Below are 72,089 nucleotides of genomic sequence, written 5' to 3' on the forward strand. Positions count from 1 at the left end.
ATATCTCTCTTAAACATTTCCTGGAACCTCTGTTATGTAAAGTATGAACAGAGTTTGAAACATCCAATGAATTTTGGAAAGGAAAAGAATTTTGGCATAAACCCGATATCTCGCTGATCAGGCAAAGATACCAGTAAGTAACCTTTTCTACTGTAGATGGATGAATTCCTCACCGGTCATCACCCTGGCCGCATTAGGACCTCGCGCTCGACCGTACCCCGGTCCCTCACGCGTTGATGGACTGCCACCCAGCCACTTACACAATAATAGACCGTACCCCGGCCTGTCGCTTATGCCGACTCAATGAGATGGGCTTACTTCCCGAACGTTGGGCAAGTAATCAATTCATTTACCAAATCTGCAACCTCGTTGCGAATATAAAATACACCACAGAGCCGGATTCCCCAGGTTTTGAGCGAGTATTTAAATCCCCTTTAAAAGGAAGATCTTAAATATAAAAATGAGTTTTGGGATCCGCTCTGACTTTTAAAAATCATTTTGAAGACTCGAAAACACTTTAAAGAGTGTTTGGAGTAAGGCTGATTTAATGAAGTAAATCAGTCCCCAGAATATTAGAAAATATCTGAATATTATTAATTAAATAATATTCCCATAAAGAATAATCTTTATAAAAATAATTGAAGTAGAAGTATTAAAATTTATACTTGAAATAAACATTAAATAACCAAAGATATACTTATATGAAAGTATTATCTTCATTTGAATAATCAAAAATAAGTTTGATTATTGACATCTTATTCTTTAATAAAATAAAGAATATATCTCAGCAAATAATCGGAGTCATAGATCCTCAAATGAATATTCAAATAATATTCAATAAATAAAATAAGCTGAGTCATAATACCTCGAATGAATATTATAAATAATATTCATTAAATAAAATAAAGGAGTCATACATCCTCAAATGAATATTCAAATGATATTCAATAAATAATATAAAAGAGTCATAAGCCCTCGAATAATATTCGAAATAATATTCAATAATAAAATAAAGTTTAAAGTTATCGAATAAACCTTATTCGATTAATAGTTTGGAAAACTATAACCATATATATAAATATATATATATATATATATATCCATATCCATATATACAAGATTACTCGGGATCCTCGACTCCCGGTTTTAGAAAATATTTTCACCTTTGGGTCCCTATACTAAGGGTATATGCAAGATACCGCTATCCTCTAGCATAGGTATTATCAACTGAACCAACAGATATATATTTCAAGAATATGAAACAGGCATGCATATATACCATATCACATGCTACAATATATCGCAAGAATTTGCTAAATAACCAACATGCATTTATCGCAAGATCATGCATATACAAATGTATACATCACAACAACAGTATAACGGATAGAATACTTGCCTGAGCGACTGGGGGTTACGAATGGCTCGGGACGAGTCTGGTAACCTATAAGCAACAAGTAAGTTGGAATTAAACCAAAGTCACTTGTAAATCTATACTTTAACTAACTTAGACTCTAATGCTTGTTTTGCGCTCACTGATTCGCTTAAGTCACTCGGGTACCCTCGGCTCCACCATTTTTAATAATTTAACCTTTACGAGTTTTAAAGCGATTCCTTCGCGAGTGACTTACCAACTGCCTAAAACACTTACCATAAATGTTTCATGCATTAATTAACCCTTTTCGGTCTTTAACCTACATTTCAAAGTAAGGCGAGGGGAAAAAGTTTCGTTCGCGAAACGCCGTTACTTGAAACGGTCGTTTCTCCTAAACCGTTCATCGGAATCAAACGAACCACATATCAAAACGAAGCTCGTAACATGAACTATCTAAACATGACAATGGTCAAAACCTAGCAGTGAGTTCAAGGGTTCTGATGTTAAGAACAAAAACAGTCTACGGTAAATCGGACATTACGACGGCTATGTTTACGCGATTTCCCAAATTTAAACCAACTCAAAACAACCACAATCCAACCCCAATTCATAACCCAATCCAAACTCCATCCAAAATACATTACAACAGCCCCAAACCAACTCATTATAATCCATTTACTTACTCCTAATACTTGAATTTAAACTATACTACATTCTTTAACCAAATCTTAAGATTTCAACAAATCAATCACCACCATTCCAACCCAAACTCTTAAACAAACAAGTTTCATGCTTCACATATACTATACTACTCATAACCATTCCTAAATACTCAAAACTAAAGCTAGGGTTTGTAGTTTATACCTTCCTTGGAGAGTGGAGAATCAAGAGGATGGCTTGGAATCACCTTTAAAGCCCTTAACCAAGCTTAATCTAAACAAAACTTCAAGAACACAAATTTTAGTTCTTGAAAACACTATTCACCATATTCTTTGATGATTTATAGAAAAAGATTGGCTTGGAATTAGAAGCTTAAACTTATAGGAAGTATGTAACTTAACTAGGAGGAGCTAGGATAATTACCTTGGAAAATAACAAGTGGAGGAGCTTGGACTTCCCATTTCTTAAGAAACCACCCGAGAGCATGAGGAAGAAGAAGAGAGAATTTTGTGTTTTGTTTGATGAAAATGAAATGATTTGCTTGGTTGGTTGATTTTTGTTGTTTGCTTTAGTGAATTACCTAGTTGCCCTTGGTTTTGTGTGGTTAATATTCCACCACATCTCCTCCTTCCCTATGTCATGCTTACATCACATTGCTATGTCATCCTCCCTTCCTTGTCCTCTTCTCATTGGTTGGGTGACATCACTTCCTCTAATCCCTTTGATTAACTTCCTAATCGTTTGCCTAATGACCGCTGATCTGTTATACGGTTCGCTTAACTTTCATTCTCGTTTATCGTTTGAAGGATCATACCCGGGATCTTATTACTTAGGTTCCCTTAACCTTTCTCAATACATTATATTCCTTTTTATGATCCTCTATTATAATCCTTTAATTTAAATCCTTTTTATCCTGTTACCTTATACTCAATTCCCTCCGTATCTAGTGGATTTCCGGGAAAAATCAAAGTGTTCGGAATTGGATTCTGACGATCTTTACATACACTTATATCCCATATAAAGTACTAATAAAATCTCAGAATATCCATATCAGAACCCCTACATAGTGTGGCATGAAAAGTTTTCTCGTTCATAGTGTTTCAAAATTTCTCAAAAATTGGGGTTATTACAGTCTCCCCTCCTTAAAAGGATTCCGTCCCGGAATCAGATAGAAAACAAATGGGGATACTTTCTTAGCATTACATTTTCTAACTCTCAAGTAAATTTTCCCACATTGTGGTTCTTCCATCAAACTCTGAATAGTTTGATAACCCTTCTCCAAAGCACTTGTTCCCTTTTCACTCTATAACCCTTCCTGGTTGCTCCATATAGGTTACGTCGGGTTACATATCTATGCGCTCATATGCCTTTATTTATCTGGCATCTGAATTTCACTTCCTTAACATTGATACGTGAAACACGTTACGACCTGCTACATGTTCGGGGTTAGGGCTAGCTCATATGCTAACTTCCCAAACGTCTTAATATATCCAAGGGTCCAACAAATTATAGACTTAACTTTCCTTTCTTTCCGAACCTCATCAATCCTTTCCAAGGGATACCTATAACATTACTAGGTCCCCTATTTCATACTCTTTATCCTTTCGTGTCAAATCAACATACTTATCATGACCATCTTGGGCTACTACCAGCCGTCCTCTGATTAGATCTATCATATCCTTGGTCCTTTGGACTACTGCGGGTCCGAGCATCTTGCGCTCTACAACTTCATCCTAACATAAGGGAGATCGACATTGTCTTCCCTCAAGGATCTCATAAGGCGATACCTCAATACTGACATATGATCTATTGTCGTAAGAAAACTCAATCCGTGTTAAGTGATCATTCCAATTTCTTTCAAGTCTATTGCACAGACTCTCATTATAACTTTTAGCATTAGAGCTTTTGCTTCTCAATACCCATTCTTTTCCAGTTCGTAATCGCTATCACCTTCCGTTCCTAATATTATACTGGTTATACTTTTGCTCGTTAGCGTTCTATAACCTTTTAATAACCATGTCAACCTTAGTATCACGAATGTGTTCCCATTCCGCATACTACCACCACTTTATTACTCCTTTTTCAGTTGTTTCTATTTTCCGGAATTTGATCAATCAAATAGAAGTAAAGGAATTTGTTGAGAGATCACTATGATCACGAACACTTGTCCTATTGCATAGTTAGTACAGAAGGTGGCCAGCCTTTAGTACTTGACAAGCAATTAAACAATAGATGGTATCCTACTAGGCTTCTATCACACAGATAGATAGTCATTCGGCAATACCTCCCCTTTCTGGAAGGGTTGTTCTTCTCAGATTACATGAAATGAAAAGAAGAGAAAAGAACGAACTGAAGAGAATTGTATATTCATAAAAAATTTTATTGCCATAAAATATCTGGCTTGGAATCTACCTCTGAACTATAGAGGTTTGTCATAGAAGAACAAAACATATATGTATTTATATCAACATCAAGTATTATAGCATCACATTTCACGTGCCTAAATATTTTCGCTATCCCGTCCATCATTCTATGGACCCATGCTCTTCCTCGAGCTTATACACAATTACCTTTGAAACTCCCTCGACATCGAAAATCGAATCTGGGATCTCATTCTAGACATCATCGTTACTTGAATTCTATGCTTGCACCGCAACCTTCCTCGTATAATAATACGACTCTCTATTGATAAGAAAGAATAATAATTCACTAGGTAGATACTCTACTTAATTAGTCTATCAATGATAACTTATACATTACCACGACCCGATTAGTGGTGCTCAATCTCAACACCCATTCCAATACAACTCTCATGGTTGTAATCAGCTCATTACTCGCAGAATCATTGCTGCCTTACTATGGTCCACCACTGACCTACTGTCATCATTCACTTTCCATGAAATCTTAATATCTAACCATACGGAGTCCATATATGTCGTATCTAATTCTTCTAAGGAGTTAACATAATCACCATTCTTGATTCATGGAGTACACTCCTGATTCTGACATACATACATGACATGAAGCAGATAAAATTGCAGAAGAGTTTCGCTCAAAGCAACGATAGCAGGTTAATACCATTCTAAATCATATGCCTTAAATAGAAGACTTACTCAAAGGTTCGTCTAGTCCTTTTTGAAACATGGTCCTGGCTTATTCTCAAGATAGTATCTTCTAAGATAGATAGCCCGTTCATGGCGATACACGGATTATACCTTTACCAACTATTATTACGGTTGGGTATTGCACAGTCATCAGAAGGAATGTCAATCATCCAAACCATAATTCAACCTTCATATTTTTAACCATCATCACTGTTTTCTTTTGGCACACGCGCCTATAATTATCCACTTACCTTTAGAGTGTCGGCCACCTCTTTGGCCTTTCCTGATAGTAAAATTTCCTTATAGTCAATGTCATTTTAACCACCTCCAAATAAATTTTCTACCTTATTTCCGATCACTGCTTGAGTGAAGATGTTTCCCTTAAAATCTGATGAGTAAAAAAAAAAATATCACCATTTTTCCATAAGTTATTGCCTCAGTCTTTAGAGGTTAATCACTGTCACGACTGACTCTCAATCATACTTAGAACATCTTTTATCTTAAGTCCTAATTGCCCTGAACAATTTCGACCATTACTGGTTCGATCCATCCTTTCTCGTGGTTTAACACGTGCCCCACTTGGCATCATTATAATTACGTCATATTTCTTTTATCAACATTTTTATTCCTGAGAATTTTGAATATTACCTTTCTCCTTGGAAACCTCTAAGGTTATCCTTCAATCGTTCCTCCTGTGTTCCCTAAATACAGGGCATATCAAAATACCATTTACTATTACTAGAACCATTGTCTATATACTTCTGAAAATTTCTCCACTAATTCTTAAAGGTTATTGTTACCTTAACCCTTTCCAAATCATACTGTCAAAACTCATACCGTCCCTATTAAGGGTGAAATGCAAACCTTTATGCATTCCCCTAGGATTCATTTTAAGTTACCGATGTTCTAGCCTTAATTCCACCTTTAAAAGGTACCTGCATCCATCCATGGATAAATCAAGTCATATATCCTTGACAGATTATCTTATTCATCATTCCCACCTCGATAGTCGATACCTAATTTCATAATAGCATCCTTATTCAAATTGAGGTCAATCCATATGGCCTCCAAAAGATAACAATGGTCATCCGCTTATCTGGCCTAATTTGGTAATGATAACAAGGATGTTCTGGAAGATATTGGTCGTGTTCAACGTGAACTTCTTCTTAATAATTCCTTATTTACTTTTGTTGTTTCTCAACAGTCACCTCAATGTTGGGATATCTCTCATATCTGGCGTCTCCCTTTCTGGGTATCAAGCCACCGATCTTACACTTCACATTCTTGAAGGTTACTTCCTTCATCCAATTTTCCTAATTTCTTACTTCCTTGTCTCCTCAGTCTATCCGCGTCTCATATTTAACCTTCGAACTATCTCAAGTTTTCCTCAAATCCTCCCAACTTACAGGGGATAAAATATATGTATCTCTTATTCCTTCAACCATCAATTTAACTCATGGTGAATCACCCTCATCCTGACGAAGGCATACTTTTCTATTTCTATTGCTACGAGTCTTTAGGGTTTCCTCATACCCAACTCCCTTATCATTCCTCAAACTCTAATGCCTTTATATTCCTTTCCACTTCAATTCCTTTTTATTTTCCTTTCTCTTATCATTAATTCATGAACCAACACAACATAAGCATAGATTTCAAACGTCCCGTCATTCTGGATTCGTGTCCTTAGAACGAATCTTGACAACTTTTTACAACTTAGATTCACAATTCATCATACTCGTCCGCCTTTGTTCTGGCTCTAAAGCTTTTACACTATCTCCATAACTTTGGGCAGTACCTTCCTGAAAACAATTGACTGAACTTTAATCAGTTTATTATAATCTCTTGCTCCGTGCCTTCCTTGGCCTTTCACCAGCGGGTGGCCTCTCTCTTAGGAGGGTAAGTGATAAAAATAGTCTTTTGTGATTCGTCAATCATTTAGAATCTCAAATGATTCCTCTATTTCCTTTAGCCAGGCTCTTGCCTCGACTGGGTCAACCTGTTCCTTGGAACTCTGAGAGCTTAGCGACTTAAAGGTCATGAAAGAATTTCCTACCGCATTGTTTCCTCAAGGTGGTGGTTGGGGATAATAGTCTAAGTTCTTTTTAGACAGGTCCATGAATTTCCGTATAGGAGTACCGTCTCGGGTCTCCTTATCTCGCTCGACTTTTGTTTTCTCAGTCTAAATATTTCTTCCTACTCCCCCTACTTGGGGTTATCTTATACGTTAAAATCCTCATTTTCCACTTCATTATGTTATGGGTTCCTTCTATCTTGATGGCGTCCTCCCTGACTATCACATTCAGGGTTTGCTCTAAATCTTATTCCTCAAACTAGCTTTCATCTAAGATCTCATCTTTAAGCTCTTGAACATTTGGAACCCAAATTCTGTAGGAATACCTCATTATTCCCTTCTCATCTTTCTCGGTATTAACCTCTTATCTATTTGTTGGCTCTCTGCCTTCATTCATCACTCTTTCTGGCACAATGTGTTCTTTTCCGATAATTCAGACTGTATTGCAATCTCAAACAGCCTTTCGGTACCGGCTCCGGTTACCTTCACTACTATTTCCATTTTCTCAAAATCTCTTATAAACTCTCCAAAAGACATTATCATCTTGAGTCTCTCCTTTTTACTAAGGGCATCAGCCACCATATTGGCTTTCCCCGAATGATAAAGAATCTTCCAATCATTATTCTTGATTAGCTCTAACTGCCTCCTCTGGCATATGTTGAGCTCTTTCTACGTGAAAATGTACTAGAGCACTTATGGCTTAGGTAATTCTCGCACTTCTCTCCATACAAGTAGTGCCTCCAATCTTTAGGGTAAACTATTGCCACGAGCCTAAGCTCATGAGCGGGGATATCGAATTTCATACTACCTTAATTGTCTTGACATGTACGCGATTACCTTACCGTGCTGCATAAGCACGCACCCTAAGCCCTTGTGCGAAGCATCACTACACTTCACAAAATCTCCTTTTCCATCCGGCAACGCCAGCATAGGGGCCATCACCAACCTCTGCTTCAGTTTTTGAAAGCTGTTCTCGCATTTCTCTGTCCATTCGAACTTCTCAGTCTTACGAGTAAGCCGCGTTAAAGGGGCTACTATCTTTACAACTTGAACGAACCTCCGGTAGTGACCGGCCAATCCTACCTCTGGGAGTTGCCCTAACCATGGTCATCAATTCATCAGTGGTCCTTTATCCAATTTTGCCAGGATCCTCCTTGGGATCCTCCTCAACAACTATCCCTTCTAGGACAACCTCCTCAACCGCTACCTCCTCAATATCAACATCATCCGGTCCTGCGTTAGGACGCTCTATTGGATCCATAATTTGATCTCCAATGAGTAATAAAACATCATCGCGATGTTGCTCCTCAACCTCAGGGTTCGGAGTCCCGCTACCATATACGATAACGAACTACGCTCCTATCACGATATTTATAAGGGTTCCCATAAGGGTTTTAACTGTCAGTACTACGTTAGGTAGTCCGACTATGAACTTGGCAAGAGTTCTTATTATCTTAGTGAACTTATTATCTTAACGTCCCGTCATCTCTGAGGTTTATAACGCTTAGCTCTGATACCATTTCTGTAACACCCCCAGATCCGGGGTCGGGGATCCGGGTTGTCACGGTCTTTCTTTCCACAATATCACTTCACTTAATTAATAATAAATAACCTTATGCTGTGACCCCACACTAACACACACCACAACCCGTTATAGTCTCAGAGATGAAATTGAAATAAGTACAAGTCTTTGAATCCACAATTTAAAAGTTATTACAACCCAAAATGATTACTTGATAAATTTACAGTTAATTGCCATTATCTGCCACAAGTTATAATTATACATAATTGATTCTCAAAAGTAGATGGTCGGATCTACAATAGATCTACCTCTGCAGCTATAGCAGCTACAACATCAACAGGAAGACGCGGGACGCTTCCCACGCGCTTGCGCTGGGTCTGCTGGAGTCTGGCCATCTTTCCTAACTGTTGTTGTGTGATGAAGAAATAAAGCAAGGGTGAGCAGCAAGCCCACTAAAATAATATGTATAATGATTTACAATATATGAGCCTACTCATAATACTCATGAAAGTCTTGGTCAAAAGAAATGAACCAAGTTTGATATCTTAATGCGATGAAGTCGCAAAATATTCAGTATATATACATATATACTTTTCAAAATATTGGAAGTCCTCTTCCATGCATAATATACACAAAGTCCCAGTGTATAACTGTATAAAAAAATATCGTTGCAAGGTGATCTCATATATCTAACCTTGTCTCAACGTTTTTCTGAAAATCTTTGTCATTCATAAGAAAATTATTAATTAGATATAAGTTTAAAAGATGAGGTTACCAAATACCCCAATATACTTATATCTTTCCCAATACTACTTGAACTACCACCGTTCAAGTTATAATCAGTTTCAAAAGTTCATCACATAGATGAGACTACAAGACAAGATTTGAATAGATTCAATCTTTGAAATATTATTGAATGAAATAAAGTTACGAGATACTTTATTTAGTCCCGATATATATATATCCACATATATATATCTCTTAAACATTTCGTGGAACCTCTGTTATGTAAAGTATGAACAGAGTTTGAAACATCCAATGAATTTTGGAAAGGAAAAGAATTTTGGCATAAACCCGATATCTCGCTGATCAGGCAAAGATACCAATAAGTAACCTTTTCTACTGTAGATGGATGAATTCCTCACCGGTCATCACCCTGGCCGCATTAGGACCTCGCGCTCGACCGTACCCCGGTCCCTCACGCGTTGATGGACTGCCACCCAGCCACTTACACAATAATAGACCGTACCCCGGCCTGTCGCTTATGCCGACTCAATGAGATGGGCTTACTTCCCGAACGTTGGGCAAGTAATCAATTCATTTACCAAATCTGCAACCTCGTTGCGAATATAAAATACACCACAGAGCCGGATTCCCCAGGTTTTGAGCGAGTATTTAAATCCCCTTTAAAAGGAAGATCTTAAATATAAAAATGAGTTTTGGGATCCGCTCTGACTTTTAAAAATCATTTTGAAGACTCGAAAACACTTTAAAGAGTGTTTGGAGTAAGGCTGATTTAATGAAGTAAATCAGTCCCCAGAATATTAGAAAATATCTGAATATTATTAATTAAATAATATTCCCATAAAGAATAATCTTTATAAAAATAATTGAAGTAGAAGTATTAAAATTTATACTTGAAATAAACATTAAATAATCAAAGATATACTTATATGAAAGTATTATCTTCATTTGAATAATCGAAAATAAGTTTGATTATTGACATCTTATTCTTTAATAAAATAAAGAATATATCTCAGCAAATAATCGGAGTCATAGATCCTCAAATGAATATTCAAATAATATTCAATAAATAAAATAAGCTGAGTCATAATACCTCGAATGAATATTATAAATAATATTCATTAAATAAAATAAAGGAGTCATACATCCTCAAATGAATATTCAAATGATATTCAATAAATAATATAAAAGAGTCATAAGCCCTCGAATAATATTCGAAATAATATTCAATAATAAAATAAAGTTTAAAGTTATCGAATAAACCTTATTCGATTAATAGTTTGGAAAACTATAACCATATATATAAATATATATATATATATATATATATCCATATCCATATATACAAGATTACTCGGGATCCTCGACTCCCGGTTTTAGAAAATATTTTCACCTTTGGGTCCCTATACTAAGGGTATATGCAAGATACCGCTATCCTCTAGCATAGGTATTATCAACTGAACCAACAGATATATATTTCAAGAATATGAAACAGGCATGCATATATACCATATCACATGCTACAATATATCGCAAGAATTTGCTAAATAACCAACATGCATTTATCGCAAGATCATGCATATACAAATGTATACATCACAACAACAGTATAACGGATAGAATACTTGCCTGAGCGACTGGGGGTTACGAATGGCTCGGGACGAGTCTGGTAACCTATAAGCAACAAGTAAGTTGGAATTAAACCAAAGTCACTTGTAAATCTATACTTTAACTAACTTAGACTCTAACGCTTGTTTTGCGCTCACTGATTCGCTTAAGTCACTCGGGTACCCTCGGCTCCACCATTTTTAATAATTTAACCTTTACGAGTTTTAAAGCGATTCCTTCGCGAGTGACTTACCAACTGCCTAAAACACTTACCATAAATGTTTCATGCATTAATTAACCCTTTTCGGTCTTTAACCTACATTTCAAAGTAAGGCGAGGGGAAAAAGTTTCGTTCGCGAAACGCCGTTACTTGAAACGATCGTTTCTCCTAAACCGTTCATCGGAATCAAACGAACCACATATCAAAACGAAGCTCGTAACATGAACTATCTAAACATGACAATGGTCAAAACCTAGCAGTGAGTTCAAGGGTTCTGATGTTAAGAACAAAAACAGTCTACGGTAAATCGGACATTACGACGGCTATGTTTACGCGATTTCCCAAATTTAAACCAACTCAAAACAACCACAATCCAACCCCAATTCATAACCCAATCCAAACTCCATCCAAAATACATTACAACAGCCCCAAACCAACTCATTATAATCCATTTACTTACTCCTAATACTTGAATTTAAACTATACTACATTCTTTAACCAAATCTTAAGATTTCAACAAATCAATCACCACCATTCCAACCCAAACTCTTAAACAAACAAGTTTCATGCTTCACATATACTATACTACTCATAACCATTCCTAAATACTCAAAACTAAAGCTAGGGTTTGTAGTTTATACCTTCCTTGGAGAGTGAAGAATCAAGAGGATGGCTTGGAATCACCTTTAAAGCCCTTAACCAAGCTTAATCTAAACAAAACTTCAAGAACACAAATTTTAGTTCTTGAAAACACTATTCACCATCTTCTTTGATGATTTATAGAAAAAGATTGGCTTGGAATTAGAAGCTTAAACTTATAGGAAGTATGTAACTTAACTAGGAGGAGCTAGGATAATTACCTTGGAAAATAACAAGTGGAGGAGCTTGGACTTCCCATTTCTTAAGAAACCACCCGAGAGCATGAGGAAGAAGAAGAGAGAATTTTGTGTTTTGTTTGATGAAAATGAAATGATTTGCTTGGTTGGTTGATTTTTGTTGTTTGCTTTAGTGAATTACCTAGTTGCCCTTGGTTTTGTGTGGTTAATATTCCACCACATCTCCTCCTTCCCTATGTCATGCTTACATCACATTGCTATGTCATCCTCCCTTCCTTGTCCTCTTCTCATTGGTTGGGTGACATCACTTCCTCTAATCCCTTTGATTAACTTCCTAATTGTTTGCCTAATGACCGCTGATCTGTTATACGGTTCGCTTAACTTTCATTCTCGTTTATCGTTTGAAGGATCATACCCGGGATCTTATTACTTAGGTTCCCTTAACCTTTCTCAATACATTATATTCCTTTTTATGATCCTCTATTATAATCCTTTAATTTAAATCCTTTTTATCCTGTTACCTTATACTCAATTCTCTCCGTATCTAGTGGATTTCCGGGAAAAATCAAAGTGTTCGGAATTGGATTCTGACGATCTTTACATACTCTTATATCCCATATAAAGTACTAATAAAATCTCAGAATATCCATATCAGAACCCCTACATAGTGTGGCATGAAAAGTTTTCTCGTTCAGCAAAAACACTATTCATAAGGGTTTCAAAATTTCTCAAAAATTGGGGTTATTACAGTAACACTGTTGGTATTTCCATGTATCTGCTTACAACTCCAACCGCATATGAGATATCTGGTCTTGTATGTACCAGATATCGCAAGCCCCCAACAATACTCTTGAATTCTGAAGCATCAACAACCTTGCCAGTAGGATCCTTGTCTAGTTTTATTCTTGCCTCCATTGGGTATCGAGATGGATTACAATCTTGCATACCAGCCTTCTCTAACAGCTTCCTTGCATAAGCTGTTTGTTTCTGTTCAATAAAATCCTTCGCTTGCTCCACCTCAATTCCGAGATAATATGACAGTTTCCCCATGTCACTCATGTCGAATTCTTTGCTGATTAATTTCTTGAATTCAAGTATGTTCTCAGCCTTCGTACCTGTCACAAGTAGGTCATCCACATAAACACCTACTATGATACATTCGTTCCCTTCCTTCTTTGCATACACAGCGTGTTCGTATGGGCACTTTGTAAAACCCATCCTTTCAAGGACTCTTCTTAATCGTGCATACCAGGCCCGTGGGGCTTGGCGAAGTCCATATAGAGCCTTTATGAGTTTATACATTTTATGCCTCTGATTCTCCTTTTCAAAACCTTCAAGCTGCATTACATATACTTCCTCATCCATTTCCCCATTCAGGAATGCATATTTGACATCGAGATGATGGACTTCCCATCCGTTCTTGGCTGATAATGCAAGTAACAAACGGACTATCTCCATGCGACTAACTGGAGCAAATACCTCCTCAAAATCGATCCCCTGCCTCTGAACATAGCCTTTCGCTACCAGACGAGCTTTATATTTCACCACTTCACCATTTGTGTTCTTCTTTACTTTGTACACCCATTTTAAACCATAGCTTTGTGCCCTTTAGGTAGCTCAGTTAGTACCCATGTGTTGTTTTTCTCGATGACATCCAACTCAGCTTCCATTGCCTTTCGCCATTCACTCTCTTGGGCTGCTTTCTTGTAGTTCGCTGGTTCCTCAGTACTGATCAGCAACATATCGTCTTCTATCTGCACTAGGGCTGAGCATTCGGTCGGTTCGGTCCAAAACTGGACCGAACCGAATAAACCGAAAAACCGAATAGTCATTTTTTCTTGGACCGAACCAGACCGAAGTTATATTTTGGACCGGACCGAACCGAACCGAAATAATCCGGTTCGGTCCGATTTTGGACCGAATAGACCGAAAAAAAAATTCAAAAAAAATTATATTAAAAATTAAATCATAAATTATAAAATTTAAAATATAATTAAAGTAATGTGATATGTAGAGTTCTAATACTCCATAAATATAATTACAAATTAAAAATTTTGATTATAATTTTTAAGATATATGTAAAATATATAATACGAAATTAAAGTATTTATTATTGGTCTATTCGGTCTATTCGGTCCAGACCGAAATATTTGTTAAAAGAACCGAACCGAACCGAATTTTATATCAGTCTATTCGGTCTGGACCGAATAGACCGAATTTCTGAAAAATTTAGGACCGAACCGAACCGAATTAGCACGGTTCGGTTCGGTTTTTCGGTTTCGGTTCGGTTTTGCTCAGCCCTAATCTGCTCTTCCTCAGTCTCGTTGTAGATATCTAACACAAGTCTGAATCTTTTTTGTTCAGAACTATATTAACTCGAAGCTGAAGAGCCTTCTATTGTATTACTCCACTGCTGAACACTTGAACCTCTAGTTTGTTGTGGGGTGACAAAACCATGCTCTACTTCTGTTGCATCACCTTGATCATTTGAATTCCCATGTATAGTCACAATATTAGGAAATATGACGTCCACCTCATCCATTGTTTGTTGTTCCCAAGGCCACATCTTATCCTCTTGGAATACGACGTCGCGACTAACATGAATTGAACCAGACACTGGATCAAACAGGCGATTTGCCTTTGTCCCGGGCTCCTTTCCCAAATATACCACTGATTTGCTACGGTCATCCAGTTTCTTGACATGCACATGTGGTATTTTCATGAACGCAACGCATCCAAACAAATTTATGTGCTGCAGATTTGGCTTCGCTCCTTTCCAGGCCTCATAAGGGGTCTTTCCTGCTAATACTTTGGTTGGCAGTCGGTTAAGTATATAGACGGAGTGCCTTACAGCCTCTCCCCAGAAATGAGACGGTAGATTGGCTCCCCTTAAGAAACTCCTCGTCATTGTAGCAACCGTCCTATTCCTCCTCTCCACCACCCCGTTTTGTTGCGGGGTGTAAGGTGCGGTGTAATGTCTCAAGATTCCAGCCTCTTCAAAGTATTTTGTAAATATTTGAGAGCAAAACTCCCCTCCTCTATCAGTGCGGAAAGTCTTTATCCTCCCGCTCGTCTCATTTTCAACCAGAACCTTGAACTTTTTGAACGCTTCAAATGCATCCTTCTTGTCCTTCAACATATAAACCCATATCTTATGACTAAAATCATCGACAAGGAGGAAGAAGTACCTGTTTCCAGCAGTCGTTGGTGGTGATATTGGCCCACAAATATCCCCATGTATTAAATCCAGAACGTGCTTGGCGGGGAACAAATATTGCGATGGAAACGGGCTTCGTGTTTGTTTTGCCATGAGACAGCCTTCACAAGTTTTCTTTAGGTTCACAAGCTTTGGAATACCATGTATCATCTCTTCTTTTGACATAAGAGACAATGCCTGAAAATTGACATGCCCAAGGCGAGCATGTCAGGTCCAGGTCACCACCTCTGCCTTGGTTAACATACGCTGTTGTTGACCTTCTTCGAGTATTATTTTATAAAGACGATTGGCAGACCTTTTCACCCTCATAAGCAGCTGTCCTCCTTTACCATACACCCACAAGTAGTCACCCTTCAACACAACTTTGTTGCCAGCCTCCGATAATTGACCCAACGAAATGATATTATTGCACAACGTGGGGATATAATACACGTCTCTAAGTAAACAATCCTCTCCATTTTTACACTTGAAAAGAATTGTACCTTTACCTCGAATTTCTACTGTTGAGCCGTCACCAAATTTCACACGCCCGGTTACATTCGTATTCAATTCTTTAAATTTCTCACGTTCCCCAGTCATATGGTTGCTTGCGTCATTGTCTAAGTACCACAACTTCGACTTGTCCTTGTTTTCTACGTTCAGATTTGGCACCACACCTTCCTCATTCATCAAGAATACTCCTTGTTCAACCTCCGTGCTTTCTGACAATAATAGAGTAGGTTCATCCTCTTTGATTTGTGACAAGTTTACTTTATTACTCGTCTCTTTCTCCTGTTTTGGTTTTCGACACTCCATCGCAAAGTGTCCGAATTTTTGACAATTATAACACCTCATCTTACTCTTATCGCGACCTGGATAATTGCCTCTGCCATGGCTTTCATGTCCACCTCGATCATTATTGTCATTCTGGTGTTGGTGATATCCCCGTCCTCTGCCACCATTACCACCTCTGAATTGTCCATGACCACGTCCCCGTCTATCAAACCCACCACGTCTCTTCTGATGGTTTGATGATTCACCATTCTTGTTAGACCTTTTCAACCACTCCTCCTGTGTCAAAAGAAGTTGTTGGCTCGTGTTCTCAGTTTGTCCTCTCACCCTTTCTTCATTAGCCTTCAGTCGACCCACTACTTATTCCAATGACATTGTTTCCATGTCACCAAATTGCTCTATCGTAGATGCAATCTGAACAAACTTAGAGGGTACAGCCCTGAGCAGTTTCTTCACTACGTTGGACTCTACCATGTCCTCACCTAACATGTGTATATTTGTTACAATGCCAGACAACTTCATGTAAAAATCCTCCATCTCATCAGTTTCCTTCTTTGACAAAGACTCAAACTCTGCTCTCAACGTCTGCACCTTTGCAGCTTTCACACAATCTGCACCCATACACTGAGTTTTGATGGCCTCCCATGCTTCTTTGGCGGTTTTCTTCTCAGCTAGTGACAAGAGCATATCTTCCGGTATGCCTTGATAAATGGCTGTCAGCTCAACCTTATCCGTCCGTACCGAAACAGGTGCCTTTGGATCGTCGGGTTCCACAGCCTCCCACACTCCTTGGGCTTGTATGAATACTTTCACCTTCAACGACCACGCGGAATAGTTGTTCTTCGCCAACATAGGGTAGTTCAAACCAATAGGTCCATCTTTGCTCTTACTTGTGTCCGTCATAGTTTCTTTGCTCCTTTTTATATCTCTCACTGGTTTGGGCATAAATTTGGGCATTCACCGCACCGAAGCTCTGATATCAGATGTTATATATATGTTACTATGTATATAGGTGTCGTTCGTGTAAGATAATGAAACTGGGAGAATAAACTGATTGCATTAATAAACTTGATTACAGAGAAAAACTTAAGTACTACATGCCAACAATATATAAACTACCTATCACGTACTGAACTCCTAAATAAACGCCACTAACTGATGTAGTTGATACTGATCCTAAGGACTCTCTAGTGCATCATGACTTAGTCAGCAAAACAAATACATACACCAAATATTAATTCAAATAAACACCTAAATAAAACACTTATATTTAGATTATTCCAACACACTACACTACTAGCATAGTAGTGGTAGCGTAAAACTAACACACATGCATACCCACTTTTATGACTCAAAAACACGAATCCGAGGCTTAGCTCATGGTCACATACCTACCGATACGAATATTGAATATTGGGTACACGTATGTAGGAGCATCTGCGAGATACTTTCGTGACATTCCTTACACAGGCGGAGTTCTTCAACAGGGACCTGCAAAAAATATATTATAAATAATTTTTTTCTCTTTTGATGCATCCAAAAAATTTGTCCAAATAATATGTTGAAATTAAAAAAAAACTGGTTTTTCTTTGAGGGGGCACCATATTCTTTGTGAAGATTGGGGCACCCTTTTTAATATAGAACACGCTCTAACTTCTAAGGGGTTTCCCTATCATGTATGGTGTTCAAAATGACATTAATTAGCCTTTTTCGAGGGCACGCCCTTTTTTCTTTGGAAAAGAGGACAAACCCTGATTGGAATATTTTTATCCCAATTTCATCTAATTAACCCGATTTTGACCCGGGTAATTTTTTTACCAAATTTTGGATGTAATAATTGTGAGAGGTAAAATATATGGGTAATATAGATTTTTCAACCCTAAAATTTTCTTCATTAATCCAACAAAAACCCAATCCCGATTCTCCTTGCTAGGGCTGTCAATGGATCAGAAATCCGGTCCGATCCAGTCCGATCCGAAGGCTAATGGAGCGGATATGGATCATTTAAAAAAAATCCGATCCGGTAACGATCCGATCCGATAAGTACCGGATCTGGATTTAGGCCGATCCGATCTGTTAATGATCCGATCCGGATAATTTATTATATTTCAGAAATATATATATATATATATTTATATTTACATATATATATAATAAACTATATATATATATATTAGTGGGTTAAGTTATACTGATATTACTGACATTTGTTTTCTGACTGTATCTCATTAGCACGGAAATAATTTTGAGTTTCTTAAGCATTTTTTGGTTGTCAACTAGCAATATTAGACTCCGAGTTCAGACGTATAGCAACTATACTGTACATTGTATATACAACCAAAGTGCTATGATATTAGCCATGGCAAACTCGCTAATACAGCCTCAGCTTTTACATCTTACATTGTGAATAATCTATTTTGGAAATCAAAATATCAAATTGATAGATGAGTAGTACTTTTGGTGTTGTTGAATTTTAAGTTGTTGTGTAATTTTTAAATTGATTTCCGTATTTTGTTTGCTTTTCAATATTTATGTAATGTAATAAATTGTGTTCGCATTTCATTTTTTTTAAAATATTAACAGATCGGAATTCCTGTCCGTGGTCCGCAATCCATGATCCTAATGGATCTAGATATGGATCGGGTTATAAAAAATACGACAAAAATCCGATCTGGATCCGAATCCAATAAAATTAAATGAATCAGGATATAGATCAAGGCCGATCCGATTCAGATCCGATTACTCCTTGCACCACCCCGAGCAAAAATGCTTCTGCCAGTTGCTGCCCACTTTCTATCAATAAAATTTGATCATACAAAATTAAATATATAATATATATCAGTATTTTTCCTTTTACAGCTTTAACTAAAAGTACGAATGCATGAAATAGCACAAAGCAGGCAGTCACACATGTTAAAACAAGGGTTTGTTTACAAACGTACATGCATTACAAACGACTAGAGCCGGCCAAACGAACGGGCCGTGCGTGCCAGGCCGAATTTTTAACGGGCCGGTTTACTTATAACAAGAATCGTGAACGGCCCGTGTAAATAAAAGGTCCGTGCCGTGCCGAGCTGGTTATTGAAACTGTTGAACCGTGTACGGCCCGCGAATCAAGCGAATAAAACGGTTCTTTTTGAACCGCGGTTCACTGGCGAATAAGTTATTAGTTTAATTGTTTTGTACGCGCTGCACTTGAACACCAGCCTGAGTTTTGTATGTTATTACTTAACATACTTTTGTTTTCCTTTTACTTTTTACACAACTTAGGCGAATAATCGCGGGCCGGTTTATTCGCATGAGATGGGAATGGTCTATAACATGTATTATACACGCCTTTCTATTGTGTATGAGAACAACAAGAAGAGTCATGTGATGTGATGAATTTCAAAGATTTGTATGGATACAGATTGTTGTGTGTTTAGGTGTGTGTAATTGAATGCTATTGCTACCACTGTCTCCTCTAACCTCTATTTATAACCACCATTTTTTTTTATTAACCACCATTCGCGAACTGAGGCGAATAACCGCGGGCCGGTTTAATCATTTTCTTACTTGTCATTCGTTTGCGGTTTGCACGAGCGGTTCCGGTCCGGTTCCGGGTCGGTTCCGGTTTCAGAAGTTTCAGCTCGTGTTCGGCTCGTGGGACTGCCCGAATAGTGTCGAATATTGAACCGGCCCGTTACGACGCGAGTCAGACGAATATTTGACGAGCTGAGTTACGTCCGTGCCGTGCCAAACTGCTCGTTTGGCCGGCTCTACAAACGACACACAAACTTGAGCTAACCAACTACGGACCCATTGTTAAAAAACAAAACCATGTTTCTGAAACTCAAAAAATTTCAGCTAGGTTTTGTACTCTACTGCCCCTCATTTACTCCATTTATCACAAGGCGGGGCGAGTAGCCTGTCTTTTATCTGAATCACCCACAATTAGCTAGCTGCCTGACGTTGGGGCAGGTTACGGGTAGGATATAGGATATGTGATTTAGTTTTAGGCTTAGTATGGGCTACTTTCGTAAATATTATTTTATTTGTTTAAATATATTATATCAAGAACAAATTTTATTTGTAGGATGCATGGTCTGCATTAAACTCTCTTTTTTATTTTTATTTTAAGTTGAGTCAAAATAAAAAATTTAGTCCATATAATTGAAGGGGTTGTTTGGTTTAGATATTGGAGGGTATGTATGTGATTTATTCATTCGAAACCTACATCTGATGTTTGGTTATTTTCTTTTTCTATAAATTTATACCTCAAATGAGTTGGATTGAGATTTTGATACTCAAAGGAGACGCGAGTATAAAACATATGTACAATGAATTAATTACATTTTTTTATTTTATGAGTAACTGTTAAATATAAAATAAAATATGTTCTGAAAAATATATAACAAATAGGGTTTTTTTTTTCTGAAAAATACTCAAATCCAGAGATATTTTTGCAACAATTTTGTCATTTCTAAAAAAATTTGTAAAAATATTTTTTATTTACAAAAATATTAATTTTCATCTTTTTTTACAAAAATACGATTTTTTGCAATTCAATTCAATTAGATTCAATATCAACGAATTTCTGCACCTCTACGCAACCTCAAATACAAAAAAAAACTTGATACAACTAATTGCATAACTGGTTGACTTTGGTTGAATCGTATTTTTGTAACCAAAAAACTTCGATATGACTAATTGCATATTTTGATTCTATCGTATTTTTGTAAATATATTCAGAAAATAGTGAAATCGTAAAAAAATTAGAAAAGTTGATATTTTTGATAGTTTTTCTAAACAATAATAAATATACTAATATTTAAATTATTAAAATTATTAACTTACATATATTTTAAATTATTCATTTCAATTCCCACACTCAATTAAATACGTTTAATCTCATAACACCTTAACCATTTTTAACCCAAATTTCAAACTCCTATCATTCCGCAAATCAAATGACCACCAAGTCGAATCTTGAAAACGAGAATAAAGTTAATAAATCGGGGGAACCGCCCTGTGAATGTAAAAATCATTCGATCTCAGAATGTATGAATAATGTTTGGAGGAAATGGAGGTTGAGTGACAATATTCACATATTAGTCAAAGAAAATGATTTGGTCAAAGATGAGCAAGGTCATTGATTAGTAATCGGAAAAGATGGGGATGGGGGGATGATCATGATTAGTACAGTCAAAGGGAGTATTGAATTAGTAATTGGGTTCGTTGGCTATCATCAGTAAATTTATTGTAAATATGATTGATTGATTGAATATGACTTCATTTACTCCTCATGTATATAAATTGATTGAATATAAATTTATCAGAACTCTTTATAAATTAATAATTATTAAATTGTCGATTAATTAATGCTTTTTAAAATTAATAAAATCCATTAATATTAATTTAATAAAGGTTTTACTGTATTTGTGGTGCATGTGATGTGTACCGTGTATAAAGTAAAGTAAAACGGCGAATAGAGGGGGCAACCAATAAAGTGAAAAGGTCTTTTTAGTCTCCCGAGTTGAGTTTTTAACCTTGTCACTAACTTCTTGCACTTTTATTTAACCTGTCCGAACTGAATATAGTTGCAGACTTGCAGCTATGCTTAAGATACCAAAGCGTCCTACATAAATCAGAACATACGAATTCGGTTTTACATCAGGTATTTTTACATTTTAAATTTAATATCAAATTAATTTTGAACCTTCCTAATTCGGTTTTACTACTTTTACATTTTAAATGTTTGAACGAGAAATCATTTTAATCTTCATTAATCGAAATATTTTTAATCTTGACTAATAGAAATACCGCAATATGGTATAAATTTGTTATTAAAATTGTTTTCTAATAATATGATATAATATTTGTCACGTTTTAATTTATGAATCAATATATAAGTGCAGGGCTAATTTTATTTTTTAAAAAATTATCAAATATACACCTTTACATAAGTATTTGAAAAGAATTTTAGAAATTATTTTGGAAATCTTAGCATTTCATAATAATTCATGCTCCTTGCGATTTCATGTTAAACTGGCAAAAAGAAATAAGTGAAAGTAAATAATGGTGAGGTGATATATGATGTAAAATTGTAAATTAACCAACACTCGTCGCCGCAGCAGGGTAAATAAAATGAGAGAGTTATTAGAGCGTGTGTCTATACATTAGGTAATTGTTACTAGACTTCCGAAAATATGTCTATAGACATGTTTTTTTGACGCCCAAATGATTTTCCTATTTATCAATTAAATATAATAAAATTTAATAAATAATTATTATACAAATACACAGTGAATTTGAATTTAAATTAAAGTTAGTTGATAGTAACAACCTAATATCATCATAATACTCATTTAAATTAGTAATTTTTTAAATATTAAAATATATGTAAATATATTTTAATATTTAAAAAAATAAGGGAGTTATCAGAGCGTGTGTGTCTATACAATAGGTAATTGTTACGAGACTTCCCGAAAACATGTCTATAGACATGTTTTTTTGACGCCCAAATGATTTTCCCATTTATCAATTAAATATAATAAAATTTAACAAATAATTATTATACAAATACACAGTGAATTTGAATATAAAATTAAAGTTAGTTGATAGTAACAACCTAATATCATCATAATACTCATTTAAATTAGTAATTTTTTAAATATTAAAATATATGTAAATATTTTAAAAATATATTCATTATTTCTGAATATTTTTAATATTAAAATAATTATTAAAAAATAAAAAAAATAAAAAAAATAAATAAAAAGACATGTCTATTTATGAAAAAACATGCCCATATAGTCTTGCTCTGAACTATAATTTATATACATAAACATATCTCTTCGTTCTTCTCAACCTCTCAGCCTCTCTGCATACTCTCTCTCTCTCTCTCTCTCATTAAGAAAGCAAATATCAAATGGATTACGACAGAATACATAAACCTCAGGTAACCCTTCTTCACATTTCAACAATTATGTACTATTTCTCTATGTCTGTACGTGGTGTGTTTACATATGTATACTTTGAATGAAGTTACAAACCTCTAGCAGATCAAGTTTTTGTACAATGAGTTCGGTAAATGTGTGTTTGTATGTTACATTCTTGGGAAATGTTGTAAGGTGATTTAGTTTGTGATGATGGGTTAAATGCAGACTGGAATGATTTCACCAAGCAAGTTGAGAATGAAACTAATGGGACAACAAAGAAAAAAAGAAGGATCAAATAATAATTCTGCAAGAACTTCTCCTTCCAAGCTTGAGGATACAGAGTTTGTCAGAAACAGCTTGTTAGCTTCTGATCTTGAAGATTTTTATCAAGAAGGTCACTTACTTTGCCTTAGTTTACTTAACCCAATTTCGTAAATGTGCTCTCTTGAATAAAATCTTGATTCTTTTTTGTACTTTCTGTTGAGAAGTTGTTTTTTATCCGAACTATATTGTAGTGGCCTCAAATCTTAGATATGTACATCCGAAGTGAGCTTACTTTAGAGCATGTTTGTAATTTCATTTTCCCTGACCTCAAAAACAGTTCTGCCATTTTTCGGTTTAAAACACGGTGTTTGCGAGCACTTCTCATTTTAAACTGGGAAAATTGTTTACAGAAGTTGCTATAATATGCAACATTTGCGAGAAATTGCTGGCTTTTGCAACTATGTTAAAAATTGATTTTTTAATAAACAAATCATAACATATAACTTAAGAAAATATCTAACATTGAGTTATTAACATATTTTTGATCTTTAACCAGAAAGTTATCAAGTTATTAAATGAAACACTAGGTGGTTTTATCACAACACTTTTTTCTTCTGAGGTTCTGTTGGCCATAGTAATGCCAAACTGGCCGTTGTTGAAATGCCTATTCTGTATGTTGTTGATGTATATTGTGATTAGATATTACTGGTTATATGTTTTTTTTTGTGATAATATAAAACACTCACAATTTGTGTCCTGTAACTGTTGCAGTTTCCGGTCTACAAATAGAATCGGTGAAACCAGCAGGCACTGCGGTTTTGGACTATAGTCAAGGTGATTACAACTCTTACCAGCAATTCGGTGGTCGTGTTAAATTACAACAGTTCTCTAAAGGCGATGGTTTAAGTTTGAGTTCAGTGCATCCGATGAGAGCATTGGAAGATGATATTGATTATGATAGTAATGCAAGTTCATCTAGCTTTGAGTTTCAAGGGGAAAGATCATTAAACAATCCCATTGGAAGGTCACACTTGAGGCCTAAATCTTCAAAGTGGAATGATGCAGAAAAATGGATAATGAATAGGCAAGTGAATCATTCAAAAAACAGCAATTTACAAAGCCAAGCGGTGCAAATGCAAGTAAAAAATGGAATCAGATTTGCTTCAGAGTCTGCTAGTAATGATAACAAGTCAGCAGTTAAGAGAGTTGATTTTTGCCAACCTGCAGAGCAAATGAGCATGGAGAAGTTTTCTTTTCTTTCTTCTGAAGCTCAGCCTACTGGTCAAGGTAATGGGACAAATTTGCCAATTGATCTTTGCCCTCAAAGTAAGGATTTGGAAGCTGTGGAATCCAAGGAATCCTCGTGTACGGCTGTTTCAGGCGATGGATCAACAGGTAAAACCTATGCCTCTACTTTACTTAAATTATGTCAATGCATTGTTTTTTCTTTTGTTCCCATGTCATTTCAATAGCCCCTAAATCTGTCATGGTTTTCTCACTATATTAATCTAAATCTGGTATTTTGTTTCATCATGAAGGTCCAGTAAAAAGAGCTGTTTCAATGAGAGACATGGGAACAGAAATGACACCTATTCCAAGTCAGGAACCTTCAAGGACCACTACTCCCATGACGGCAACAACCCCAATTCGGAGCCCAACTTCTTCACTCCCATCTACTCCTCGAGGTGTACCAACCTGCACGCCTGATGATTACTTCAGTGATGTTGAGTTGAAAACTTCAACTAAGGGTGGAAACAAAGAATTATCAGAGCAAGAACTAAAACTCAAGACAAGAAAGGAGATTGTAGCTCTTGGCGTCCAACTTGGGAAGATGAATATCGCTGCCTGGGCAAGTAAGGACGAGAAGGATAACAATGCTGAAGCAGCTGAAAACAGTGAATTGGAGGAACTGCGTAGGATTGAGTTTGAGAAACGTGCAACATTATGGGAAGACGCTGAAAAATCTAAGCACAATGCAAGGTTTTATCCCTTTACCCACCCAATATAACTTGGCACGAAACTTTTCATGCTTTGTTACACAAAAATATAGGGTTTTGCTAACAAAATTAATCTCTCTAATTACAAATCAAAAATTGATCTTTGTCTTCTTAACCACAATATTGATTTTTAGATTTAAGCGGGAAGAAATCAAAATCCAAGCATGGGAGAGTCAGCAGAAAGCAAAACTTGATGCCGAGATGAGGAGATTAGAGGTATGAACCAAAGTTTTTCTATATTTTTGTAGTCGGTCATAGAATGTGATTGTTGTATAACTGTATAGTCTGAATACAATCGTAGAATACATGTGTCGCTGTATAGTTATAATTGATAGTTTAGAATCAAAGTAGAGTTACTAGTTACAGAACCACACTATACATATATATCTTGCTATTTTAGAGTTGCTGCTCTTGAACCATTGTTCAGGTACTAAATGGCATTTCATTTAAGCCCTCGAGATAATAGCCTACATAGTTTATTCTAACTCGATTACACGTATTTTTCAGTCCCAAGTTGAACAAATGAAAGCACATGCTCATGCAAAAATGGTTAAAAAGATTGCAATGGCAAGACAAAGATCAGAGGAGAAACGCATTTCAGCTGAAGCTAAGAGAAACAGTCAAAACGAGAAACTTGCTGCTCAGGCAGACTATATTCGCCAAACAGGGCGTGCCCCATCTTATCCCTACATGTGTTGTGGATAGTCTTCGATAATGGAAGCAATACTAAACTGGAAATGTCCTTCTCTATATACAAATTCTGAACAGCCTTTTTCAGTCATTCTTGTCTCATGATAAGAGGATTGCTGTCTTTTCTTTTATCCATCCATTCATATATTTACTCTGCAGGGTACAAGTTATAGATGGTCTTGATCTTGGATTGCTGCACAGCATGCACAGACAGATACTTGTATGTTCAAGAATGGATAGAATGATAGAACCCAAAATCTTGTAGTTGGTTACAGTTTGCCAATGTATATTTCCAAATTAGTTTTTGACTTAAATTGGTACTCACAATTGATCATCTTGGGTGGTGTTTGGTTCATGGATCCAGTTAATGGGATTTGAACTTTTATCCTCGTGCATTTGACTTGTGTTTGGTTGAGAGATAAATATGATTGGTATGGTAATGAATTATCATTAACCGATTGACCGGGAAAGTCATTTCTTAACATAATCCGTGGGATTTCATTACAGATCTCCGCTGGTTTCCTTCATTCGCATGCCCTGTAAACGTCCCCTTGACGGTTTAGTGGGAAGAGGAAAGCTCTGCTAGTTGCCATTAGTGTGAAAATTGAAGGCGACAAGTGGAGAACCTAGTTAAATAATTAGCTGCCATTGAAGATGAAATCGAGCTCTGTCTAGCAGGTAGCCACCGTTGCGTCTTTGTAGAACCATGAGTTTTATCTAGCTATCTAACATGAACTTACGTTTGCAACACGTTAATTGTATTAGGTACATGATGAACTGAGTTCATCTTACAGAAAGCCTCGTCTCTGCATATATTCGCGAAGGATCATAGCAGAAAAGAAACATAAACAGATAACTATTAACAGATTCAGCTTCAATTTCCACCAGAAATTTTGTTTTGAACTGTTTAGTCAATCACATTATGCAAAAATCACTATACTCAGCTTCTCTGCGAAAAGCACTTGTATATAACACGAGCACCTGCTGCACCCATGTCGCTCCAACTCCTGCTTGTGAAATCTGAGAAGCACCTTTCTCTTCCTGTTATGTCATTGTTCAAAATGTAGCTGAAAATGTTTTCTACTACTCCCATTTATATGTATATTAGGTTGGGTTGGGTCGGTTTGATCGGGTCGACGAACCTGTCAACATGTATGTATATTGAGTATCGAGTATTGTTGACGGAGGAATCTGGTGACAACAAAGTTTGAGGTTTTTCGCTGGAATCAAGATTTATGACGGTGGTTCTTTACCGAAAAATCAAGCGGTGTGTGGTGGTTGTATGTTAATTGGTGGCTGAGATTAATTAGGGTAAGTGGTGGTTCCTTTTCAGCTCTTAACTTCTTACCACTCTCAATGTGTCTACGTACCCTTTATATATGGATCAAACCTGACGTAGTTCTTCGGGAACAAGAAATCTAATAGGCTTAGACTTCTTATCCCTAGGCCTGGTAGAAACCCATCCAGAATCCATCTTCCGCTAGCTTTAGGAATGTTCAACTATGAAACCCAACCGTAAAGGCCCAAAGCTCGTCCACAATCGTAGGACTTCACGGATAATGCATCTCTCTGCGCAAGGATAACACTCCGCTACAGCTATCTCCCTTGATTTACGGACGCAGGTATAGCCACGGTTCACCCCAAATGCCAGACGCGTCCCTGTCCCCCGAATGAGGATAACCCACCAGATAACATGCCAGGTGATCCCAAGCTCTTGGGTGCAAAGTGCAGGATGACTCTAAAGTTCTCCAATGAGGACACCCGTTGAATACAATAACAGAATTCCCAGAGCACACACCAGAGATAACCCCACATCCCCAATGAGGTCGAGGACACCCGTTGAATACAGGAGGAGGCCTTCAGTCATCAGGCATACCCCTGGAGACCTTCTAACTTTTCAAGGACATCCCCCTCCTTGACCGTCTCAAAGAGGGAATTCTTCAAAGATACTTGCAACAAATACATTAGTAAAAATAATATTTCCTTGCTCCTTTCCATGCATGCCTTGTCCTGAGCTCACCCTTGAAAATGCATTTCCCAAATATCGGACGCGTCCTAGGACACTAAGCGCGTCCTCACCTTCATGAAGCCTGTATTTTTCTCCAGCAACTACCTCTCCTGACTTTCCACAGAGATAGGATGCGTCCTATCCCCTAGGCGTGTACTTCAAACTTCCTTGCCACAGGACCACCCTTAGTAAACACTCCTACCGTGATGGGCGCGTCTTTATCCCCTCATATGCCACACAAGCTGAGTTTGACTCTAATTAACTCGCGTTTGATCCGCATTAATCCAATGTCAAATTTTGGGTATAACAACTACCCCCCAAATTCCATTTGCAGTTGAAAATAAAATTGGAATTTTTACTCAAAGACCACAAGAAAAATTTGGATTGTCCCTCTTTTAAACATCTAGACGCGTCCTGACCCCTGGACGCATCAAAGCTTTATATTCCCAAAATTGACCGTTGCGTGATAGCTGGTGTACACATCAGCATACCCTTTCCTCTATAAATACCCTAAAATGAAACTCACATCATTATTTTACTATCTCAACAACCGCTGTCGCTGCCGTTCAAGCAGAAGTTTTAAGTTTAAAAATCCGATGATTTAACCGGCCATTCTTCAAGTTTTCTCAGTCTATCAAACCTTCAAGTTCCAAGGTACACAAATCTTCCTTTACTTCTTCATTTTGTTGAGCCAATCGACCGCAATAAGCTGAAAATCGTTCGTGTTCCTCCTCGTTTTTTCTACTTTACTGTTCTTCATTTCTCTTTGTGTATATATCTGTGTATGTATATAATAACCTCCATATTTTGCTCTTTTGATTCTATAATCACATGTTTCTAGGGTTTTAACTAAATTTCCCCAAATTAGCCATAATCGATTGAGATTCTGCTATATTTTCACTATGATGGATGCGTCTATAACGGAGGGCGCGTCTTGTTATTGATTGCATGATTTACCCATTGTAGTTTAACTTGCTCCAACAAGAATAGAGCAGACGCGCTGTCAAACTAGGACGCGTCATATTGTTTCTTAACCTCTAACTCACTTTTTTTGCAATAGATTTTCTAGGACGTGTCCTAGCATAAAACCCGTCTTTGCACCTTTCTTTTTTATTATCTTACTTCTTTTTTTTAAGACATAAACGCGTCCTCAAAATCTTTCCCCTTCTTGTTTCAGTTGGAGGACGCGTCTTCATTTTCTCCATTCCACCCATTCAAAGTTCTCAACAAACGTCTCGGGATTTATTCCCCGCCTTCCATTTCTTTCATTCCCGAATTACCTGAACATCATAGGACGTAATCTTTCCTTGAAGCAGAATCTCGTGTATTTGAATCTTTGAAATCAAAATCTCAATCATGGCAAGCTCAAATTCTGAATCAATGGACAATGTTCCCCTTAGTGCAAGACTCGGAAAGAAACGCAAAAGGACTTCCAAACTGCTCGTAGTCAAGCGATCGAGGATTGGACTGATGATGAGATCATCCCCTCCTCTAGTAAATCACAAAAACATAAAGTCATCTCTGACGAGGGAAAAACTTGTTAGGGCGAAAACACGCGCTAATATTCACGCAAGTATACGCGTTCGCAAGTAGTATAAGATATAAATCAGATTCGTTCCCACAGAGACTGGTTTAGGTTAAGTTCAATTTATGCACCTATGCAACAATGTATGGTTATCGCTCAATGCTAAGATAAATAACAAATTGGGTTTTTATTAAACTAAGAGATTATACTAAATAACATTAACTAAGAGAATTGAGGTTAAATTAATATATATGACAAACATGGGATCCTAACTTCATTAAATACTTCATTCAATAGCCACATTGTTCTTAACCTTAGCATGTGATGGTGATGACACTAATCAGATAACACGAAACTGATAAACGCCAACTTTCGTTGCACGAGTACCATTCTACCAGACATCCACAAAAGAGATAGAAGCTGAATAGGCACCAATTATATTGAGACCCTATATGTCTATAGAATTTGACAACATAACGATTTAAGCACAAGTTATCTATCTTGATTACATAGGGCAAGTAAAACGGTTAGAGTTACCTACGAATCATGTATACACATACAAGAACCTATGCTAGCATGGCAAGTTCTAAACCTCTATATTCACTGTCACTTCAATAGAGATTAACACGCTATCTTATATGTTAGCTACGCACATAAGACGAATAAGCACAACCAATACTAGGATATCATACAATCACCACACACCAAGATATCGAAACAATTAATTATTGAAATCCATAAGTAAATCCGCTAGAATCCCATGACAACGATTAGCCCATAATCGAACTCATCGTCACCATGGGTTCCAATGAAAGCATGGTATAAACAAGGTCTTAATAAACTAAATAATAATCAAAGTACGAATAAACGAGATCTAGGTTCAACAAGAACGAAAACGAGCATCCAAAGTTACAACTAATTCAAAGAATCACAAGTTGAAAACAAGATCTTCTTTTTCAGAGTTGTTCTGTGCTTCTAGGTCTTCTCCTTGGTATCCCAATCTTCCCGGATGATGAAAACCCTTTTTTTTAAGTATATATACGCCCCTAGTGGACCTGGACCCTTAAAATCGTCAAATTCTACTCAAAAAAGGCTTTTTCAGCGAAATCAGCGACCGGCCGCCTCCTGAGCGGCCGCTCAGCTCTCCTGAGCGGGCGCTCAGCTCTCTGAGCGGGCGCTCAGCTCTGCTGAGCGGGCGCTCAGCTACTGACTGGAAAAAATATTCTGATGAATCTTGTTTTGACCATAACTTGAGTTCTACTCGTCAGAATTAGGCGATTTAACTGCCCACGTGAAGCTATTGAGATTCTCTACAACTTGACAATGGCCTTGGATTCTAATTCTGATCACTTTTCATCATATTTCCTTTAAAAGCTCTTTTCTTCATTTAACTGATACCTGAAATGCAATAACACAAAAACACATCAAAATACCAACAACTTGAGTCCAAAACACCAATTTAAGCTTGTAATAAAGCATTCCAAGTGGATATAAAATCCACTTATCACACCCCCAAACTTGAATCGATGCTTGTCCTCAAGCATAAACAGACTCAAAACTACAAAACAAACCTAATGCATGAATGCAACTATGTGAATGCAACTAAATGATAATGTAATCGATCCCCTCAGAATAACCATAACCAAATGAATAAGCCAATACCTTTAAGAATGCAATAACTTGAAACAGAGTTCAAATAAATCCCACAAACCAACTCATAAACCAGAAACGTGCGGGTGTGGATGCTTAACAGATATACTCTCGATACTAGATCAATAACCCTAACTTATCTATCATTGAAACAATCAAAAGTTTATAAACAGAATAGACAATAAACGCATTATGACTCACAACACCTCCTTTCTACTAGAGTTATACAAGGATTCACACTATTATTGAACACATAGCAAAGATGCTTATTTGATCGTGCAATGAATGAGGTCCCAAAAGACTTATACAATAATACCCATGTAGCGAGCGTTAGGTTAGCGGATCCCAGACTATAAAAGCCTTAGGTCACTAGGCACAAAGTCCCCTAGAACTTAATAACTCGAGTATTAAAAAGCTCACTCTTGATCAATTGTGCATAAACACATATTTTTTTTTTCATTTTTTTTTCTCTTTTTTCTTTTTTCTTTTTCCTTTTTTTCAACAATTTCTGAATGAGTGCGTTTCGCTCCATCTCATTCAACCCTAGACTACTCATAAAAATATGAGCCGGCTACTAGCCATTTGACGCCTAGCCTTACAACAACTAGCAATGAAATCTAAGTTTTTCTCCAGATAAAAAAAATCAGTGTTTTTACGTCATTACGAGAATATCACAAATTCTAAATATAACCAAGTGATTAAATCTCAACAACAAACAAGTATGATCATGATCTAGATCAAAAGCAACCCTATAAGACTTTGTGAAAATATTTATTTCTGGCATGCAAATCAATTCATTAAGACTTAAACATCCCTTTATTCCTCATCACCACACTCAAATCAACATCAACTTATCAAATATCATAGTTCATCTTAAGGGATCATGCTAAATATGCATGCAAATGCAACTATATGAAATTACATAAAAACAAACAAATATGTCCTAAATGAACAATCATGCAAAAATATGAATGAACTACAACTAAACATGAAACATGAATCTATATGAATCTATATGGACACACACTGCTAATCCTTACATTATCACCCCCAAACTTAAAATTTTCAATGTCCTCATTGAAGGTAATAATAAGGATTTCAGGCATACCTAGTCGTCGGAAAGATCACCCTCTTCGGGTGGAGGATCAGGTGGCCAATCAACCTCGCCACCAGTGTCTCGAACAACAGTACCGAAAGCATGTGTCAAATCTGCAGCAAAATGACGGTGAATGTCGTGCATGGCCTCCATACGCCTAATTACTCGCCTGTACTGCTCGTCACCAACACCAGTCCTATCAACTACCTGCTGCACATGAGAAGAACCCTCTATAGGCACTGGAGGATCCGTTCGGCTACCCTCTACATCATCAAAGATATATCCCAACCCCTTGTCAGGGGGTGCACCTAAGAATGAATAACTCAAGTGATTTGGCTGTCGGTTGAGCTCAAGTATGGGAGCTTCTTGAGTAAATGGTTCAAAACGCTCCTGAGAAATTTTCAGTTCTGCTAACCCAAGAGAATCGAATGGCATATCCAACTTCTTCTCCCACGAAGGTGCATTCAAAACCTGCAGTTGCTCTACTCCTCCTTCATCTTCAAAAACTGAGTCGACCCGCTCTATTTTAAAGCACTCTTCTTTTTCTGTGGGTAACTTTATTGCCTTGAACACATTAAAAGTGACTTTTTGATCGTAAACCTTCATCGAAAGTTCTCCTTTTTGCACATCGATCATAGTTCAGCCTGTAGCCAAGAATGGTCTTCCCAAGATAATGGGAATCTTCTTATCTTCCTCGAAATCAAAAATTACAAAGTCAGCAGGGAAGAAGAGTTTATCCACCTTGACCAAGACATCCTCCACTATACCTCGTGGATAAGCGATGGAACGGTCAGCTAGTTGCAATGACATGTATGTTGGTTTCGAATCAGGTAGATCAAGCTTCTTGAAGATAGATAAGGGCATCAGATTGATGCTAGCTCCTAAATCACATAAATACTTGTCGAATGACAAGTTTCCGATGGTGCAAGGAATAGTGAAGCTTCCAGGATCTTTAAGCTTCGGAGGCAACTTCTGTTGCAGCACAACACTGCATTCCTCCGTTAGAGCAATGGTCTCTAAGTCATCGAGCTTCACTTTCCGAGAGAGAATACCTTTCATAAACCTCGCATAGCTAGGCATCTGTTCAAGAGCTTCAGCGAAAGGTATGTTGATATGAAGTTTCTTGAACACCTCCAGAAACTTCTCAAACTGCTTATCCAACTTTTTCTTCTGCAGCCTTTTAGGAAAAGGAGGTGGAGGATAAATCTGTTTCTCCCCTGTATTACCCTCAGGAGGAGTGTGTTCCATAGTAGTCTTCCTTGGTTCCACCTCTACTTCCTTCTGCACATCTTCTTCAGCCATAACTGCATTTTCTGAATCTTGAGATTTTTCAGGCTCTTCGTCTTGCTGAATTTGGGGGCTTGCGACCTTTCCAGACCTTAAGGTGATGGCGTTCACATGTTCTTCAACTTCCCTCTTTCCTGGATTTGTTTCTGTATCACTAGGAAGCATTCCTGGCGGCCGATTCAATAAGGCATTAGCAATTTGCCCTATTTGGTTCTCCAGAGTCTTGATGGAAATAGCCTGGCTTTGGCATATAATAGCCTGGTTTTTGCACATAAGTCGTAACTCCTCCAATTCAGATTTTTCATTCGAAGATAGACCTGCATCATGATTTTGTTGTTGAATTTGGAGTTGTTGTTTTGGTGCAATTTGTTGCTGAAAACCAGGAGAGTTGAATAGCTTATTTCCAAACAGCTGGAACGGCTGTTGCATCACATTCTGATTGTTGCTCCAGCTGAAGTTAGGATGATTCCAGTTGTCAGGATGATAAGTGTCTGGAACTGGTTATTGCGATCTCTGAAAGTTGCTCACAAACTGAGCTGAGTCGCTAGATATAGCGAATTGCTCTGTCGCATGCGGACCTGCACACAGCTCACAAACACTAATTATCTGCTTAACACCATAGTTAGCCAGAGAATCGATCTTCATAGACAACGCCTTTAGTTGAGCAGTGATAGCCGTAGCTGTATCCACTTCAAGAACTCCTGCTACCTTGCCCTGTGGATATCTCTGGGTTGGATACTGATATTCATTAGCAGCCATCAGTTCAATTAGATCATAAGCTTCCTTATAGCTCTTTGCCCATATTGCTCCGCCTGATGCTGCATCGAGCATGGGTCTGGACTGTGCTCCCAACCCATTGTAAAAATAAGTGATGATCATCCAATCAGGAATTCCATGATGAGGACACTTCCTAAGCATCTCCTTGTAGCGCTCCCAAGCTTCACTTAGCGATTCTCCCGTTTGCTGCGCAAATTGAGTAATAGCATTCCTGAGTGCAGCTGTCTTCGCCATAGGGAAGAATTTAGTAAGAAACTTCTGAGCAAGATCTTCCCAAGTAGTAATCGAACCAGCTGGTAGAGAGTGTAACCAACTCTTAGCCTTGTCCTTCAGAGAGAATGGGAACAGTCTCAACTTCACAGCATCTTCAGAAACCCCGTTGAACTTGAAGGTGTCGCATATTTCAATGAAATCCCTAATATGTGTATTGGGATCTTCCGTTGGAGAACCCCCAAACTGGACTGAAGTCTGTACCCATTGAATTATGCCAGGCTTGATCTCAAAGGTATTAGCTGTGATAGCTGGCCGGACAATGCTAGATTGAATGTCATTGATCTTGGGTTGAGAAAAATCCATCAAGGCTTTCGTTCGTGCTGCTGGATCTCCCATTGTAATGAGTACCTGAAACACAAACAAATAAACCGTGAAAGTAAAAGAATCTGAGTCAGTGAACTTTAACGTCCACTGATGACAAGCACATAAACTAAAAATTAACACCGAGTCCCCGACAGCGGCGCCAAAAACTTGTTAGGGCGAAAACACGCGCTAATATTCACGCAAGTATACGCGTTCGCAAGTAGTATAAGATATAAATCAGATTCGTTCCCACAGAGACTGGTTTAGGTTAAGTTCAATTTATGCACCTATGCAACAATGTATGGTTATCGCTCAATGCTAAGATAAATAACAAATTGGGTTTTTATTAAACTAAGAGATTATACTAAATAACATTAACTAAGAGAATTGAGGTTAAATTAATATATATGACAAACATGGGATCCTAACTTCATTAAATACTTCATTCAATAGCCTCATTATTCTTAACCTTAGCATGTGATGGTGATGACACTAATCAGATAACACGAAACTGATAAACGCCAACTTTCATTGTACGAGTACCATTCTACCAGACATCCACAAAAGAGATAGAAGCTGAATATGCACCAATTATATTGAGACCCTATATGTCTATAGAATTTGACAACATAACGATTTAAGCACAAGTTATCTATCCTGATTACATAGGGCAAGTAAAACGGTTAGAGTTACCTACGAATCATGTATACACATACAAGAACCTATGCTAGCATGGCAAGTTCTAAACCTCTATATTCACTGTCGCTTCAATAGAGATTAACACGCTATCTTATATGTTAGCTACGCACATAAGACGAATAAGCACAACCAATACTAGGATATCATACAATCACCACACACCAAGATATCGAAATAATTAATTATTGAAATCCATAAGTAAATCCGCTAGAATCCCATGACAACGATTAGCCCATAATCGAACTCATCGTCACCATAGGTTCCAATGAAAGCATGGTATAAACAAGGTCTTAATAAACTAAATAATAATCAAAGTACGAATAAACGAGATCTAGGTTCAACAAGAACGAAAACGAGCATCCAAAGTTACAACTAATTCAAAGAATCACAAGTTGAAAACAAGATCTTCTTTTTCGGAGTTGTTCTGTGCTTCTAGGTCTTCTCCTTGGTATCCCAATCTTCCTGGATGATGAAAACCCTTTTTTTAAGTATATATACGCCCCTAGTGGACCTGGACCCTTAAAATCGTCAAATTCTACTCAAAAAAGGATTTTTTAGCGAAATCAGCGACTAGCCGCCTCCTGAGCGGCCGCTCAGCTCTCCTGAGTGGGCGCTCAGCTCTCTGAGCGGGCGCTCAGCTACTGACTGGAAAAAATATTCTGATGAATCTTGTTTTGACCATAACTTGAGTTCTACTCGTCAGAATTAGGCGATTCAACTGCCCACGCGAAGCTATTGAGATTCTCTACAACTTGACAATGGCCTTGGATTCCAATTCTGATCACTTTTCATCATATTTCCTCTAAAAGCTCTTTTCTTCATTTAACTGATACCTGAAATGCAATAACACAAAAACACATCAAAATACCAACAACTTGAGTCCAAAACACCAATTTAAGCTTGTAATAAAGCATTCCAAGTGGATATAAAATCCACTTATCAGGCGCGTCCACATCCGCTCAAGAAGCATCTTCTGAACATGACACGTTTCCTTTTCAGGACGCGTCCTCTCCTAATAGCGTGGGTGAGTTTGAGGAAAGAGCTCCTGAGCCTGATAAATACCCCATCTCTCCTCAATAGTCCATCTCTCCACTGGAACATTAGGAGCCAAGCGATGTAGAGTTTGATTTTGACTGTAAATAACTTGAAGATCTCCCTGAGGCAGAGAAGAATGTCTGGAGGAAGAAAGAACACAAATTAGCTTGTGCTGAGATGAAATCTACTGCAACAGACCTAGAGATTGGATGGAACATGAAGTATTATGACATGGAGGGAATCTGGGCGCGTCCACTTAGAATGATGAGGCCCAATATTTTTAACGTGGAGAATCTGAGGATCCCTAGAATGGTCCTGACTCCAAAACTTGTTTCTCTGGGTGTGGGCGTGACCTTGCATCCATACATCAAGAAAATTTTAAAATGGTATAACGTTGCTCCAGTTCAACTATCCCCAAACTCATACAAGTTAGCATGGGCTTTGTATATCATGTACCACAACCTTGGGTTGGGCGCCCCCTCCATGAAGGAGTTTAGCTACTTCTTCAGTATTAGGAAATCTATCCATGGTTACCACTTCTTTGTTGTCAACAAGTGGTTAAATAACAAAGGCTTTAATGAAGGCTAGGTGAGCCACGAAAGGGACTAGAAAGAGCCCTTTTTCTACAACTATGATGTTAAGAGAGTTCGCGTTCGCTTCAACTTAAAACCAAGTAAGTGATGTTCCCATAACGCATCATATTAATCAGGACGCATCTTCCCATTTCTCAACTCCTTTACTTTTTTTTTTGATAATCCTCACCTTTCCTCCTTAGATAAAAGAACTAAAAAAGAATTAACAGGAAAGAGAAAAAAGAGAGCATAGAAAGTGCTCAAGTATGCTGAGGAACATTTCAACCTCAAAGATATGATCACAGAGGCCAATCTTAAGAAAATTGGGGCTCTGTCTGCAAGGGTTGGTTCCATTTGTAAATATCGTGTCTTCTATAATGGAAAACCCGTCCTCACATCTTCTGAAAAAGCTAAGGGACTTAATGCCACATAATTGGTCCAACTTGACATTAGCAGACAAGTGGACCTAGAACAGGGTAAGAATTATCATATATAGGACGCGTCATAGACTTAGGATGCGTCATACATGCATCCTCGTACACATAACTTTCACTTTACCTGGCATATAGACATGTTCTTACAATCCGTATATTTTCCTTTTGATGTATCTTGATGCTAGGACGCGTCCTCGTATCCTTTATGTGATTTTGATGTTTGCACAAGGATGTTATACTTTATAATTTACACATGAAACGTCATATCACACGGTACACGTCCAATTTTATATGCATACTTGTCATTTTAATATTACTGTTAAAACATATAGGGCGCGTTCTGTTATCTCAACGCATCCATTTATGATATTTTCCATATTTTTTCACAGATATGACTTATCTTCCCAAAGGGTTTGCTATTGGGGCCACCAAAAAGCTGAAAGCCAGGACCAAGCACACTGCTGTGAAACCTGATCCAAAAACCAAGGATCCTTTGCCTGCTGTTGCTCCTTCTCCCCTACCAAAGATCATCGACACCACTGTGGTGAACATCTCAGATAAGGAGGACGCGCCCTTAAAACGTTAGAAGACAATACCTGATGATCAATCTTTTGTCCTTATATATCTGGGCGCGTCTTCATCTGGCACTTTTACCGAGGAAGAGGTTAGAGGCTGGACTTTTAGAACAGAAGAGCAAACTGAGCAAGCAATGGTGAGAGCAGCAACCGAGCTTCATATGCAAGCAAGGCAAAATGCCAATATGGCTGCCAGACTCAGGGCGCGTCTTGCTGTCACTGACACTGCAAAGAGTCAAGCTGAAGACAAAATCAAATCTATGGAAAAGAGCATTACTTTTCTCACCAAAGAGAAAGATGCTGAGATCCTTCAGTTAAAGCAAGACAAGGCGCGTCTTGAGGGTGAGAAGACACAGCTTGAAGGCAATATCACCTCTGTGGAGAAGGCTATGGAAATAATAATTACTCTAAATTCCACCATACAACTGGAGCTTGATACTCTGAATGATGATAGATTGCACGACTGGAAAGAAGAGAATAAGCTGGTATATCAAAACGGGTTTGTAGCTGGTTTTGAAGTGGTGTTCTGGGTTCATAGCAAATACACTTTTTCCAAGTTTGATGAGGATACCCAAAAGTGGGTAAATGACTTCAGAACCAGGGCTACAGACTCAATCAAGAACAAAAGGATCATCCTAGGCCTGGAAGAGGATGATGCGTCCCCTGCGCCTTCACCACTTCAAGCCCAGCCTCCACCTTCTTCCCCAAAAGACTAGGACAAGCCTCAGGACACGCCCCCTTCCTAGAACGCGTCTTATGTCTATTTATGAACTTTTATCTGAACTGTCTCAAGGTTGCAGGTCCCTTAAGCCTTGTAATTTGTAAACTTATGACTGTTTCTGAATATTACTTGCTATTACATTTTCAAGGTTTTATACCTTGAATTTTCTTAATGCGTATTTTACTTTACTGGTTATTCTGCTTTTAGCAACTCCTTTTTACAAGTTATATGGGGGGCACGTCCTTTTATCAGGACGCGTCAGTTGATTTCCCCACGTAAGCCATGTTATTGTCATTTTCTTATTTTTTTCAAACCAGAGATACACTATAAGGGCACTGTTGAGTGGCATTTATGATACTTTATTATGCTCTAATAAGCTTTGAATTGATGCATTTGTACTCAAGTTGTTAAGTGTTTTAATGTGTTTTCTAGTGTTTTTGCATTTCAGGTCTTATCTAGGTAATCAGGTGAATTAGCATTGTTTTGGTGCTAATTTGGTGTCAAGGTGGTGTTGGAATAAAAGCTCGTGGAAAGTTGGCTCGAAGCAGCAAGGAAAAAGATGAAATCTGAGTTTTTCCCGGAAGGACGGCGCGCCCGCGCTCTGTTAGCGCGCGACCGCGCCAGGATTCCAGAATGACAGCGTGCCTGCGCTGTGTTAGCGCACGGCCGCGCCGGTGCGAAAGTTTTGAATCCTGATTCTAATGCAATTCTAATTGGGAGACTTTAGGGCTTCTATATATATATATTCATATAAGAACGTTTTCATAAGGGAGACGTACCAGAGCGCAAGGAGAGCCATAAGAAGACCGTTTTAGCACGGATTCAACAAAGATGAAAAAGATCTTGTTTTTACTTGTGAATATTTGTTTTAAGTTGTAACTTGGATACTAGTTTTCTTACTTGTGAACCTTTACTCTTGTTTCGTACTTGGTTTTGTTATTTAAGTATAAAGACTACATTTATTATACCATGCTTTCATTGAAACCCACGTTGATGATAAGTCCGATTATGGGCTAATCGTTATCGCGGGGTTCTAGTGGATTTATTTATGGATTTCTTTAGTTAAATTGTTTATATGCCTTAGTGTGTGGTGATTGAATGATAACCTAGTATTGGTTGTGCTTATTCGTCTTATAAGAGTCGCGAACTTGTAAGATAGCGTGTTAATTCTTAATGAAGCGACAGTGAATTTAAGGATTTAAAACTTGCCATGCTAGCATAGGTTCATGTGTTATTTTTATACATGATTCGTAGGTAATTTTAACCATCTTACTTGCCCTATGTAATCATCATGATAGATAATTTGTGCTTAAACCGTTATGTTGTCAAATTCTATAGACATACAGGGTCTCAATATAATTGGTGTCTATTCAGCTTCTATCTCTTTTGTAAATGTCTGGTAGTATGTTATTCGTGCAACAAAAGTTGGCGTTTAGCAGTTTCGTGTTATCTGATTAGTGTCATCACCATTGCATGCTAAGGTTAAGAATAATAAGGCTATTGAATGAAGTATTTAATGAAGTTAGAATCCCATATATGTCTCATATAATATACAACTCTCTTTATTCTCTTAGTTATAATCATTAGTTTAATTTGTAGTATAAATAACCCAATTTTTTATCGTCTTAGCATTGGATAATAACCATATCATCGGTGCATAGGTGCATAAATTACATAGTTAACCAACGCCAGTCTCTGTGGGAACGAACGAGAAAAGATTCTATATTACTTGCGAACGCGTATACTTGCGTGAATTATTAGCGCGTATTTAGTGACTAACAAGTTTTTGGCGCTACTGCCAGGGATAACATTGTTAATTTATAGTTTATGTGCTTTCCATCAGTGGTCGTTAAAGTTCATTGACTCGGACATTGTTACTTATTTGTTTCCTTGCTTTATTTCAGGTACTCTTGCGAGGGTGTATGCATACGCGTTCGCGTACTCGTAAGAGAACACTGGATAAAGCCGAGGAAGAACTTGTGGTGGTTCGAAGGTAAGTTTTTGAGGAAGAAAAGAAGGTAGAAGAAGAAGAGAAAATCGAGGAACCATCTTTAGTAAAGATTGGTGATCAAGCAGAAAATCCTAAGGCTTTGATGGACTATTCTCAGCCTAAGATTAATGACATTCAGTCAAGCATCATCAGGCCAGCCATCAGGGCTAACACTTTTGAGATCAAGTCAAGCACAATTCAGATGATAAAGAACTCAGTTCAGTTTGGGGGTTCTCCTACTGAAGACCCCAACATGCACATCAGGGATTTCATCGAGATCTGCGACACTTTTAAATTCAATGATGTGACTGAAGATGCTATCAAGCTGCGACTCTTCCCATTCTCTCTGAGGGACAAATCTAAGTGCTGGTTACATTCTCTACCAGCAGGGTCTATCACCACTTGGGAAGATCTTGCTCAAAAGTTTCTCACTAAATTCTTCCCTATGGCGAAGACTGCTGCAATCAGGAATGCTCTTACTCAGTTTGCTCAGCAAACTGGAGAATCTCTGTGTGAGGCTTGGGATCGATATAAAGAGATGCTAAGGAAGTACCCACACCATGGCATGCCTGATTGGATGATTATTAACTATTTCTACAATGGATTGGATGCTACTTCTAGACCCATGCTTGATGCAGCATCAGGAGGAGCCTTGTGGGCTAAAAGCTATGATGAAGCTTATGAACTTATTGAACTGATGGCTGCTAATAAGTACCAGAATCCTTCCCAGAGACTGACTCAGGGAAAGGTAGCAGGAATTCTGGAGTTGGATGCAGCAACTGCTATAGCTGCCCAACTTAAGGCTTTGAAGATGAAGGTGGACACTTTGGATATCTATGGGGTTAATCAAATTGCTAGTGTTTGTGAGCTTTGCGCTGGTGCCCATGAGACTGATCAGTGCACAATTTCTAGTGAATCAGCTCAGTTCGTGAGCAACTTTCAGCATTCGCAGCAACCTGTGTCAGCCACTTATCATCCCAACAACCGCAATTATCCTAATTTTAGTTGGAGCAACACTCAGAATGCGGTTCAACAGCCTTATCAGCAGTATCCAGCTAAGCAGTACAACCCCCTGGTTTTCAGCAAGCTCAATATGCACCAAGACAACAACTCCAACTGCAACAAGCCAATGAAAAATCTGAATTAGAGGAGTTGAAACTTATGTGTAAGAGTCAAGCCGTTTCTATCAAGACCTTGGAAAATCAAATTGGGCAAATTGTCAATGCCTTCCTTAATCGTCAGCCTGGTACACTACCTAGTGACTGAAGTGCCAGGAAAGAGGGAAGCTAAGGAAAGAGGGAAGCTAAGGAGCAAGTAATGACAATCATTTTAAGGTCTGGAAAGGTTGCGAATCCCGAACAAACTCAAGTGTTGACTGAAGAAGCTGAGGCTGAGAAAGAAGTAGAGCAGCAGGTAGTAGAAGTGGAACCAAGGAAGACTACTGTTGAGCACACTCCTCCTGAGGGTAATACGAGGGAGAAACAGATCTATCCTCCACCGCCTTTTTCTAAACGGTTGCAGAAGAAAAAGATGGACACGCAATTTAAGAAGTTTCTGGAGGTGTTCAAGAAACTTCATATCAACATACCTTTCGCTGAGGCTCTTGAGCAGATTCCTAGTTATGCAAAGTTTATGAAAGGTATTCTCTCTCATAAAGTGAAGCTAGATGATTTAGAGACAGTCGCTCTTACGGAGGAATGTAGTGCTGTACTGTAACAGAAGTTGCCTCCGAAGCTTAAAGATCCAGGAAGCTTCACTATTCAGTGTACTATTGGAAAAGTGTCTTTTGACAGATGCTTATGTGACTTGGGAGCTAGCATTAATCTAATGCCAATATCAATCTTCAAGCAGTTGGACTTACCTGATCCAAAACCGACTTATATGACCTTGCAGTTAGCCGACTGTTCTATTACTTATCCGCGAGGTATTGTGGAGGATGTCTCGGTCAAGGTTGATAAACTCATCTTCCCTGCTGATTTCGTAATTCTTGATTTTGAGGAGGATAAGAAGATTCCCATAATCTTGGGAAGACCTTTTTTGGAAACTTGCCGAACCTTGATAGATGTGCAGAAGGGTGAGCTTACGATGCGAGTGCTAGATCAGGATGTAACTTTTAATGTGTTCAATGCTATGAAATTTCCTACGGAAAATGAGGAGTGCTTAAAGGTGGAATTGGTCGATTTCGTAGTTACTTCAGAACTTGATCAATTGCTAAGGTTTGATACCTTAGAGAAAGCCTTTTTGGGAAATTCAGATAGTGAAGATGACGAGGGCGACGAGCACTTGCAATATTTGAATGCTTCTCCCTGGAAGAGGAAGATAGATATGCCTTTTGAATCTCTTGGAATAGAGGAATTGAACAAAGCTTCTAAACGCCTCAAGCCATCTATTGAGGAAGCTCCCACTCTTGAGCTTAAGCCTTTACTTGAGCATTTGAGGTATGCATTTTTAGGTGATGCATCTACTTTTCCTGTTATTATTGCATCTGACCTTTCAGGTAGTGATAAGGAAAAACTTCTGAGGATTCCGAGAGAGTTCAAATCAGCAATTGGCCGGACTATAGCAGATATAAAGGGAATCAACCCTTCTTATTGCATGCATAAAATTCTGCTAGAGGAAGGTAGCAAGCCTACGGTCGAGCAGCAAAGAAGACTTAATCAAATCATGAAGGAAGTAGTGAAGAAGGAAATTCTTAAGTGGCTAGATGCAGGGATTATCTACCCTATTTCTGACAGTTCATGGGTAAGCCCGGTTCAATGTGTGCCAAAGAAAGGTGGTATTACTGTGGTAGCAAATGAGAAGAATGAGCTTATTCCGACACGAATAGTCATAGGGTGGAGAGTTTGCATGGATTATAGGAAGCTGAACAAGGCTACAACGAAGGATCACTTCCCGCTTCCTTTCATTGATCAGATGCTTGATAGATTGGCTGGGCATGATTACTATTGTCTTCTGGATGGCTATTCGGGATATAATCAGATTTGTATCGTTCCAGAAGTTCAGGAGAAGACTACATTTAAATGTCCTTTCAACACTTTTGCTTTGAGACGAGTTTCTTTTGGTCTGTGTGCTGCGCCAGCCATATTTTAGAAATGTATGATGGCCATCTTTTCTGATATAATTGTCCAGAATGTGGATGTGTTCATGGACGACTTCTCTGTATTTGGAGATTCTTTTGATGAATGCCTGCAAAATCTTGGACACGTTCTTAAGAGGTGTGTTGAGTCAAATCTGGTTCTCAATTAGGAGAAATGTCACTTTATGGTGCGTCAGGGTATTATTCTCGGGCACAAGGTTTCTAGTAAAGGTCCAGAGGTGGAAAAGGACAAGGTGGGGGTCATTGAGAATCTTCCTCCACCTATTTCTGTTAAGGGAATTCGTAGTTTTCTTGGTCATGCGGGTTTCTATAGGCGTTTCATCAAAGACTTCTCTAAGATTTCAAAGCCATTGTGCAGTTTGTTAGAGAAAGATGTCCCTTTCCAGTTTGATGATGAGTGCCTTGCAGCTTTTGAGACATTGAAGAAGAGTTTAATCACAACACCGGTCATAACCGCACCTGATTGGAATAAACCTTTTGAGATGATGTGCGATGCAAGTGACTTTGCAGTTGGAGCAGATCTTAGATAGAGGAAGAACAACATATTTCATGTAGTCTACTATGCTAGTAAGACTCTAAATGGTGCTCAACTGAATTATACTACTACAGAGAAATAACTTTTGGCTATTGTCTATGGTTTTAAAAAATTTCGATCTTATCTACTTGGGACTAAGGTGACAGTTTTCACTGATCACGCTGCAATTCGATATCTCATCTCAAAGAAGGACTCGAAGCCTAGATTGATTATATAGGTTCTTTTGCTTTAAGAATTTGAACTAGAGATCAAGGACATAAAGGGAACTGAAAATCAAGTCGCTGATCATCTCTCACGCTTAGAAAATCCTAATATTACTTCATTGGATAAAACATTGATAAATGAGTCTTTTCCCGACAAGCAGCTATTTGGAGTGCAAGAAGAAGAACCGTGGTTTGCAGACATTATGAACTACCTTGTGAGTAATATCATGCCTCCCGACTTATCTTACGCTCAAAGGAAGAAGTTTCTACATGAAGTAAAGTGGTATATGTGGGATGAGCCATTTCTTTTTCGACAATGATTTGACTAAATCATCAGGAGATGTATTCCTTTCAGCGAAACGGGGGGGATCTTGCGAGATTGCCACTCAACGGCTTATGGAGGACATTATGGTGGGGAAAAGACAGCAGATCGTGTTCTTCAAGAAGGATTCTTTTGGCCGACCTTGTTTAAAGATGCTCACCAGTTCGTCTTGAAATGTGATCAATGTCAACGTGTGGGTAATATGTCTAAGAGGGATGAGATGCCTCTTAATATGCTTCTAGAGGTCGAAGTCTTCGATGTTTGGGGAATCGAATTCATGGGGCCATTTGTCTCATCTTGTAACAATCATTATATCTTGTTAGCGGTTGATTATGTGTCGAAATGGGTGGAAGTTAAGGCGTTTCCAACGAAAGATGCGAAAGTGGTGCTTAATTTTCTTCACAAGCAGATATTCACAAGGTTTGAAACTCCAAAAGTCATAATCAGTGATGAGGGGTCGCATTTCTGCAATTGCAAGTTCACTGCTATGATGAGAAGGTATAATGTGAATCATCACATTGCCACGGCTTGTCATCCTCAGACAAATGGTCAAATTGAGGTGTCTAACAAAGAGATTAAGCGCATTTTAGAGAAAGTTGTGTGTCCATCGAGGAAAGATTGGTCTTTAAAGCTTGATGAAACTGTTTAGGCTTATAGAACAACATACAAGACTCCGCTAGAGATGTCACCGTATCAGTTGGTTTATGGTAAGGGGTGTCATTTTCCGGTGGAGCTAGAGCATAAGGCGTATTGGGCTTTGAAGAAATTGAATCTTGACTTGGATGCGGCTGGAAAGAAGAGGATGCTTCAGTTGAATGAACTCGATGAGTTTCGACTTCAAGCTTATGAGAACAATAAAATATATAAGGAGAAAGTCAAGAGGTGGCATGATCGAGGTCTAGTGCTCAAATCATTTGTGCCGGGGTAACAAGTTCTCTTGTTCAACTCTCGTCTCCGTCTTTTTCCTGGAAATTTGAAATCAAGGTGGTCAGGGCCTTTCATAATCAAAACTGTGTTTCCACATGGAGCAGTGGAGATTTTTGATAATGATCCGGGCCAAGTATTCAAGGTTAATGGACAGAGGTTGAAGCATTACTATGGTGACACGACAAACCGCGAGGTGGTTAGTGCCATTTTATTGTCCGTTTGATCTCAAGTTCTACATCAAGCTAACGACGTAAAACAAGCACTTCTTGGGAGGCAACCTAAGTTTGTTGTACATTAGTAAGTAGAGGAAGTAAAAAGAAAAGAGAAAATCACAAAAAAATCGGAAAAAAAAATTTCAGGGCTCACTTCGGAAGCTTGGCGCGCCCGCGCTCTTACGGCGCGCCCGCGCTATTACGGCACGCCCGCGCTGTTACGGCGCGCGGCCGCCCCGATTTGGAAGAAGTAGCGCGGGCAGCGCGGCCACGTCGGGTCCCGACTTAGAAAAAAAAGGCAGTTAAGGGGGAAAAACGGGAATTTTGTTCCAAAATCAATTCCCAACCGAATTTTACTCCCCCACATCCCATAATTCCCTCTCCAAATCAAACCCATTACTCCCATTATTCCCATAATCAAATCCACTTCTATTGCATATATAATTCTCTTTTCACCACCTATATATACATACACCTCATACACAAACTTCTTCACCAATTCATAAATTCTCAAACACAAATTCTCTCTCAAACACAAATCTTATTCTCTTTACTCACTTCCAATGACACCCAAGAGACAAAGAACACAAGTCGATAATAGCACCACTGATTCATCAAGTGTGGGTGGTGTAAGGCCAATGTTCTCTGCTCCTGAGGCTGAAGCGGAGTATACTAGGCTTCTTTCAATGCCGATCATTAAGGAGCGAGGTTTTCTGTCATCAGAGAAGGATGGTCAGCTGTTGGAGATGATTCTTGAGATGGGCTGGGTTCTTATTTGTGAGGCACCCGTTGCTGTGCCTATGAGTGTTGTTTGCGAGTTCTATGCGAAAGCCAAGGCCGAGAAGAATGGCTTAACGGTGGTTCGAGGAAGGACGGTGGAGTATAGTGCAGAGGTTATCAGGACTGCGATTGAGCAACCCGCGAGGAAGCCCGGGCAGGACACCGGGAATGATAAGACTCCAGAGGAATTTAATCTGGATCTTATTGTTGTTACTCTGTGCCAGCCCGATACTCACTGGAAGATCAAGAGGGGCACGACCGAGTATTCTACGTTCTCAGCTTCCAGAATGAACAGGTTTTCCCGTGTATGGAACGCTTTTATATGTGCTAACATCATGCCATCTTCGCATGTACATGAGATTACTGTGGAGCGTGCATGGCTGTTATGGGGAATTTTTCAGGGCGATTATATATATTTGGGGATGGTGATTTATCAGGGGATTCTAAAGTTCTTGAGGGGGAGTACTAAGGGGTCTATTCCATATGCGTCCGTGGTGACGAAGCTGTGCGTGGCAGTTGGTGTTCATTGGCCCGCACATGAGCAGTTGCAGATACCGAGTGCTCCTATTGACAACACTACTTTGGCTACGATGCAAAGATAGGATGAAGGCAAGCCCAATCTGAAGGGGCTTGGTTATACTTTTGACCACCTACCTGGTGGGAGGCCAACTGCTGGGGCCACTCAGGCGAGCAGGACTGCATGGAAATCTCAGCTAGGAGATGAGGCAGGGCCATCACAGCAAGCACATGAGGAGGAGGAAAGAGCTGATATGGGAGCTGGCATGAGCATGATGCAGTACATGCGTTTGGCGATGAGGATGGATGTGATGCACGACATCCATAGTAGGTTCGTACGTGATCTCACAAAAGCTTTGGGGACTGCTTTTAGAGCCACCGGTGTTGATATCCAGTGGCCAGTTTTTGGTGAGGATTCCATGTATCCACCTCCGGACACACCTGACACTCCACCCATTGAGGGTGAGGAGCCTGATTCTGATTCGGTATGCCCGAATTCCTTACTATTACCTTCACTGAGGACAATGAATATTTTAAGTTTGGGGGTAGTAGTTGAAGAAATATGTTTTTGTGTGAGTCTCATATAGTTGCATATTCATGATAGTTTTTAGTTCATATAGTTGCATATTTTTCCATATAGTTTTTTTTGATAGTTTTATGTTATTTTGTTCATATAGTTTTCATGCATTTGCATTATAACATGATCCCTTAGATAATTTTCCAGTTGACTTGTGATATTGATGCTAGTGTAGTGATGTCATGTTTAGAGATGTTAAGTCGTATTAAGTTCATTTGCATGCTAGAGACACTTGTATTTCAGTAAGTCTTATAGGTTGCTTAAGTGCTAGATCATAGTCATGGTTTGTTTGTTTGTCGAGGTGTAATCGCTTGTTTATATTTAAAATTTAGGATATTCTCTTAATAATAAATTAACATGGATTTTTAGAAATTGGAGAAAATTGGTTTTCATTGCTAGTTGTTGTGGCTAGGTGTCAAATGGCTAGTAGCCGGCTAATATTTATATGAGTAGTCTATGGTTGAATGAGATGGAGCGAAACACACTTATTCAGAAATTCGTTGAAAAAAAAGAAAAAAAAAGAGAATAAGTGTTATGTATAATTGATCACGAGTGGGCTCTTTAGTACTCGAGTTATTAAGTTCTTAGGGGACTTTGTGCCTAGACCTAAGGATTTTATAGTCCGGGATCCGCTAACCTAACGCTCGCTACATGGGTACTGTTGTATAAGTTTTTTGTGGACCACACTCATTTCACGATCAAATAAGCATATATGTCTTGTTTCGTTGGAATAAAACCATGAATCCATATAGAACTCCAATATAAGAATTAAAGTATTAAAGATTATTTTGATTCTAGCTTTTTATTTTATTTATAACCTTATGATTGTCTTGATGAGTAGTAAGTCATGATTACTGATCTAGTTGCGATAGTATATCTGTAAGCATCTGTACACACACACGTCTCTAGTTTGTAAGTTGATTTGTATGATTTAATTGATCTTTATGTGAGTAACTTCATTTGTTAATATGTTTCTTTTTGAGTGGTTGAGTTATTCTATTGGGATCGTTGCATTCATATAGTTGCATTCATACATTTTTGTTTCTTGTTCTTTGAGTCTGTTTATGCTTAAGGACAAGCATCGATTCAAGTTTGGGGGTATATTGAGTGACATTTATGACACTTTGTTATGTTCTAATAATCTTTGAATTGATGCATTTGTACTCAAGTTGTTAAGTGTTTTAATGTGTTTTCTAGTATTTTTGCATTGTAGGCATTATCTAGGTAATCAGGTGAATTAACATTGTTTTGGTGCTAATTTGGTGTCAAGGTGGTGTTGGAATAAAAGCTCGTGGAAAGCCGGCTCGAAGCAGCAAGGAAAAAGATGAAATCTGAGTTTTTCCCAGAAGGACGGCGCGCCCGCGCTGTGTTAGCGCGCGGCCGCGCCAGGATTCCAGAATGACAGCGCGCCCGCGCTATGTTAGCGCGCGTCCGCGCCGGTGCGAAAGTTTTGAATTCTGATTCTAATGTAATTCTAATTGGGAGACTTCCAGATTGATTAGGGCTGCTATATATATATATATTCAAATAAGAACATTTTCATAAGGGAGACATACTAGAGCGCAAGGAGAGCCGTAACTTGGATGCTAGTTTTCTTACATGTGAACCTTTACTCTTGTTTCGTACTTGATTTTGTTATTTGAGTATAAAGAGTACGTTTGTTATACCATGCTTTCATCGAAACCCACGTTGATGATGAGTCCGATTATGGGCTAATCATTATCGTGGGGTTCTAGCGGATTTATTTATGGATTTCTTTAGTTAAATTGTTTATATGCCTTAGTGTGTGGTGATTGAATGATAACCTAGTATTGGTTGTGCTTATTCGTCTTATAAGAGTCGTGAACTTGTAAGGTAGCATGTTAATTCTTAATGAAGCGACAGTAAATTTAAGGATTTAGAACTTGCCATGCTAGCATTGGTTCATGTGTTATTGTTATGCATGATTCGTAGGTAATTTTAACCATCTTAATTGCCCTATATAATCATGATAGATAACTTGTGCTTAAACCGTTATGTTGTCAAATTCTATAGACATACAGGGTCTCAATATAATTGGTGTCTATTCAGCTTCTATCTCTTTTGTGGATGTCTGGTAGTATGTTATTCGTGCAACGAAAGTTGGCGTTTAGCAGTTTCGTGTTATCTGATTAGTGTCATCGCCATTGCATGCTTAGGTTAAGAATAATACGGCTATTGAATGAAGTATTTAATGAAGTTAGAATCCCATGTTTGTCTCATATAATATACAACTCTCTTTATTCTCTTAGTTATAATCATTAGTTTAATTCGTAGTATAAATAACCCAATTTGTTATCGTCTTAGCATTGGATAATAACTATATCATCGGTGCATAGGTGCATAAATTACATAGTTAACCAACGCCAGTCTCTGTGGGAACGAACTAGAAAAGATTCTATATTACTTGCGAACGCATATACTTGCGTGAATTATTAGCGCGTGTTTAGCGACTAACATGCGCGTCCTATATGGAGGCATCTACCTTATCGTTTTAATTTCCCAAGTCACAAACTATTATCAAGACTATCAGGAACATTAGGGCACATCCTGAGCAGTAAGCGCATCCTTATAATTTATAAATCATTATATAATTCCACAGTAGGACGCGTCCTCTGACATGGCGTGTTCCCGAAAAAGCAAGTTACATTGTCCATTTTTACAGTATTATGTTATATTGAAGGTTAAGTGGTGAACGTATTCTGATTTGTGGACGCACCTTATTTTCTGAATGATTACCGTAACTTTCCCATTTTATGAAATATTAAAGCGAAGCATTGCTTTAGGAGGGCACGTCCTACTAACAGGAGCATCAACCTTACTTTTTTCTATCTTACAACTTTGTATAGCAGTGGGCGCGTTTATCCTAGGGCGCATCTTCATTGTTTTGAATGACAAAGTTTTGAATGTTCAAAGTTTTTATTTTTATTGAATAATGCGCTCCAGTTTCAAAAATGCACCGGTCCCATGGCTACTATGCTCTGTGGGGAATTTATTCGAAAATATGATCCTTCAACTAGTTCTAAGGTAAGTAGTACATGCACTACCCCCTTGGCTAGGAGGAATTTTATTGCTTCTAGTCTAAATATTGGGCACAGCCCTAAGTATATAACTGAAAATATAAACATGATATGCAAGGGGTCAAAGTCGCGCCTTACTGATAATTCTTTCGGTGGTGCTCTGCATTCCATGCTCGCGGAACCAACTTCCCTTCCAAGTCTTCAAGGTGATAAGTCCCCTTCTATAAGATTGCTTTTATCTTGTATGGTCCTTCCCAATTAGCTCCAAATACTCTATGCTGGGGATTCTTTGTGTTTGGCATTACCTTCCTAAGCACCATATCCCCTACCTTCAGCAACTATCCCTTTACTTTTTTATTGTAGTACCTCACAGCACGCTGTTGGTATGCCGCGAGCCTTAGCTGGGAGTTTTCCCTTGTTTCTTCCAGAAGGTCCAAGTGAAGCCTTTGGTTAACTTCTGCATATTTCTCCGTGTAACAATCTCTACGAAGTGATCCTGAGCCAACCTCCACAGGAACCATAGCCTCATACCCGTAGGTAAGCATAAACGGAGACTCTCCCGTATTAGACCTTGGAGTAGTGTTGTAGGACCACAACACTTTTGGGAGTTGTTCGGGCCAATTCCCTTTGTGCTCCTCCAGTTTTGTCTTGAGGGTATTCTTTATTATTTTATTTATGGCCTCTATTTGTCCATTACTCTGAGGATGATAAACCGCTGCAAATTCCTTCTTAATCTTCAAATCCTCACACAACTGTCGTAGCTCCAAGTTATCAAACTGCTTCCTGTTTTCGGAAACAAGTTAATAAGGAATTCCAAACCTACACACAATGGAGTTGTGATTTTCTTCACGATGATTGTTGCCAGTGGCATAGCTTCTGCCCACTTAGTAAAGTAATCAACTACAACCACTACATACTTGAAGTCTCCTTTAGCCTTGGGTAACTCTCCAATAAGATCAATCCCCCACATGGCAAATGGCCATGGGCTCACCATAGGCGTCAAGAGCTTTGCTGGAATAGATGAGTAATTTGCAAAGCATTGGCAGCGATCGCATGCTCTAACAAGATTCGTGACATCCTCCTTCATCGTAGGCCAATAGTAACCTTGGCGTAAAACTTTCATCGCCAACGAGTTACCCCCCGAGTGATTACCACAAATTCCTTCATGTACCTCCCTTAAGATGTAATTCCCCTCTTCTTCATCAACACATTTGAGCAGCGGTTGATTGAAGCATCTCTTATATAAAACTTCATTATACACCACATACCTTGCAGCCCGGTAGCGAAGTCTTCGAGCCTTGAACTTATCCTCAGGAAGTGCTCCCTTGTGAATGTAAGCAAGAATGGGCATCATCCATGTTTCGTTGGGAGCCTCATCTACTTGCATTACCTCTACCTATGGGATACTAGGAATCTCCTAGATTTCTAAGGGTATAGACCCCAACAACACAGCCTCCTGCTGGGATCCTAATTTTTCCAGAGCATCCGCATTGCTGTTCTTTTCCCGCGATACACATTCCAGTCTAACCTCTTTGAACTTTCCAATCAGGCGCTGTGTGCACCTCAAGTATAATTCCATTCGCGGTCCTCGAGCCTGAAACCCCCATATTCACTTGGTTAACCACCAACTCTGAGTCACTCTTTATAATTAGGTTCCACACCCCCATTTCTAAAGCAATCTTTAGGCCATTGATCAATGCTTCATATTCCGCATCATTATTTGTCGCATAGAATTTGAAGTGAATTGCACTCATCAGATGATGGCCCTCCAGAGATACAAGCATCGCGCAACCATTTTCTCACATAATACACTGGTGACAGTTGCGCATCCTCCTCTCTCACCAATACTGTGCTGATTGAATACTCTGAGACTGCAAGTATAGGATCAGAGACTCCCCATCCAACGGTTTTGACAACATGGGAGGGTTCCCCACTTGCTCCTTGATCCTCCTGAAAGCTTCCTCACATTCTGGTGTCCACACAAAGTCTTTCCCTTCCACTTTAATCGCCTTAAAGAATTCTTACATATGTCGGATGACTTAGAAATGAATTGATGCAATGCGGTGATTCTTCCAGTTAAGCTTTGCACTTGCTTCACACTTGTGGGAGACTTCATGTCCAGCAGTGCCTTGATCTTCACAGGGTTAGCTTCAATTTCTCTATGCTTGACAATGAACCCGAGAAAATTGCCTGACTCAACACCAAACATGCACTTCTGCGGATTTAACTTCATGCGAAACCTCCTTAGAATGTTAAACATTTCCATCAGGTGCTCGATATGATCATTTTCTTCCTTCTATTTTACCAGCATGTCATCTACATACACTTCCATGGTCCTTCTAATTTGATTCTTGAACATCATATTCACCAACCGTTGGTAGGTCGCGCCCGCGTTGATCAATCCAAATAGCATCCCTATATAATAATATAACCCTCTATCAGTGATGAAGGACGTATGGTCCTGATCAGGGACGTACATGGGAATTTGATTGTAACCGGAGTAAGCATCCATATAGCTTAAGAAGGCATGCCATGCCGTTGCGTCGATCAACAGATCGATTCATGTGAGTGGAAAACTGTCCTTCGGTCAAGCTTTATTGAGATTCGTGAAATCTACACAGGTCCTCCACTGCCCATTCAGTTTCTTTACAAGAACCGGATTTTCAAGCCACTCGGGGTAGAAAGATTCTTTAATTAATCCAACTTCCAACAATTGATCTACCTCCTCCTTTAACGCTATCGCTCTTTCTCTACTCACCGGGAGACACTTTTTTCATATGCCCGTGCAATTAGGGAATATGTTCAATCAATGACACATTACCCCTGGGTCGATCCCAACCATGTTGTTAGGAATATGTTGTGAACTTGATGATAATTTAAACAAAACACCTTAGTAGATTTAACTTAGTGAAATTTGTAGCTCTCGACGGATGATCCAATATATTTCAAACAGATGATCTTTATAGTCCCGAAGAATGACAATTTGACATCCATCGAAAGTGTCGCTTATGTAAGAAATAAGTAGTGTAGCACATTTCTACAAACAATATCTTTTAGTCTGGTAGTTTATGTAGGGCTCTCTAAGTCATATTGACTACTAGATTGATATGCATAATAAGTTGACTAATTGTAAATATGAGATGTCTTGTAATTATGTATAAGTGAAATAAAGTCAAGTGGCAGATAGACTCCCGACGGATGATCTACAAGACTCCCGACGGATGATCAACAAAGTTCCTGATGAATGACCAACTTAGTCCCGACGGATGATCAAATTTAAAATAGCTGCTGACAGTGACAACACAGTTACATGCGTTGGGTGTTTACAAAAGGAATGTGGCAGCCTGTTAAGCAGGACTTTAAGAACAAAGAAGTATTACCATTTCCATACAAATGTGAAGATATTTAAAGATGTTGGAATAGAGTAGTGAAGCAGGATGGAGTTAGGCTAGATATATTTTATTTTATTATCTTGTCTTACTATCATGTAACTTGGTTATATATTTAAACCAAGAGTAGCAAGTAGAATTTTTAACTAAGCAAGTTTATTTTCAGAGAAACATATCAAGCTGTATTTTGCAAGAATTTCTCTGTAGTTTTGTTTGTTCAACTTGTAAAGCAGTTTTGAGCTATTTAAAGCTTCACAAAGTTCTTATTATGATATATATATATATATTTATATATATATCTGGTGGATACATTCAAATCCACCAGAAAGTTTTAAAACCTTGTGTTTTATTACTTAGTGTTTTGATTTTAATTATCTATCTATTCCGCACTTCAATAAATCAAACACTGCTATATGTATTAAGTTAGAACATTTTTAAAATTAAGAAAAGGAGCCATAATTACATTCAACCCCCTTCTATAATTCTTGTTGTATTTTTAGGGATTAACAATTGGTATCAGAGCAAGCTCTTGAAGTACGAAGAGTTTAAAGATCACAACAAACAACAAGATGAACAAAAAGGATGTTGGAGTTAAAATTCCATTTCTGGACAAAGACAACTATCACCACTGGAAGGTGAAGATGCACCTACATCTTCTTTCTCAAGATGAGGCCTATGTGGACTGCATAGGGAGAGGTCCTCATGTACCAATGAGAGCTGCAACTGGCAATGAACCATCTGTTCTAAAACCTAGGCATGAATGGTCAGATCCTGACATTGAGCAAGTCAGGAAGGATAAGAAAGCCAAGAAAATATTGTTCAATGGAGTTGATGGTGATATGTTTGATAACATCATTAACTGCAAAATAACCAAAGAGGTTTGGGACACAATCCAGATTATTTGTGATGGTACTGAGCAAGTAACGAAGAACAAAATGCAGCTCCTAATTCAGCAATATGAGCATTTCCACTGTGAAGATAGTGAGTCACTCACTGATATATTTAGTAGATTTCAAAAGCTACTAAATGCTCTAAAACTGCATGGAAGAGTCTATCAAATAAAAGACTCTAACCTCAAGTTCCTTAGAGATCTCCCAAAGGAGTGAAAGCCAATGACAGTTTTATTGAGAAATTCACAAGATTACAAGGAGTTCACCTTGGAGAGACTGTATGGCATCCTGAAAACCTATGAGCTTGAAATAGAGCAAGATGAAAGGATGGAAAAAGGAAGGAAGAAAGGAGGGTCCATAGCACTGGTTTCTGAGTTAGAAAAGGAGAAAGAGATGAAGGTAGAAGCTATTGAGTCTACTTCAAAGGTCTGTGAAAGCAAGGGTAAAGAGCTGGTAGCTGAAAATGAAGATTAGTTGAACCAAGATGACATGGATGAAATTGATGAACATCTAGCATTCCTATCTAGGAGATTTGCCATGCTCAAATTCAAGAAGAATTTTGGAGCAGCCAAGCCAAACAGAAACATGGTTGATAAATCAAAATTCAAGTGTTTTAAATGTGGCTTGGCGGGTCCTTTTGCCAGCGAATATAGAAAGTCTGATTCCAGTAAAAAGAAGTTTGAGCCTGTTGATTATAAGAAGAAATACTTTGAGCTACTCAAACAAAAGGAAAGGGCTTTCATCACACAGGAGAATGATTGGGATGTAGATGGATTTGATGAAGATGAGGAAACGAGCTATGTCAATCTAGCCCTAATGGCCAAATATGATGAAACAGGGACAAGTTCTTCAAGCAATCAGGTAATCACCACTAACCTAGCACATTTATCTAAAGCTGAGTGTAATGACGTAATGAATGACATGTCTACAAAATTATATCACATGTGTGTTACACTTAAGTCCCTCACTAAAGAAAATGTTAAAATTAAAGAAAAAAATTTGTTTTTAAGTGAGAGGAATAATGTGCTAGAGTCTCAGTTTATTGAATTTGAGAAATTGAGAATTGAGTGTAAGATTGCTAAGGATGAATTAACCGAGTCCTTGAAGAAAGAAGAAATTTTAAAGAAGCAACTTGAACGAGAACAAGAAGTGATCAAGGCATGGAAATCATCTAGAGATGTTCATGCTCAAATCACTAAAGTTTAAGGTATTGAGTCCTTTTGTGATGCATCCTGGAAGAAGAGTAAATAGAAGCTTGAGTCCAATTTGGTTGAAGGATTGTTCTCAAATGTGGACTCGACGGATGATGAAAATCATCCATCGGATAATCAAGAGGATTATCCATCGAGAGACAACGAGCCACATCCGTTGGTTGTGAGTAAACCGGTTAGCAAAGCTAAGCTAGCTAAGTTAAATGAGAAATATGAATCAGTTTCTAAAAACTTTATTCCAGGAGAATCGAGTCAAGTTAGAAAAGAAAAGAAAGTTAATGTTGGGCATCTGTCTATCAAGAAATTGATTGACAGATTAGAAAAAATTGAGGTTAAAACAGAAGCTAAAAAGAAAAACAATAGAAATGGGAAAGTAGGAATTAACAAACATAACATTTACACACCTGATAAATATGCACCAGGAAAAATCTGTGTTAAGTGTGGTAGTGTTAATCATTTGTCTGTTAATTGCAAGCTTGCAATGCCTACTCCCATGTCTGCACCCGCTTCCTTTCCCAACATGACTGCCATGCCTACCATGCCTATGAATGCTATGTCTACTCAGAATATGAATGCACAATTTGCTAATATGCCATTTTCACCTAATCCTTATTATGCTGCATTTAGTATGCCTCAAATGCCATTTAACATGCCTTACTGGAATAACATGTTTGCAAATAGCATGCCTTTTCATGTAAACCAAAATGTGCATGATAATTCTATTTAATGACTGGTTTCAAGGGTTCAACTCAAATGACTAAGGATGAATCTGAAATTATCAAGTGAAATGAGATCAAACCTAAGAAACCAAAGAAGAAAGCTAACAAGGCAGGACCCAAGGAAACTTGGGTACCAAAATCAAATATGGATATGATTGCAAACCGATAAATGGTGGACATCTGCGGGCAAGGAAGAATGAATACATCGATAATGTGGTCGTGGCAAAAACATTAAGTCAGACAATTATTCTTGTTATGAGGATCTCGTCAGTACGGTAGTTTGCAGTAACGACGCGCTTTAAATCAGGAGAATTTGACGTTGCGCTTTAAGACAGAAAATTTGACGTGAGATAAATGGTTAGCGAACTGTAACAAATAAATTAATTATAAAATAAGGAAGTAAGGTTGTATGCATCAGACAAAGCGAATGAGTGTCGGGACGACAATCAAAGATTAGCAAAATTCTGAACAATGCCTCAGACCGGCAATTAATACGTGAAGCATTCCTTCATCGCGGGAAGATATTTGTTGTGAAGATTCAAGATAGAAGGAATCTTAATTGCAATCAAATTTTGAACGTATTCTTCAAGGAAATTGTGAGGTTCTCTAATCTGAGTAAATAAATTATGATTAATTTAGCACTATAGCCGATCCAGTGACAAAAGTTCGATATGGGAACATAAGTGGAGATGAGGAAATGATGACTCGAATGTGAAACCTTTTAAGAAATAATGATTTGACGATTGAGTTTCCACCAAATTGTGATAATAATAAGGAAAACCATGCGTGGTTATTAAAAGATAAACAAGATAGTTAATGAAATTATGTGTGTATCGTCGAAGATAGAGTATTGGTGTGATTAGTTGAAAGATGCGACATCATTCTTAAACGTAACTATATGCAATTAGTAATGGCAAGAAATAAGTTAAAGAAAATTGTGAAATAAAGTTTTTGAAAAACAACAGGATAATCTTAAGTTCATTAATAATATTCTATAATATTATAAAAGAACTGAAAAAGTATAATTTTAGTCTGATTAAAAGTAATGCATGCTATGTCAAGGTAGTAGTAAATGTGATTATCAGCGTAACGTATTTTGAATTACATTAAATTGATGAACATGGTTGATGGAAGTGGGTGGATATTATTGTGGATGATCTAGTTGATTGATAGCATCAGCTTGAGTCTGACTGGTAGTCAATAGTGTAGGGCAAATTTTCAGAAATTACCCTACTTTTAAGGATAAACAAATATATTTTCATTCTCATTGATACTCCAAATGATTACGATCTTCCTGAGATAGAAAGCCGCTATATAGACATTCTTTTTGAGTTGCTTTCCTTGTTTGCACTCATGAGGACACATCACCAATGATCAGTTCAAATGGGTGATATCTAGTCCATTTTTTTTGTTGAGGTAGATTAGCTCTAGATGAAGAGGCCTCATTGTTGTCTTGATGTGTGACTGGTTTTGATTAGAAGAAACTCCCCCTGAGTTTGTGGATCTTTGATTTGAAGAAGGAGTTATTTCCGTAAGTGATCTATTTTGACTCTCAGCTACTCTCATTGTTCCGACGGATGATACACTTTGTATCTCGACAGATGAAGCTGATTGTCTGCCGACGGATGAAGCATTCTGTAACTCAACAGATGTTAAATTATGTGTTTCATTGGGTGTAGATTTTTTGCATTATCCTTAGTCACTGTTTCTTGATCACTCTCATCATCACTGTCATCACTATCCATCTCAACATTATCAAATTTGAGGCTTTCATGGAAATCTCCATCTTGCAGTCCTTCAATCTTTTTATCATCAAACACAACATATATTGATTCCATAACAATGTTGGTTCTTAGATTGTAGACTCTATATGCTTTTCCAACAGCATATCCAACAAAATTTCATTCATCTGCTTTGGCATCAAACTTCCCATGTTGATCAATTTGATTCTTTAAGATATAGCATTTACAGCGAAAGACATGTAGGAAATTTAGAGTTGGCTTCCTATTCTTGAACAATTGATAAGGGGTCATGCATTTGGCTTGATTAACCAAAGAAATATTCTGAGTGTAGCATGCAGTATTCACAGCTTGAGCCCAAAAATATGTTGGTAACTTTGATTCTTTAAGCATTGTTCTTGCAGCTTCAATAAGAGATCTATTTTTCCTTTCCACCACCCCATTTTGTTGTGGGGTTCTAGCTGCAGAAAACTCATGCATAATCCTATTCTCTGCACAAAATGATCTCATCACAGAGTTCTTGAACTCAGTTCCATTGTCACTCCTGATTCTTCTCACTTTGAAGTCAGGATGATTGTTAACTTGCCTTATGTGATTGATGATAATTTCACTAGCTTTATCTTTGGACTTTAGAAAATATATCCAACATAACTTTGAGAAATCATATATAATTACTAGGCAATATCTTTTCGTTGAGACGGATAACACATTGACTGGTTCAAATAAATCCATGTGCAATAGTTGCAAAGTTCTTCAATTGTTGAATCAAGCTTCTTTCTGAATGATTCTTTGATCTGCTTTCCTTTCTAGCAGGCATCACACAATCCATCCTTAGTAAACTCCACTTGAGGGATACCTCTAACCAATTCTTTCTGGACAAGCTCATTCATGGTCTTGAAGTTTAGATGGGATAGCTTCTTGTTCCATAGCCAACTTTCATCTTGATTTGCTTTACTGAGAAGACAAGTGACTGATTCTGCATTTGATGAGTTGAAGTCAGCTAGGTACACATTTCCTTTTCTCACTCCAGTGAGAACCACTTTATTACTCTTTTTGTTTGTCACAACACAGGCTTCTGAATTGAAAGTAACTGAGTTGCCCTTATCACAAAGCTGGTTGATACCTAACAAATTATACTTTAGACCATCCACTAGGGCAACCTCATTAAGGATGACATTGTCCTTTGAAATCAAGCCATATCCCACAGTATAACCCTTGCTGTCATCTCCAAAAGTAATACTTGGGCCAGCTCTTTCCTTAAATTCATTGAGCAGGGTAGAATCTCCAGTTATTCCATTTCTTTTGTAGTCGTCAAAGAATAGACTTTACGCGAGAGAAGAGTATGAATATGATTTTGATTGAAAAAACCCGGATAAGGAATGACAATGCAACAAACAGTTGGAAGAATCTGTAAGTCAATAAATTGAAGGAAGAAGAATGAATGAAGATTTAGATGTGAATGACACAATCATATTTATACGCAAGATGGCCAATCTTTCATGCTATATGGCATATAGCACATGATTAGGTGGCGTCCCACCCGACTCTTCGTCATTTCGACAAAGCATCACACCACAACACTGTTTGTCTCAATCAGGAATCAATAATTTGAGAAGAGAAACAATTTAGAAGAAATACAATAAATTTTCTTTCATTTTTGCCTCATATGATTTATTAACAGAAGAAGCTCATACGTATTCAAGAATCAAGAAGAACATATGCTATCGTATTAGAAGAAAGAATGTCAGTGTTGATGACTTTCCATACTTCACCTACGTATGCCTTCAGGATCATTCGAATACAGGTTCACAGTTCAAGTCACATCATTGCTTCAAAATGCTGTCTGGAAATGCCTTCACATCAAATATTTTAATGATTTGACCATACTCGCGTCCTTACGAAATTTATAATTATTACTTCCAACTTCATCTATGCTGCGTAGAATAATCATCGATCACGCAACGCCTCACTTTCGTCGATAAAAATACGATTCTTCTTTAATCATCTGGAAATTTTCTCCATTTCCTTCAATCACCCGCTGTCCGTTCGAATCCCGATTCTCATTAAATTTTAAAAATTTCATAAATTGGGTAAATAATGTTTTAACATGTTGAATCAATTATTGATATTATTAAACAAAATTTACGTTTGTTTTTCACGGAAACTTTAAACTTTCTTCTTACTAATGGGTCTACTTGATCCTCCAAACTAAAAATACTAAGTCCAAATCCATTATCCTTTTAGGTCATTTCCTGTTTATAATAACAAGGACTTAAGTAGTAATTCGATAACCAAATTGTGAAACTCATATTATGTAAAAGTCTTCTAAAAGTTTATTAAGGAAATCTTTTTCAAAAATCTCATTTTAAAATTTTGAAAATCAATGTTTGGTCGTCATTACTATATAAGTCACTTGCTATTCTTATGATCCATTAATGAGATATCTAATTAAAAGAATGCCCATATAAGGGTCTTTCCCACTTTCTTCTATTTTTTTCCTTGGATTTCGTTCACATTTACTAATTGACAAAATTTCATTTACCGCTGTGCATCATCCTATCCTCAATTCTATCCCAACGCTGACGCTTGCCACTGTATTTGATATTCTTGCCGTCGTCCTTGACGTTGTACTTGCAATCACACATACAATTTGAGGTTTTGTCTGCAGATAGGGTCACACCTTCGTGTTAGTCTTCCCCATACCTGATAAAGTAGATATCATTCCTTGCGCAACACCCACTAAGTGATAAGAATCTTCTCACAATGGGGGTGCCTCTGAAACGTGCAACGTTGGTTCTTTATCAGCTTCTCTCAACTCATTGACTTCGGCGTGAAGCTCGTTCTACTACCTAATTCTAAGTAAAATCGTACCAAAACTCACGAAGTTCTCACAAAACTTAATCACATTTTCTCCAAAACCGCATAAAAAGTAGGGTAACATACCCAGTCTCCGTCGATATGTCGATTCCTCAATACTGTAGGATCAGAGAACTTAATATACCTATAGCGTTGCGATATTCGCCTTACACTTTCCTCAACAATCCTGGCTTACCAATTCCATATCGAATCCACTAACCCTAATTCGCACTCAATTCGAACTTACAATGAATATGCCTAGGTCTTCCATATCTCATATGACCTATTACTCTTATCCTACTCTCACCTATTCTTATATCAGTGACCAATAACCTGTAGCTCTGATGCCAACTTGTAACAACCCAAATTCGGGGTCAAGATTTGGTGTTACTAAATAATCTTTACATAAAATAAAAGAATATTACATTAGCCCCTTGAATCTGGATCGTTTTCAGGTTATGGTATGAAACAAGGATCTAACCTTCTACAATGCCCAACAACTACAATACGAGTGTAAATACCTTTATGCGAATGTTCTTGTCTCATTTTTCTAACATCTTCATCCTCTCGCAAGTGGGGTATTCCTTCTTAAGAGGACACCGGAGATCTTTCTAAAACCTGCTGTCTATCAAAAGCTATTCACTTTTACCATTATCTGCTTCTGAAGGAAATAAGAATTACAAAGCAAGAGTGAGCCAAAAATGCCCAGAAAGTATATAATTTGAGTTTCAAATAGTAATATCAAAAGAAATTTCCGGACAAAAGCTTAAAACAGTTTTAAACGATTCTATTTATTTGAGAGAGTTGCGCGAATAAACATTGACTGTTACCAGCCTTTAATCATAAATCCAAAAATAATAAGCGATTCCCAAATTCATCTCCTGAATCAGGGTTTTGTCCGGTTTTTGGAATCATAAAACTTTCGAGAGAGAATGCCGTTAATGGAGATCAACAACAAATTAGACTGGACACTAGTTCACACTCGTACCCTGCTGATCAGTCAGGGTACAATGTAGATCTATACCCAACCGTATAGATCCATTCAGGTACCTAGGCATTATCGCCCAAGGGTCCGGTCCATCCCCGGCCCATAGGATCCAGCTCATCACTGGTCCTCACAATAACCATCCAGCCCGTAGAGTGCTTGATGTCAAATCATTTTGAATTCAAAACATCCCGATTTAGGGTTCGCAAATAACCCAAAAGAATGGGTATTTGCTCAAGAGAGCAATCGAATTATATGAACAATAATGAAAAGAACATGCATACTTAGAGTAATTGCAGCGAAATGTAAAACATTTAACTATTCTGAACTTAGAATAGGAATGAAGAAATATTTGCATTATTTTAAAAGAAAAATCAGGAATACTTGCCTCAATAAGCTTTAATCGCTATTACTAGTCGACTTTGGTTCGACTTGAACGTTCGACTTTGGTTCGACTTGAACGTTCGGCTTTATCGTCAAACTACTATCCCATTTTGGATAAGAACCCAACACTCAGGTCCTTCGATTGAAACTTCATTGATTTCGACGACTAATCACTAGATCGCTCCTAGTCCGATGTCGATACTCAGATTTTCCGTCTAGGACCTACAGGGTTAAAATACCCTAATTCAGATAATCGTTTCGCTTAACATCACATCACTATCCTATTCTATCCATACGATTTCATAATCCAACTCATATTTATATGTATTATTGAAATACACATAGCAGTTATGGTTCACATGTTACGACCGGCATTTTATGTAATATTATTTGTGAATAATATTAAGTTAAATAAAAATATATTCAATGCTTGTACGTTTGTGTGAGTGAAAATTTTTGCATTTTAAATTTGCTCTGGGTAGTATATGATTTTTCAAAGCAAGAATTTATTTAATTTCTTTATTTTTGATTTATAAGGAATATTCTAAGCTTTGGAAAAATTTTCTTTTAAAAGACATTTTGTACACAAATTTTGAAAATGATTTTATAAAGTCTCTAAAAATCCAAGTTATTTTATGGTATAAATTTTATAATTTTTGAACTTGTACTTTATTATATAAAAATAAATCTTTGGAAATTAGTTGCTTAATAATTATCAAATTACATGAATAACCTTGCATGCAAACTCTCTTCTATTTAACCAAAGGGCTAAAGAGTCAATAACCACCCCACTAACTCACAAATTGCTAGCCAAATTACCTCCTTGACCTTGCATGCAAACTTGCCTAACTTTGGCTAGAGGGTTACTCTTGTAATTTCTCACATCCACTCACTTGTGGGCAAATAAAAACCAAACAATCAAGATGATCACTCCACCATTTCTACATTTTTCTCCCTCTCCTCTCCCTCCTCCCACCTTTCCTCTCGGCTTTTTGCCGAAGCCCTACCCCCCTCCCCTTTTCTTCATTCCACATTCAAGTTTCCACCTCCCATACAAGTAAATATTACTTCCTATATCATGATCATTTATATTCCAAAGAGTTTTGAGTAAAAAGTTTAAGTTTTAAAGTTGCATGTTAAGGTTTTAGTGAAACTCAAATATACAATCTTGATTCTTATGGATTTAAGGTTGTTTTTGAGAGGACTACAATGAATGGATAAGTGCCAAGTCATGAGAAGGAAAATCTTGATGATTTAATGGCCATTTCCATCCATTTCATTCGGCCATGACCATATGGGAGCCGAATGAATGGTCCTTGAAATCATTCTTGTTGTTTTGATCAATTTTTGCATGTTTATGTGATAATGACTTAAATTTTGTGGTGATAATTTGATAAAACTCCTTGCATGCTAAGTGATCATCTAGGTATACCTTATGCTAGGCTTGCATGTCAATTTTAAGATGGAATATATGTAGAAAATGGGTTGTTTTGGGTTGAAAAACCCGAAGGCATGCATGCATGTGGAATTCTCTTAGTTTGTTGTAAGATTTTGATCATTTGGAAAAGATTTTGTTAGTGAGCCTTAATTTCAGTAGGAATAATGTGATAATATGGATTTATGCTTCTTGTTGCATGGTAATAATTTGTGGTTATCTTTTATAAAAATATATATCATGTTGTTTCAAAAGCATAAAGGTTTATGAGTTGTAAAGAGTAGTCTCTTTTATTTTGCCATAGTTGCACCATAGGTAAGGATGATCTCACCAAGGGTATTTTGAGAAAAAAAAGAGTTAGTTCAGTAGAACACCAAGTATAGGTCTTGGTTTAAGTATTTAGTTGTTGATAATTGGGTTTGTCAAGTCAAAACCTTGGAAAATGAGAGTTATAGTTTCTGCAGAAAAATCAGTTTAGTACCCTGAGTTTTGAGTGAGTTTTGACCATGTCATTGATGGGCACTTTGAGGCCCAAGCCACCAGAAGTTAGTATGGGGAGTATATAATAGGTTTTAGGAGTTGGTTGGAGGTTTGCATGTCATTTGGTTAGGTGCACAAGTAGAATAACAAAATCTGTCCAGCAGGGGACAGTTTTGTTGCAACTTGGAAATAGGGAGATTTGGCCATGTCATGGGTAGGCCCTCATTAGGCCCAATTGGGCCTTAGTTAGAGGGTATGTCAGAGAAGTTTTTCCAACCATAGTTCATAGGATATGAGCTAGAACCATGTGTCACAAGTTAATTCAAGTCAGGGCATTTTCTGCCCAGAAAAAAACAGGGGAACCTTGGACTTTTAGCTTAGGCCCAAGAAGGCCCAAGCCAGGCCTTTGAGCCACATCAAGCTTGTGAGATGCCCTTAGGTCAGGAGAGTCTTGTGTAAAAATTTTGAAGAAAAACTTGTAGTTTAAGAGTGTCTAATGCACTCAAGAAACCTTAGTTACCATTCTGAAATTTGCACCAGTGAGCACTTTCACTTATCACATAGTTTTAGGACACTTAGAAGTGAGTATTAGGTCGACCACCATAGTTGTAAGATAGTGTAAGGTCAGTAGAACAAAAGGCACAAGTGAGGGTCAATAGGTTTTGGATAATTTAAGAAAGGCACATTGAGTTAGGAAGCCCAAATTCGAAGACTTCGTTTAGTTAGCAACCAAGTAACTTGAGTGGTGAGTCGAGATCATCCAAGCCTAGTGTGGCATTATGGTGTATATGATGTTATTTGGTATTAATATACGATATGTGATTATGTGGCTACGTGTGTACATTTAAAAATATAAATGTTGGATATGAATTAAGTATGTATAGGCCTAAGTGCCATCCATGTTTAATTTCGGGTTGTAAATAGGTTAAGATGGAAGGAATATATTATAATGAGGATTATTATTATTTATGTAGGATCTCGAGACGAGGGAAAACTTGCCTTAAAAGTCGAGTGAAGCTCCAGTTGTTGCTCCTACCAGTCAGACCAGACCAGTCTATCTTAAGGCAAGTGATTCAACTTGACCTTCGCATTTACTGTAAACAGTTCATATATATATATCGATGCAATTATCCTGAGTCATTTTGATATATTTAAATCAAGAGTATCTTTGTTACATAGAGATGCCATGAACCCTCGAGTACATATTGCAAGTAGTTCAAAAGTCTTTCATGATAGTTTAATGCCATGATAAATTAGAGATGCGTTATAATATCTTATTAATCCCTTTTGTTTATCATGCTATTGATCCCTGAGAAATCTTGATGTTGCACCCTGATGCTTTGAATTCAACTCTTGAAATAACCTCGATAGAAACTTTATTTTGATACCTTAAAGCCAATCATTTCTTAAATACATTCATGATTGTTTGATAACCCTATCCTTACCCTAAAGCTTGATATCCTGTTATATACTGAGCTGATGATCACTTTCTTTATATTTTAACACCTTTATCCTATTTGTACCAGTGATGCCTATCTTCTTGATGTTCCAATACCTATACCTTGTCTACAACCATTGCTTTAAGCCTAGTTTGGCATTACTCTTTCATCTTATCCAATAGCCTGGCTTAATTTCCTTGTCTAAGTTCTTGTTTATGGAAACCTCTCAATTACCCTAATATAGTAAAGTCTAGTAGATCATGGCCTTGAGATTTAGTGTCATATTTCCAGTGTTTCAAGTTGATCTATAATCCCTTGATAAAAATAATTACAGTCAAAAGAGATTTTGTCATAAATCGGCATCAGTTTTTAAAATGATTAAAACGTGGATTTTTCAGTCCCAAAGGGGGACAAATGTTTTCTTGAATGGTGGATCTGGACTGAGACGCGAGTCCTTTCCACACTTATATTAGGCTTAAAAGTTGCCTAGGGATTCCCAATAATGTTTTAGAACCCAGCGAGGTTCGGGATTACTTCGCGGCTGATCACCGGCTGTAATCCGTAGCGTCATAAAATGATTTTGATTAAGTATGATTTTAAAATTTGTTTTGATGCAAGCAAAATGATGCCAACTCACGTAAGTTTTATCTCTCGATTATCATTGATTATGTCATTCCATTGTCATTCCTAAAGGTATATCCCGATTTATGCTTTGCGCTGTATTGTTTGCACTTGTTGAGCTTTTGGCTCACTTCTTGCTTTACCCTGATATTACAGCTAGCAGCCATGGTTAGATTCAAGCAGACTGCCCGTAAGACCTGTGATGCTGACGCTTATGTTCGAGCTCAGGTAGAATAAGTAATAATAGTTGTGTGAGGACTCGGTATTTGTAATCAGATGTAATAGTTGGTAGTGTTGGGCTGTTTCAAACCCTAAACTGTAAAGATCTTGGATTTTGGTTGTGTAATACTCTTTAAAATGATGTAATAGCTATAATTATTTTGCTATTTAAGTTGGGGGTGTGACAGGTTTTGGTATCAGAGCTACGGTTTAGAGTCCCTGAACAGCCCAAATAGGTTATAGGACTTGTGAGTAGGTTATAGATACTATGCGAGAGAGTAGGTAAAGTAAATTATTATTAATACTCCTCTTATTGGTTGTCAGCAAAGGGCGCATTCCTCGTCATCCTCTGGATCGGACGACACTATTGCTTTCTCCGTGTATGCTGAGTTGAGGCGCGAGTTCGACATGCTTCAGGGCAAGTACGACCGACTGATAGACCGACTGAAGAACGTGTATCCGGACAGCCGAAACTATGAAGGGAAGCCCAAGGAGCAGATGATTGCGAGACTTGAGACCTTGGTTCGGTACGTTAACACTAAGCTTGAGGAGATGCCAGCGCACCGGGACCGTACCAGCCAGTATGTCATTCAGATGGTGGCGGATGAGCTCCAGAGCATTGTGAAGACGCTTCAAGAGGAAAAGTCTACCAAGCCCCGTTCAGATGGAGTGGAGCCTTAGTTCTTTCCATTTACCTTTCATGTTGTTGTACTATCAGACTCTATGGAATCCCCAGTTGTTTCCGTCTTTCCTTTAAATAAGCCTGTTATTTCTAGAATCAGACTATGTCCCAATCCTATGTACTGTGACCTTTAAAATTTCAATAATTATGTGCTATTGTTCCATTTGCTCTCAACTGTTATTTATGTTTTTATCATCATATCTGCTTAATTTGGAAACGTGACCCCGTATGTAAACAAGAATGCCATGCGATACCCTCGAATCATTTTATCAATTATAATTGTTATAACACAACTCTTATTTCAGGATCATGCCTCCCAAAAAGAAGAACCCAACAACCACCTTCACCACAGACCCAAACATTCTTCAACTACTGGAAACCTTGCAACAGCAAACCAATGCTATAGCTCAACAACAACTAACTCTTCAACAACGAATTGAAAACCAAGATAACCGTGAGCCATATCAACCACCTGAACCACCAGTACCACCAAGACAAATTGTCACTTTCAAGGCTTTTCAGAATGTGAATCCACCTGTATTTCATGATACTACTGATCCAGTGATAGCAAACACATGGATCAAGGAGATGGAAAGGGCTTTTGAGTTGGTACAGTTAGGGGACGATCAGAAGACGCTGTATGCCACTTACTTCTTGAAGGGAGAAGTCATTTATTGGTGGGAATCAGTAAAAGCTATGGAAGTCACTCAGCAGATTTCTTGGGAGAGATTTAAGAAGTTATTTCTGGACAAGTATTACCCTAAGTACATGCAGAATCAGATGGAGCTAAAATTTCTTGAGTTAAAACAAGGGAACATGACTGTACTGGAATATGAGAAGAAGTTCACTGAGTTGTCAAGGTTTGTGACAAAGTATACCAGCACTGAGGAGGAAAAAGCAAAGAAATTTCAGCAAGGATTGGAGCCTTGGATCAGAGATAGGGTGGCTATGTTTGAGCTTGAGACTTATGTGGGAGTAGTACAGAAAGCTGCTCTAATTGAGAATAATGGGATGCAGTCAAGGAAAGAGAGGGATAACAAGAAGAGGAAGGTTCCATTTTATGGAGAAAAGTCTGAAGCTGGAAGTTCGCAAGATCGGAATGTAAAGAGGATTGGTTTCCAGAAGGGCGGAAATTTTCAAAGGAAAGGAAATTTGGGCAAAAGGCAAGAATCAAAAGGGAACAATCAGGCAAGCCAAGGGCAAGTTGGAGAAAACAGGTTCCAGAGGCCAGAATGCAAGCACTGTGGAAGAAGGCACCCCGGAGTATGCAATAAGCTGAGTATGACCTGTTATAGGTGCAATCAGAAGGGACATTTGGCCAATGAGTGCAAGATGCCGAAGCCAGGAGTTACGTGCTACAAATGTGGGAAGACTGGACACATGGCTAGGGAGTGTAAGGCAACAGGACCAGTCAGAGCTCTGATGAACGTGGCAAGTACCAGTGCAAGCGTGCCAGCTGAGGTATTGGCATTACCTCCACCACCCGCACCAACCCCGCAAGCAACAGCAAGGACATTTGACCTGAAGATGAAAGATGCTGTTCAGAATTCTGAGGTGATAGCAGGTACACTTTTACTCAATAATGTCAAAGCCAAAGTATTGATTGATTCGGGAGCCACAAGATCTTTCATATCAGAATCCTTTGTTGATAAGATCCAATGTGATAAAACGGTTATGAGTGAGGTAGTAAATGTGGTAATTGCGAACCAAGAGAAGATTCCTGTGAATCAATTTTGTCCAAAATGTGAGATTGATATTTCGGGATATAAGTTCTCAGCCGACTTGATACTCTTCAAGCTGGGAGAGTTTGACATAATCTTAGGAATGGATTGGTTAGGAGAGAATAGCGCGCAGATAAATTGTAAGACCAAGAGAGTGAATTTAAAGACGAAGAGTGGAGAGAAGGTAGTATTTAAGGGACAGAGGCAAGAGCGACTATTTCTTACAATTATTCAGGCTAAGAAGTTACTTAGAAAAGGTTGTGAGTCGTTCCTAGCATATGTAGTGGATTCAGAGAGAGGCAGCCTCAGCATGGAGGATATTCCTGTAGTAAATGAGTTCCCCGATGTGTTTCCCGACGAACTACCAGGCTTACCACCAGATCGACAAATTGAGTTCGAGATCAACCTTGCTCCAGGCACGGAACCAGTTTCAAAGGCTCCGTATAGGATGGCACCAGCAGAAATGAAAGAGTTGGCGAGCCAGCTACAAGAATTATTGGATAAGGGAGTAATACGACCAAGTACGTCGCCATGGGGAGCACCTGTTCTCTTTGTGAAGAAGAAAGATGGGAGTATGCGTCTATGCATAGATTACCGGGAGTTGAATAAAGTAACGATCAAGAACCGCTACCCGCTACCAAGGATAGATGACCTTTTTGATCAGTTAAAGGGAGCAAAATGTTTTTCGAAGATTGACTTGAGATCGGGATACCATCAATTAAAGATCAAGGAAGGAGATATTCCCAAGACCGCATTTAGGACCAGATATGGGCATTATGAATTCCTAGTAATGCCGTTTGGATTGACCAACGCCCCGGCCGCATTCATGGATCTGATGAATCGAGTATTTAAGAAGTATTTGGATAAATTTGTCGTGGTATTTATTGATGACATCCTTATTTATTCTAAATCGGAAGAAGAACATATGCAGCATCTCTGGATAGCATTGGAGATACTCCGACAAGAGAAGTTGTATGCCAAGTTTACCAAATGTGAGTTTTGGTTAAAGGAAGTTCAATTTTTGGGGCATGTTATTGGAAATGATGGAATTAAAGTGGATCCGGCGAAGATTGATGCAGTTATGAGTTGGGAGAGGCCAAGGACTCCTACGGAAGTGCGAAGTTTTCTAGGATTGGCCGGATACTATAGAAGATTCGTCAAGGATTTCTCGAAGATCGCCACACCATTGACCAAGTTAACCAGAAAGAATCAAAAGTTTGAATGGAGTGCAGAATGTGAAAATAGCTTTCAAGAGTTAAAACAAAAGTTGGTAACAGCTCCGGTGTTAGTACTTCCAGATGATCAAGGGAATTTTGTAATATTCAGCGACGCTTCACATAAGGGTTTGGGTTGTGTGTTGATGCAACACAGTAAGGTAATAGCATATGCGTCAAGACAGTTGAAGCCGCACGAGTTAAAGTATCCGACGCATGACTTGGAACTAGCCGCCATAGTGTTCGCACTCAAGATTTGGAGACACTATCTCTATGGAGAAAAGTGTGAAATCTACACGGATCACAAGAGTTTAAAATACATTTTTACTCAGAAAGAGCTCAATATGAGGCAGAGGAGATGGCTGGAATTGATTAAGGACTATGACTGTTCGATAAATTACCATCCTGGAAAGGCGAACGTAGTGGCCGATGCGCTGAGTCGGAAGGAAAGATTGAATGCGATGATAACATCAAAAGAGTTATCTGAAGAAATCGGAAAATTTGAATTGGAACTTTGTGCTTATGGGAAAGTCAAAGAAGTTTGTCATGCAATGACCTTTCAGCCAACACTACTGGAAAAGATAAAGAAGTATCAAGAGGAAGTAATGGAAAAAGAGAAAAATCAGTTATCTGGAGAAGAGATTAATACTAAAAGGGATGAGCAAGGAATACTAAGGTTTTCATCCAGAATATGGATTCCCCATGTATCTGAATTAAAGAATGAGATCCTCCATGAAGCCCACCATTCGAAATTTTCAATCCACCCGGGAAGCACCAAGATGTATCAAGACTTAAAGAAGAACTTTTGGTGGCCAAATATGAAAAGAGACGTGGCAGAATGGGTTGCGAAGTGCTATACCTGTCAGAAAGTAAAGGCAGAACATCAACGACCAAGCGGATTAATTCAACCCCTGAAGATTCCAGAATGGAAATGGGAAAACATCGCTATGGACT

At 38.0% G+C, this 72,089-nt stretch overlaps 2 protein-coding genes and 2 non-coding genes across 4 annotated transcripts; 2 read left to right on the plus strand and 2 right to left on the minus strand.

Annotated features, from left to right (window-relative positions):
* Positions 1–15,564: 15,564 nt before the first annotated feature.
* Positions 15,565–17,031, minus strand: LOC141685846 (uncharacterized). Its single transcript, XM_074490924.1, has 2 exons — positions 16,611–17,031; positions 15,565–16,484 (listed from the first exon to the last, which is right to left on the minus strand). The coding sequence occupies exons 1-2, from the start codon at positions 17,029–17,031 to the stop codon at positions 15,565–15,567; spliced, it is 1,341 nt and encodes a 446-aa protein (XP_074347025.1).
* A 5,908-nt stretch (positions 17,032–22,939) lies between these two features.
* LOC141684701 (uncharacterized) lies at positions 22,940–26,394 on the plus strand. The gene is made up of 6 exons (XM_074489785.1): positions 22,940–23,068; positions 23,274–23,442; positions 24,084–24,707; positions 24,851–25,292; positions 25,444–25,525; positions 25,817–26,394. The coding sequence occupies exons 1-6, from the start codon at positions 23,039–23,041 to the stop codon at positions 26,012–26,014; spliced, it is 1,545 nt and encodes a 514-aa protein (XP_074345886.1). The 5' UTR covers positions 22,940–23,038; the 3' UTR covers positions 26,015–26,394.
* An 8,060-nt stretch (positions 26,395–34,454) lies between these two features.
* On the plus strand, positions 34,455–34,561 carry LOC141687668 (small nucleolar RNA R71). The gene has a single exon (XR_012561156.1). It is a non-coding gene; the product is annotated as a small nucleolar RNA R71 (small nucleolar RNA).
* Positions 34,562–41,404: 6,843 nt separating this feature from the next.
* LOC141688469 (small nucleolar RNA R71) lies at positions 41,405–41,511 on the minus strand. The gene has a single exon (XR_012561911.1). It is a non-coding gene; the product is annotated as a small nucleolar RNA R71 (small nucleolar RNA).
* Positions 41,512–72,089: the final 30,578 nt, after the last annotated feature.

Source organism: Apium graveolens, chromosome 9, assembly GCF_009905375.1.
Source record: "Apium graveolens cultivar Ventura chromosome 9, ASM990537v1, whole genome shotgun sequence".
NCBI lineage: Eukaryota > Viridiplantae > Streptophyta > Magnoliopsida > Apiales > Apiaceae > Apium > Apium graveolens.

What these genes read in the sequence shown, in the direction of transcription:
- LOC141685846 (XM_074490924.1), bottom strand. Translation starts at nt 17,031, where the DNA reads ATGACGGACACAAGTAAGAGCAAAGATGGACCTATTGGTTTGAACTAC. An exon ending in AACAAATATACACATGTTAG is followed by an intron (nt 16,485 to 16,610) that starts GTGAGGACATGG and finishes TGGAATAAGTAG; the next exon opens with TGGGTCGACTGAAGGCTAAT.
- LOC141684701 (XM_074489785.1), top strand. Translation starts at nt 23,039, where the DNA reads ATGGATTACGACAGAATACATAAACCTCAG. An exon ending in TTCAGGCGATGGATCAACAG is followed by an intron (nt 24,708 to 24,850) that starts GTAAAACCTATG and finishes TTCATCATGAAG; the next exon opens with GTCCAGTAAAAAGAGCTGTT. An exon ending in AAATCTAAGCACAATGCAAG is followed by an intron (nt 25,293 to 25,443) that starts GTTTTATCCCTT and finishes ATTGATTTTTAG; the next exon opens with ATTTAAGCGGGAAGAAATCA.